The sequence below is a fragment of the Necator americanus genome, chromosome X (assembly GCF_031761385.1).
Source record: "Necator americanus strain Aroian chromosome X, whole genome shotgun sequence".
NCBI classification, from domain to species: Eukaryota; Metazoa; Nematoda; class Chromadorea; order Rhabditida; family Ancylostomatidae; genus Necator; species Necator americanus.
The window spans coordinates 3,359,349-3,421,700 of NC_087376.1; the positions used below are offsets into that span (position 1 = coordinate 3,359,349).

At 35.5% G+C, this 62,352-nt stretch overlaps 5 protein-coding genes across 7 annotated transcripts; 1 reads left to right on the forward strand and 4 right to left on the reverse strand.

The window, feature by feature from the left end:
* Positions 1-754: 754 nt before the first annotated feature.
* RB195_021369 (uncharacterized protein) lies at positions 755-6,772 on the reverse strand (the record flags this gene model as incomplete). Its single annotated transcript, XM_064208078.1, has 5 exons — positions 755-826; positions 926-1,036; positions 1,097-1,223; positions 1,653-1,766; positions 6,705-6,772. 5 exons carry the CDS (start codon positions 6,770-6,772, stop codon positions 755-757), a joined length of 492 nt encoding a protein of 163 aa, XP_064063959.1.
* Positions 6,773-18,768: 11,996 nt separating this feature from the next.
* Positions 18,769-19,255, reverse strand: RB195_021370 (uncharacterized protein; the record flags this gene model as incomplete). The annotated part of the gene is made up of 4 exons (XM_064208079.1): positions 18,769-18,853; positions 18,928-19,047; positions 19,111-19,151; positions 19,211-19,255. The coding sequence occupies 4 exons, from the start codon at positions 19,253-19,255 to the stop codon at positions 18,769-18,771; spliced, it is 291 nt and encodes a 96-aa protein (XP_064063960.1).
* Positions 19,034-20,790, reverse strand: RB195_021371 (uncharacterized protein; the record flags this gene model as incomplete). Its single annotated transcript, XM_064208080.1, has 4 exons — positions 19,034-19,047; positions 19,111-19,151; positions 19,211-19,272; positions 20,653-20,790. The coding sequence occupies 4 exons, from the start codon at positions 20,788-20,790 to the stop codon at positions 19,034-19,036; spliced, it is 255 nt and encodes an 84-aa protein (XP_064063961.1).
* A 2,899-nt stretch (positions 20,791-23,689) lies between these two features.
* On the forward strand, positions 23,690-37,640 carry RB195_021372 (uncharacterized protein; the record flags this gene model as incomplete). Its single annotated transcript, XM_064208081.1, has 28 exons — positions 23,690-23,755; positions 24,491-24,599; positions 24,682-24,763; positions 24,906-24,997; positions 25,293-25,387; positions 25,451-25,549; positions 25,628-25,733; positions 25,794-25,960; positions 26,026-26,142; positions 26,855-26,964; positions 27,056-27,149; positions 27,209-27,315; positions 27,373-27,442; positions 28,171-28,277; positions 28,334-28,463; positions 28,555-28,679; positions 32,643-32,709; positions 32,768-32,870; positions 33,002-33,096; positions 33,174-33,298; positions 33,420-33,521; positions 33,595-33,682; positions 33,744-33,821; positions 33,896-34,019; positions 36,077-36,183; positions 36,419-36,568; positions 36,632-36,734; positions 37,573-37,640. The coding sequence occupies 28 exons, from the start codon at positions 23,690-23,692 to the stop codon at positions 37,638-37,640; spliced, it is 2,886 nt and encodes a 961-aa protein (XP_064063962.1).
* Positions 37,641-38,282: 642 nt separating this feature from the next.
* On the reverse strand, positions 38,283-60,100 carry RB195_021373 (uncharacterized protein; the record flags this gene model as incomplete). 3 transcript variants are annotated; one of them, XM_064208084.1, is made up of 12 exons in its annotated part: positions 38,283-38,416; positions 38,888-39,014; positions 43,334-43,391; positions 45,203-45,300; positions 45,377-45,562; positions 45,859-45,973; positions 46,048-46,215; positions 46,453-46,545; positions 46,615-46,721; positions 51,560-51,708; positions 51,765-51,897; positions 54,398-54,466. In XM_064208084.1, 12 exons carry the CDS (start codon positions 54,464-54,466, stop codon positions 38,283-38,285), a joined length of 1,437 nt encoding a protein of 478 aa, XP_064063963.1. The 3 variants fall into 3 exon arrangements, with proteins under 3 accessions (XP_064063963.1, XP_064063964.1, XP_064063965.1); XM_064208082.1 differs by lacking the exons at positions 51,560-51,708; positions 51,765-51,897; positions 54,398-54,466 and adding an exon at positions 47,726-47,740; XM_064208083.1 differs by lacking the exons at positions 38,283-38,416; positions 38,888-39,014; positions 43,334-43,391; ... (4 more) ...; positions 46,453-46,545; positions 46,615-46,721 and adding exons at positions 49,057-49,065; positions 58,129-58,245; positions 59,726-59,810; positions 60,061-60,100 and having other exon boundaries at positions 54,398-54,473.
* Positions 60,101-62,352: the final 2,252 nt, after the last annotated feature.

The following is a 62,352-nucleotide window of genomic DNA, read 5'->3' on the forward strand; positions in this document are numbered from 1 at the left end:
TATTGAAGGAATTTTTCAGTATTAGAGCTGGCGATATCGTTGAAGAAAATTCTAAGATTCTCATTTAAAATTATTTTTTTAAAGAAAAAGCTGTCTTCTACATTTATAGTTCAACTCTCGAGCTGATTTCTGCTAATTTTTAATTTTATCCTTAGTCTCTCTATGCTTTGGGCATTTTTATGAACCGAAATTCCTCGTTATGATTACGACACTTATTCTGACTACCTATTTTCTGTCATTTCTTCAATTCTTTCCAAATCATTTTCGCATCCGTTAAAATAAGTGAACTTCTGAAATCCGTAATTGAACTCTACGTAGGAACCAGTAATGGATCGATAACCTGGTGACATGTAAACGTTGCTCCATTGATAAAAATCTGTACTATGATCAATCACTGAGGTGCGATTGTCATCTCTTCTTGTTTTTCCTTTTTTTTTCGTTTATTTCTCTCCTGTTCAAGAATTATACATTTTCAACGATGTTATTATAGTTGCTAGGATGAAATTTCTTTTCCTGCACTTACCAGTTAAAGATTTTATGGACAAAAGTTTATTAGAATGAAGCTATACAGAGAATCAGTTACATATAATGCAAATTCGCTGATGTGTCCACATCTTGAAACGAATAACAGAACGAGAAGGGGTTTTTTTCTAAGAAAAAAGTACTTTCAAGTACAAGTTAAGCAATAAAGTAGCACAGACGTACACACAAATTAGAAATGATGTCTCGCATAGAAAATAAATGTATTCAATGTTTAATTCGACGCTTCACCCTGAAGGATCTTCACATCCCAAAGGAACAGGAAGAATTGGCAAACAATCAGAGCCTAAAAAAAAACGCGTACGATTCAATATCGAAGAAAAGAGTTTTTGAGGAAAATTTCTGGAAGAAACGAAGGAGAAAAAAAAACGAGTTTTTCACATACCGCACTGGCAATAAGAGTTGAACGTGAAGTATTGTATTCAATAATGAACCAGATGATGAGAGCAGAAGCAATCAGAAAGAGAACGGTACATACAACAGAGTAGATTCGTTCCTAAATAAATAAAAATTAATCTGAAATAAAATAATTTTCGGATATAAATCAATAACTAACCAGTCCCCATGCACCAATGTTCAAAAAGTTGAGGACGAATAGAACAATGTTGATAACAACACAGATGAAGTTAAGACCAGAACAGAATCCAAGACGTCCTTCACCGAAGCAGGATCGTCCACCATACCTTGAAAATAAAACATGGATTAGTGTATCGTTTTCTGAATCTGCATACTGCCGTTATCTCGTCTATCGAATGGGGATATCCACGATTTGTTTCTTATCCTCTTTCGTATATCGATTCGTATCTAATACGAAGGTCAAGCCCGTTCCTATATATTTCGCCCTGATCCACGTTTGTTTCAATCAAACACATGTGGGACTAGAGGGAAGGGTGGGTTGGTTACAGTGTGACGAGCAAGTGTTCAGTGTAACAAGAGAGGCGAAAATAGTAAACAGCCGTAAATCGCCCTGAAAACATCACGTGCGCTCTCATAAAACTTTTGCAAAACGGCATCCTGAAAGTTCATAGAACAAAAACAATGAACATTGAATTGTTTGAAATTCTGGAATGAAGTTGTTTTTGAAAGAAAAAAAGAGAGGTTGTCTTACTTACCATTGTGCACAGAGCAATGAACAAATGATGAATCCAGCAACAATTTGTAGGATCTTGATAATACCACGATTTGTGCTAAGGTAACGTGTGTTCAGTGAGATCTCGCCCATTCTTCTGAAAAACAAAAACACATTGAAGGAGAGAGAGAGGAGGAAATTGTGAGAATTTAAAAATAAAAACGTTAACAAATCCAGAAAACTAGGAATGATGAAAAAAAGGAGAATGATTCAAACAAAGAACACAATGAAACAATGTCTTTTGAGTGAATGAGTGAATGAGTGAATGAGGGAGTTCTGGTTTACAATGAAGGCCAAACGGTCACGTGTTTTCTTTCATAGCATCCCTCTACTACATTCAAGGTCATAACAAACCACAATCACTTCATAAAGATCCAATGTTAGATGAAGGTCATAGGATTCTGGATCTGCGAAACCTAAAATTGAATTGCACAATGATTTCCGAGTACTTTTAGCAAGTGAAAAGAAGAAGTACACTTTTTTGTGAAGCACCAAACAACAAAACAAATCAAGAGGGCGAATAGAGTTGAGTCACTCGGTTAAACAGGTTCTCTCCAGCCTTTTTTTTCCCCGCCGAGTGTCATCTGAATGAATAAGCGTACGAAAAAGTGAGGATGTCAGTTGTCTGAACACAAATCGACACTACGATTGCTTAACGTGAAAAAAAAACGATACGTCGTTGGTTTTATGTGTTTTGAACAGCTGATCCTGACGAAGAATCGTAAGTGTACGTGGATTTGAGATCCGAATTGTTAGGGGTTCACAAAAAGCAGAGATATCACAATATTGAGGGGAGGATTGAGGGAGTGAGTAGATTAGAGCTTGTAACCGCCCGCTGAACCTCATTTTTACCTCCCTTGGGATGATTATCAAAGATTGTGAGCGGGGGGAGCGTGTGTCCCGACCGCCACACGACAACCACCACAGCGATCGTCTCGTCGTCTAGCACCGCCCATTATAATCATGAGGTAGGAGGGGGAGAGAAAGAATCGAGGTTTCCGAAACAAGTTTCTCGTCCAATGCAGCACCGCACCCATTGCGAAATAACGTCGTCAACATCAAGTTGAACACACAAATATCGGCCGTTACCATTGAAAAACATTTGAAAGAGATTCGCTAGTAGCCGAACAGAAACGTGCAACAAAGAATATTTCCTTTATCCCTTTACCGTTCTGTACAAGAATTTCTTTAATGAATTATCCCTCTTTTTTTCAACGCTAACATTGTGGATGTTTACGTACTTCATTCTATGTGGATATTTAAATGCTGATTAACAGAACAACATTCATTCCTATATGAATCCACATCAGATAACAGCACGTTCATATTTTCCAGGAAAAAAATATTCAATGAAATAAATCACTGGGAATCTAGATTTCTGACCAAGAATTTCTGTTCTACAAGAATTTCTGTTCTGTTCTGTGTTCTACAAGAATTTCTGATCATTTCAATACAGGAACACGAATACTAACTGGCAGACATAATTGCTGGAAAAGAAAAAGAACTCGGACATTTCCGTACACATATCCGACACTTATATAACGTACCATAAAGGTCAACGTTATTTGCAGAAATAAGAGATATTAGTCTGCATACTAACAACCCCAGTGAAACGTAAATAAACTCTATCAGAATCTAAACTTTAGCTATAAAAAAAAGTTAAATGTAAACAACCGTTGTGTGTTAGCCGACCAAAACTACTGTTTTGCTCTCGATCCCCGAATAATAAGTCACTACATGAATAGCAAAATGGGTGTTAGAAATGAATACACACCTGCTTATTTTAGACTATACGCAGAATAAAAACAAATAAAATCGTCAAAAATAGAGTATTTCAATTTGTTATTCGAAAAAAAAATTCGAGCATCAAAAAAATCCAATGATTCCACGACTAGGAATTTTTCTTTTTGATAATCCATCATCTTTTGCTGTCAAGAAATGGTGGTTTAAATATAAAGAAATGAATTTGACCAATATTTTTCTCCATAAAAAAGATTACAAAAATGAACGAGGTTGAAATATCTTCGAATTTATAAAATATCCGAGAGAACTTTTTTCTAGAGTTTTTCTATAAAGTGTCCTTGAGAAATCTTTTCTTTTCTTTTTCATTTCTTAATGTTATTTGGCATTTTTATTTCTGGTTTCCAAGCCTTTTTAGAGAAGAAAAAGTATGTTGCCCAAGAAAAAAAAAATTCCCAACGTTGATTTTTAAGATACAGCCGACAATTGCTGGATTAAAAGTGTAAAGGAAAATAAACGAAATGTGTGTGTGTGTTCAGCTGAAAAATTGTGCATGTGCAGCAACGGTAAGCCTAACAATCTTTTTTAAAATGCAAAGAAAAAACTCAGTGGTTCAGCGGAAAAAACTACATTTTGCACTTTTCGGCAACTGAGTGCAAGTAAATTTTCCTATGGGTGAATAAATTCAGGTAAGATAGAGGGATATTCGACTAGAATTTTATAATCCCTCATATTTTGGGATCAGATTAGATTCAAGACATTGCCAGGGATATAAATTTATAGAGAGAATTGAAATGCACTTGTTATAATGAACTTTAAGTAAGTAATGATAATTAGCACTACAAATTTTTGTCTAAAAATTCAAAGTGTGTAAAAATTTTGAGCTAATAAATAATAAGTTTCCCCTCGATAAAAAGGAAATACATCAAATTTAAGTGTTCCACCACATCAACTTCATTCTTCTAACCAAACAGGAATCCTCCTATTATCCGGATAGTTGCGTGGTGCAGCATAAACAATGAAGACATCAACAATTTCTATCCGATTTTTTGGCGAAAGAAACGATAGAAAACACCGTAGAATAACCAGGAAAAAAAACCAGGCATCTATGAGACGTGATTGCTATGTGTATGCCGGGAATTTATGGAACTAGAGTAGCATGAATTGGTAGGATTGTGTCGAGAGTGAGGCAAATACGAGTCACGTATTCACTTCACGCCTACCTCCACTTTTCGACAGAAAAATAGCTGTCGTAGAGTTGTCCGCTAAGCTATTTGAAGCACATGAATCGTAGTGTGAAACGAATTCAATCCAGAAAGCGTGAAACCTCAACGATAAGTCAAAATATCACGCCTACAAGTACTTTTATACAAACATATAGGAATCAATGCTTTCCGTGAATGTGAATCAGCGTTTAAACACATCCACATAGAATGAAGTACATAAACATCCAGAATGGTAGCGTTGAAAAAAAAAATAATATGACTCATTAAAGGACTTCCTGTAGAGAACGTAAACTATGCGGTCTGTTCTTTTTTTCCTCAAATCACCACAAAAAAAAACTATATAAACAACCTCAATCCAGAAAAAATGTTGTAACAACCTCAACGCTGTCAACTATGTTTCCAACCGAATGTATGGGATGTAATCCAGAAAAAGTTGAGATGAGAAATATCAACAGTGTTATACAAATATTGGGGAACACATGGAACACTGTGTTTCTAGAAATCAAGGATAAAAGTATGTCTGAGGATATTTATATGTAGAGATTTTGGAAGTAATCTAAATATTTAAAAGTGGCCATTAAAAGCCTGTTAGCACGAAAAGAGGAGAAAAATCCTCCGTTGATGTGCTCTAATTAAGAAAATTGACCATCCAACCTATCTAACGGTAGAACACCGAATAGTTTCAGTCCATTCCTGAGATAAATTTATAATACATCCTAGAAAATCCTTGGAACCTGTTCTAGTCTGAAATTTCTACAACGAAAACGGAAATGGAAACATTCATACTCGAAAGAGATATGCTAAAATCTGTTGAGCGGAGAACTAGTGAGACAGCAGAGGTTCCCGAAACCCCTCAAATCCGGAAAACACTAAGCTAACTAGAATTGTATTACTTTTCCGTAACAACGACCGCTTACCACGTTACAGTCAGATAACAACGTTGGATAAGTGCATAATAGAACCGATCATATTCAACAACAATCTGGTCCATCCACTAAACGGCGGCCATGGAAAGAAACAGTGGCGTTCGACCCGTGGGAAATCCGGAATCATGTCGCGCAATGTCAACGGCAACCTAATGAGTCGGTACACTATGTTGGTCGCGTAAGAGAACGCAAACATGGCAAAAAAAGGGCAGAGTGGCTAGATCCAAGGACAAAGAGATCCAAGATCTGCGTGCTCTCACCCATTTTGTTTTCAATTTCCTAGAGGTTGGGATCTTACGCCCAGAAACTTCCAAAATAACGTATTTTTTAGCCGCAAAATGCCTTGATTGATCCACGTTACTGTTCGGGAAAAATCCTTTATAAGGCAATAACTGAAGGGTTTTTTAATCAAAATTTTTTAGTATTTATTGTTTAATCGTTCCTAATTAGCCCCTTCTAACTTCAATATTTGCAAATCTCAACGTTACCAGGAAGAAAAAAAAATGTTTAGTAAATCCAGAACCACGAATCCACACCCTCGTTAATCACAGAATTAACTTGCTTAGTGTAAAATTCACCTGAACTAACGTACCATCACTTAATCGAAGCGGCTTTCACAACAGCTACACTTTTAAATGTAAAAAATAATTATTTCCTGTTGATAAAAAATCTATTGAATCTCAAAACAAGTGAAATCACCGACCTTTTTCTGTTTACAAAACACCCATCAAAAATGTGCGCTAGAAATTTTACGCCTCAATAAACATCAAGAGCGACTGCCCCCCACAGATGTTTACGCCTTAGGCGACCGGAATTGTGTATGGTGGAAATGTTGAGGCGTATATGACAACAAAAAAAAAGAGATGAAATATATTCGAAAATTGAATCGTAGCGCTTCAGGCTAACAATCCGTAGAGGGTTCCTTTAAATTACCAATATTTCATAGCCTAGAAAGGAAAGTGGCAAGGTCCATTTAAAATTTTCCGTTACACTTTAGGGTCCGTTAATAAAGTCAACTATTTGTGAGGTACCCTTGTCTTATTTCCTCGTCTTTGACCTTATTGCAGTGAATATTTAGCAAAAAAAAAACGTTTATTCCTATAAAGGAGTAAATTTCTACATACAATAGGACTAATCACTCACCCTCCGTAATAATTCCCTCCAGTGGTGGTACGCGTGACTCTTGTCGTTGTCGTGGTATACGTGGGCATTGTTCACTGAAATAATAAACACTTAAGTTATATATTCAACTGAATGAAAAGAAAAAGTCAATATAACATGTCAATTGAGTTCTCGCCTCAATAACTCAATCGTTGCGCAACATAAACGGGAAACGAAATGGATATCGGTAACGATTGTGGATGTAAAATGAATCACGTACGACGTGTGGGCAAAGTGAAAGTTTTTTTCCCCAACCTCACCATTACATTCACATTTCCACGTTGACAAACTACGGGATTACATCGTTTTTAGAAGAATGCAAAAATAATTGCGATGAACTATTTACAATATATATGTCATGGAGAGAAAAATTTCTAAAATGTAAATTCTAAAAAATGTTAGATGTTAGATTTCGATGTATGAAATGCTACCGTCGTAAGAGTAGATTTAATTAGGATTGCATAAAGCTATACAGTCTTCCAGAATCGCCAAACCAAATATTAAAATAATTAGAAATAGATTTTTCAGGGCATATTTTAGTGCTTAGAATCAGCGAATTATTCAGCTATTTTTCTCGTGGAAAAAACTCCTTGAATTCATCTTTTTCTTCGAAAAATAATCCACAATTGTTATTAAAAATACAAGAATAACACAGAAAAGATATCATACAGTCAATTTTCGGATGCTAACGCTGTACTGGATATCCCCAACGCTTTACATAAACATAGAAAGAGAAGGGTCTTTTAGGGATAAAAAAGGCAGAAATATTGAAAAGAAGCGAATTTTGTATTTAAACATTTAAATCTAAAAAATATTAACAGGTTTCGATAAATACTTTTAATAGATGAATAATAGAAAAGAAAAACAAAAATATTCCATCTAAAAAGTAAAATTATCTATTGAGAAAAGGAATTCTGTTCGGTAGAGTTGCCGAGAGAACCGGTGTTACAATAATGTATCGAACGAATTCAAGAGTAGAACCGAGTGCGAGCGTAATTTTCAAATGGGAATATTTCCGATAAAACGTTACCATGATCATTTTGAATTATTTTCAACGTATAAGAAAAAAAAGGGAACGATAACGAAGACGAATCTTTTCTATTCGATCGATAAAGATCAATGTAGATAATAATACGAATGCCTGGATGAAAGATGGATACCCCCAAAAGACTATTCGATTTTAGTGCATACAAACAAAAAGTGCATATTATTCCATCTATCCTATGACGAGAACAAGTTCTCTGGCACCAGTCAATAGTAATTAAGTGGCGAGAATGAACACAGGAGAAGGAAAAAAAAAGAAAAGAGAGGAGAACAATCTTTTCTCCTCATCCATGAAAGAAACAGACGAACACTTCGTTTGACTCCTCAAAAAATGATCGATAGAAGCTAATTGCTCATTGTTACTGTAGACTCTATTTTCTTTCAAATCTTCGGAAAAAAAGGTAAAATGAGGAACAGATGTCTCATGGTAAATAAACTTCTTTAGATGATTTAGCAACTAAGTACTTTTAAATATTTATTGTCAAATGTGAAATTATAAGAAAGGAAAAATTGATTCTGATAGTTTGAAAAAAAAGCTTTCTAAAGAAGAAAATTTCCTTGCTTTTCAATCTTATTAGTCATATGGAATGTTCCTGGAGTCTTTCTAGTTAATCATCTGTTGTTTTTAAAGCAATGTCAACTAAGAAATTCATCATCGATATTTTCAGGCTTTTACAGAATGCTTTTATCGAAAGGATGCTATGCATTGAAAGTATAATAGATTTTATTTTATAATTATTTGATTATAGAGGAAATTTTTCAGAAAAAAAATGATGTAGCATATAAGTCACAAGTAAACAAATCATTGTATCATTCACTACATTCAGCAGGACTCTTCTACTTCCCCAAAACTGAACATTTTCTTCTTCCTTTCTTTTTTTTTTTTTTTTTGTTTGCTCATCGTCTTAAGCTGTAATCGTTCAACAGCCTCCCCTGACGCCCTCTTACACTCCTTTCTTTTTTTTTTACCTTCACACCCATCCCCTCAGTAGAGAGAGATTTTTACAGGTTAAGTATATAAAATGTGGGCAGGTATAGTGTAGCAGCTACAGGTTCCACTTCGTGCACCATCGATCGGAGGTTCGAATCCGCCCTGGGGCTCACCAAGCCTTTCATCCTTAAGGAGTCGATAAGTTGGTACCAGGATTGTGTGGGAGGATAAAAACACCGACTTGACACATCGGCTAGCCCCCGCAAGTCATTGTGCGGGCCAGTTACACGTTCGTAAACCTCAAACAATTTCTGGATTGAAGTGAACGTGGGGGCGCATCCAAAGCGCATTGATTAGCGCCAGAAACTTTATCCTTTTATCCTTTAAGTATATAAGTAAAGAAGATATTTACAGAGATGTATACGAGAAAATATGTTATATAACATTATATAATACTACTTATATTACTCGATTATTTGATATATTTTATTAGATTATATTATTATAGATTATATTAAGGAAGATCACTTCTAATATGCTTTTAATAGGCAGTACAGTATGCAATAAGTGACATGTCACAGTCACATGACAGAAAAATAGTTCAAAAAAATACTGACACTCCAGCAATGTTTGAATTATTATTAGAAACGATTAACTTTGCGGTAAAATGTAAACAGGTTCCTATTTGTGTTTAACAAATCCTAAGCGGGAATGATCAGGATCAATAATGTTTATTTAAAATTGGCCAGGAAGCTGACGCTCAACAAAAAAAAAACAACAAATTACTGGAACTTCGGTATTACCATGCAATAAACAAGTGAATGAAAAATTCTCGGCACAAATCGGATCTGGCAGCCGGAATTGAATCCCAATCGAGCATATACGGGATGAACGTATGAAAATCCTTTATTGGCATGGTCAAATAGAGTTGGTTGTGTGCACTGTGTGGAGGGAAATGAGGAGGTTGAGACGGATGGAGAAAAGGCTGCAACAGGCAGCATTTCCGATGAGTCATAGCGGGGGGGGGGAGAAAAATCGGCAATATGTTAGGAACGTAAAGTGCGATGGAGAAGATTGAAGGGGTTGTTTGAACATCCAGAGCTTTTCAAATGAAACGCTGCATCATATTCTGGAAACATATAAATCCTAGGAACATTTTGTCACGTATCGAATATATCCCATTGTTCATCCTCCCCTCTCTAATATACGCCTTCAATTCCAATAGCATAGCAAAAAAATTCCAGAACAAAATATGCGGTAATAACTTGATCGCTTAAATTTTTTTTAACGTTTTCGAGAATCCTATGAAAACGATTATTCATTTATTTATTCCTACATACTAGGAGATCATCGATCTTTCCAGAAAGTTTCCACCTTGGACAAACAGGTTCATTTAAATTTTTTCGTCGTGCATTTGAATTGATGACGGTTCTCTTCTGACAGCCAAACGAAAAATTAACCAAGAAAAAGAAATTGATGAGTTCGCCAGGAATTGTTCTGTAGTCAACGATTTATATGGAAATATATTTCGAGGATGTTCCTCTTCATTTCTTCGTTTTTCAATTTTTTTTTCTCTGGTTTCTTTCTTGATTTTTGATGATCAATGTGGTTTTCCAGTAATATTTCTTTCGTAACCAACTATTCCGATAATATTCCACGATTGTTATTTTCGAAACTTCCAGAACACTGTTTCTCCAAGTAATTTACGCTAAAAAAAACGAACATTTACTCTTTTTTTAACATTTAATAGGTGACATAATAATGACTATTCGAACGAGATCGAGAAGGACTGTTAGTGCAAGTGAGCATTGCTCCGTAAAAATGAATGTTATTCAGCCGTTAATAACGAGGAGAACTTTTACAATAACAATTAAAGGCAATGAAAATGAGGAAGATGAAAAGAGCAGTAAACGAAGAATAAAGTGTTCTTTTCAAATAAGTGGTTTATATTGCTAAGAATAAATTGCAGTAATAATCACTTGATAGCAAATTTAATGAGGATTACAATACTTCTAAGACAGTAAATATAGTTTACCACACTAAATAATATAAATAAAAAATACTAATAACTAATACTAAATAATACTTATATAGTTTATCACAGTAAATATAGTTTATCAAACTTGTTTTTAGAAATAGATAAATCGGTTAAATATTACCAATGAGAATAAAAATATGTTGCTGCATTTATGCAAATGGTAGCGAGGATCTCTATGACAACAGTATTCCCCTTTTTTTGAGTTAGTGAGTGAAACAATGAGTTCAGTTTCACCGCAACAAATACATGCTAGGAATCATCAACTAATTCAAAGAAATCTGCGATGCGATTTAAACCTTACAGAGCCGGAAGCAAGTTTCCAGTTCCATTCGCGTATAAATGATTCCATAGAATCCATATTTAATCCCAATCCATCGTCGCCGTCGTCGTCCCCCTATTCTATTACTGAATAGAGAAATATTTTCTATTCAAGAGGTTACATTTTTAATAGTACTATGGTTAAAATAACTAACATAATTATAATACCATTACAAAGACTACTCAGCTACTAAGATGCATAATTTAAGTCGATTTTTCTTAGGTTTATGAAAGAAATATCCACCTCTTGTAAATCTACATGAAAATATGATGAAAAAAACAACAGAAAAAAGATTACGGTAAAAAGTAGATGAGTCATAAATTGAGAGTTTCTCAATGTAGAAACCGCACCCATCAATCGCATTAGAAACGAACAATGGTTACCGTAAAAAAATGTATCTTGACCTTGCATTCCTTATTCAACTGAACCAAAACAACCATGGGAAATTATTATTCTGGGAATCATCGCCAATGTTACCGGAAAACTAGTACATTGAAATAGATGAACAAAATAATATTCAAAAATATTTCTACTACTTCAAAAATGCGGAAAAAAAACTCCTATATAAAAATTATCAGTGATAAAACTGTAAATTCTACAATAATCCCCCGTTATTGTTTTATTCATCCTTTTTATTTTATTATTTATTATTATTATCTATATTTTGTTATATTATTACTTATATTTTATTGTGTTATTATTTATATTTACTTATTTATATTTTATCATTTTTTATTTTTATTTTATTTTATTTTTTAGAACACAACGTCTATACGCATTCTAATTACATGTAGTCACTCTAAACAGACAAAATTGTCCTTGAAATATCACCTTGTTCGGTTCCCTTATTTTTAATTCTATCTTTCATTCTATCTTTATTTTTAATTTATGTACACCATTTATAAAGATAAATTAGTAATCAACATTCCAGAAAACATTCAAATATTAGCATTCATAGCTGTGGTTAACCAAAAATATCCCTTCAATAGTTTTAAATCGTGGACATCTGAAAGAATTAGCAGTGTTAAACGTGAATTCATTAAATCTATGGATTATTTCTAGACAGATTTACTTCTTTGTTGACCTTGAACTTACTCTGACTTTTTGTTTCGTTCAAATAATTGCTCAGATGCAAAACGATATCATTTTTGACAGTGAGAGACAGAAAAGAAAAAAAAAAGAAGAAAAAAGAAAGAAAAAACTTAGCTCCGAATTCATTCGAAACACTCGGATATTCGAACCAGGAACATTTCAGGTAAGCTTTGAAAATTAGGCAAGATTTCCACGATCTCTCTATAGCTCAAGTGAAATACATATACTAGTCGCTCGAACACTTGAACATTGGAACAAATCCAAGAAATTGTAAAAATTCTTCCTTACATCCTAATGTTAGGAGAGAATATCTAGGATTTGTTAAAGATACCAAAGATTCATCTAGGAAACCAAAATCATACAAGCCATACAAAAAGGAAGTCCAAAGCCGATTTATCACGTACAAATGAAATTTCTTGTCCGGATTTCATCATAATATCCTGAATAAAGCCTTTTAATGTTTTTATCTCTTCACAAACAATACTAGTCTCATTTTTCTGAACGTTTACACAAAAGATAAACAATTTTTGCCCTTTATGCAATTTGTTAACCAAAGCGTTTGTCCTGATATTGCCCTCGGATAGTATACTAATAACAATGTAGTCAGAATGTTACTTCAGAACTAGATGTAATTTTTCTTGGAAAACATAAACTGAAAAGGAAACTAATTAATCGTTTCACATATAGAATCTTTCTATTTGTGTATTTCTGGATTTACAGCAGCGACCATTATTTTTTATATCTCTTATTCGCCAAGGAAGGCACACAAGAGATAAGTGGAAACCTAAACAGGTTTCCTCGACATGAAGTGGAGAAAGTAGCACCTAAATTTTAACAAAAACGGAGAATTTAGGGAAATTTGTAAGGATTGATTTAGAGTTGAAGAAATGAAGGGAATATTTACTGGTTTATTTTTCACCTTTTTTTTATCAACAATGACAGCAACATGTACATTTCTTAAGAAGAAAACAATGGAATCAAAAAAAGTACGATTCCCTTAAGTTGATTCCTTCGAGAAATAAGACTATTTAAAAATTTAAAAATAAAAATTTAGAATTTTCAAGAAAAATATCCAAAAAGGAATTAAAATGTGAAGGGAGTAGCGCTGTTTGCGTAGGAGAAATCCTATATTACATTCACATATTCAGCACATCTGTTCCGTACAACATATCCCTAAAAAGTTTCCCGACAGGCAGTGTGAAGTCAGAAGAAAAATCCGAAAAATTGAAACTTCAGGGAGAAATAGGATATGGCACATTGTATCCGATCATCAAGTACTCTACTCTCATTGACAAATGTCATTTCTCATTGAGTTTTCTGATTTTTTCCATGAATTCTGTACTTTACAATTGTAAGCCATGAATTCTGTACTTTACACAGGTTTGCACCTGTGCACCACTAGAACGGTTATCCTTTTTTCTGTATCCAGGCTTAAAGGGATCACCCAAGGAATCTGGGGTGGTACGGATTTCAGGTGCGGTATTCTTATACGGGATAGTAGATTACGGAGAGGAGGGTGATTCTGTCCATTTCTTCCTAATTGCCGTAAAAAACGGCCCGGAAGATGCGGCGCGTGCACAAGGCTGGCGCGCTCCAATCGATCTCGTGGAAAATAGCGCGCCGGGACGCTCGAAGCCGTATCGTCCAGGCCGTTTTTTACGGCAATTAGGAAGAAATGGACGGAACCACCCCCCTCTCCATAGTCTCTCATCCCGTATACGAATACTCCACCTGAAACCCGTACCACCTCAGATTGGTGGAGTGATGCCATTAAGTAAAAATTTCTTAAATTTAGTGGTAATTTTATAACACACCATTGAAGAATAGTATCCAAAGGTGGTTATAAAGAAAAAATCGTTTCCAATTCAACCGTCGTGAAACAGGGAACAACGATCAAACGTCTGCAACTAACAAGCGCAAGTTTTCAAGTAAGTGATTTTCGGACAAGGCCAAGAAATTCGCAAACTATCGCATCACCCTCGTTCGCTTAACGTTCAAAGATCACATTGTAAACAAGTCCAAAACATCGAGGGAAAAAAACGTTTATGATATAAACAGATAGGATCACCATCAACAAGTTTGCGAGGGAATAAGAGGAATTCGAAGAAAATTTTATAACAATGAACCCTACATATATATATATATATATATATATATATATATATATATATATATATATATATATATATATATATATATATATATATAATTGTGTTAAAAGTACAAAGTTTATTAAATTTCAAAACTCCTATACATATGGTTGTTGTCAACCAAATATACGTTGCATGGGATTCCTATTTTGAATTTTGTTGATATCAATTTTTACAAAGTGTTCAAGAAAAAAAGGACACATCAAATGAATAATTAAGCAAATAAGTGAAGAAATGAGAGTTTAGTTTACCTGAAAATAAGAAATCAAATAAATTAGGTTTCTTTTCACCTCAATAACGGAATAAGACAAGTTCGTAAGGGAGAACTGGCAGCAAAATCGATATTATAGACTAATAAACATCTATGGAATGTTAACAAACGACCATTTCTTATACGAATGGCAGTAGGTCGTTGAACGATGCACCTGTTTACGTTGTAAAAATCATACGAGAATAGCGGAATTCATACCGTGACCCGTAGAAAAATTCCCTTTCGTTTAATATAAGTGTAGATTTTGTGCAAAGAATCTGGAATTTGTTCTAATTGTAAAAATTGTCGAGAAGACCTAAAAGAACATATTTTGCTAAAGAAATGTTTTCTGGATATCTTCGTCTTCCAGTTCCTTGCATGTAGGTAGTTATCCGTCAATATGTAGATCAGTTCAAGTTATCAATATGTAGTCATGACGAGAACAAAGGAAAAACAGTAATACTTCCAGTATTTCATGGAAAACTAGCAGAGATTTTGAAATCAACACCTAGAATTCAAAACATTAACTGAAATTGAATCTAAACTGAGCAACCTTAACCTGAATCATGTTTGATGGTACTAGTAGAAGTGAAAAAATTGCAGAAAGAATAGCTGGTCCCGCGAGGAAAAAGACAACGGAAAGATAAAGGCATGAAAAAAGAAGGTTTCATCCTGAAGAAGCACTCATTTCGTTCAAAGTCGACCAAAATTTAATCGCATTCTTTTGACCTACTCTTACACAGAAACAGTGGGACGTTTTCTAAGTAAAGGATACATTAATATTCCTTTTATTTACATCAATGTTCAGATCACAAAATCAACTTTTATGTTTCAATGTACTACCGTAAAGGTGCACTACCCTAAGGATTAACTGAAATTGAATCTGAACTAAGTAACCTTAACCTGAATCGTGTTCGATGGAACTAGTAGAACTGAAAGAATTGCAAAAAGAATTGGTGGCGCCGTGAAAAAAACAACGGAAAAACATTGACACTAAAAGAGAAAATTGAGAAAATTCAAATTTCATAATATGTTAAAATGTAACTAAAATAAGAAGGTTACATGTAATTCCACTTCAATTTGTAAATCGATCAGAATGTCCTCTTTTTCCTCTTTTTCAGAAGAAAAAGCATCTGAAAGGGAATGAAAGGATAGAAATCCAGGACCCAACGAATCAACAGATTATCCATCAATGATCGCAAACAGGAAAGAAACGATACGTGCTGAAGTAGAGCGGGACTTGTCAAGGATTGCTGGATGTGGTTGAGTGAGATCAAATGGAATGGGACACTTACGAATGCATGAACATTATCCTCTGCACAGTGAATTTAGTCATTTCATTTAAAATGAGGTTTTTTTACTCCATGAAACATTAACATTCAGTGAATTTGAAGGATTTTTGAGAAAAATGGAAAAATTAGAATGAAAATGAACCATCGGAGCGGTTATAAGGGCTTCATGGACTAGTCATATTACACTTTTTTCTAATCCCTCGATTCCGATTCATTTATAAACAATATTTCATTAAATATATTTAAATATATGAATGTATCATGTTACAACCATATAAAAACTCAAAGAAAACTCACGAATTCCAAGAAATATGAGGGGACAGCAATGTATAAGATTTTTGTCCAGGATAAACACCAAAGATTAGGAAAGAAGCATGGATATTTAATTATTGCCGGCTATCATTCTCAAATGTTGGCATAAAATCGATCCCCAACCGAGAGTCCATGTCCATGAATGTGTTTCGATGGTCAGATTAGTGTGACACGCGTTTAGTGAGCGTTGCGAAATTCCTATAACTGTGTATCCAGAGGATTTCAGGGATATATCCATGAATGAACAAAGTTAGGATCAAGACAATGACGATATTTCGTAAATAGTAAGGATTTACAAAAAGAAAGAGTAATAATTGTGGTGTAGCGGCAAAACTAAATGTCCTTAATTTAAGAGAACTTACTAGTAGATTTAAATAATTACAAAAGAACGAAAATAGCAAACAGTATAAGACAAAATGTAACAAATATCAATTCAACTGTGAGAAATGAGTAAAAAAAAATAAAAGTAACACTGTCCGAAAAGATTAATTGAAGAAATCATTCTCGAAACATGGTCTCTAAGTATGTATGAAGTATGAAGATGTGTCAGAGTTGAAGTTTTCGAAATGAAAAATTCAAATTTTGTTCAAATTGATAGTTCCACATTTTCCTTGAAGAAATATGGCGGTGCAGCGTGCTATGAAGATCAAGAACAGATCGTTTCCCTGAGCGTATCCATATTAGGCCTGGAGTATCTCATAAAAAGTCCCTCGTTCATTGCTGAACAAACATCCCCCAAATATAGCCGAAATACAAGCTGGATCCCATCCTGGATCTCACAACTTCTGCATGATCACTTGAATAAACCGACTGCAAGCGATTCGTAGTGAATTTCTCCATTCCAACTATGAACTGACTCTCCTGACACATTTCGTAAGGATTTGTCTAGCCCTGGATGAGGTCCCATCGAGAAAACACTTATACGGTGGATTGGCAGCAACGACGGACGGGCAAAGTGATGGCGGTGCTTGTCGGACTGGATTGTATCCGCTCCGGCTAATATTTTCCATTCGCACTTCATCTCTGGAACCTAATTTCTGCAATTTTCACGGCTCTCTGCACCTCTGGATCCCAGGATCTCTCACCCTATGAGGCTCCTTTAGCGCCTTATATTCTGACCCATAATGAAAGAGGATTTCAAAGGAGAAGTGGGCCGAGGGCATTCTATACCAATTGTAGTACCGTTATAATATGAATAGAGTCTAGAAATTGTTAGATTGTATCATTCATGATGTGAAGGCGAAGACCTCACTTTCATAGCTGTGCATGATTTCAGATGAGGCGTTTTTTTTTTTCTTAACAAATTCAGATCTTCGATATATTTTTAACACCTACAAGAAAGGTCTTCATATTCATACATAATTCTACTTCTACCATCAAATAAAGCAAAACTGGTAAAAAAAAAGAACCAAGTAAAAACTTGTCATTACGAGAGCGATTCGTATTCAACTTGCTAAGCTAACTAGTAGAGATCTGTGAACTGTGAGCGTGAGGACAGGAATGTTAAATCGAAATCCTGGAGCACTGACTGTTAGTTTTTCGTCTTTCACACATAAATCAACATTACTTTCCTTTTTTCCGGTAATTAGCCGACTTCCAGTAGGAATACTCTTTGTATTTTTGTTCGTAACGTCAAATAGAAAGGATACGAAGCTCGACACTGTTGCGTAAGCTGCTGCGCTCGAAGCAGTGCAGTGTAGCGTAGCGTTTCGGATCGACGACGACGACTTGTTAATTCCGAGTATCATTTTGTCTTGACCTGACTACACCATAGTTCATTTATAGTCGGTAAAAAAGAAAGAAAAAAAAAGAGGTAAGAAAAAAACGGTGTTCGTCTACTATATAACTTGTTCCTGAAACAAGTCCATTTCTTGGATATGGCATAAATTTCAATGTATAGGATGGCGGAAGCACTGAAGGATTTCGATTTGCGGTGAAAAAAAGTGAAACATGACTTCTGCGATAGTTATAAACCGATCGTCATTGATTGGGATGAATCGATTGACGGAGATCTGTTCCTCCATGCTCAATTTTAGACCTCTAAATCTTTGTACTAATATGTAAGAAAATAAAGAAGAACTACAAAGATAGATTTTTTATTTACATAATTCATATTGATCCAATGGCATTCTTATTTCCTTTCATTCTCAATTCTAGGTCCCATATGATCAATGTACAGAATAAAGTCAAGTACTTTTTGTCCGTGAATGCTACCTTTGAGCAGACAAAAAGTTTCTTATCAAAGAAAAAATCCCACTAACTCATGGAACTCATCGATAAAGCATTTTGAAATACTTCAACTAACAAGTAGCTGTCTATAATTCACAGAAAACAACTCCATTAAATACACGAATATTGAAAACCATTGGGGGAAAAAAAAACTTTTCAACAAAAAACGATTACGATTCAACATGACTCCTCAACTATTAACGAGGTATTAAAATAGTACAGAATGAACATAAAACAAGAAGAAAATATTATGTCTTTCTTGAGATCATCAATATGAACCTCAGAGAAACAAAAAGGCTTCACAACGATAAGGATTCAACACGAAAGACACGTTTGAAACTTCGCAAAAATCAACAACAAAAAATTGTCATAAAATACCGATCAGTCGATTATTTGTTTGCCGCTATCAATGCTCTGACAATTTTTAGCATAATTTCATTTTGTGCCGCTAACTCTTTCTCCAGTGTCTCACATCTGAAACGTAAAATAAATCAAAAGTAAAAGTTTTTTGTGCTTACATCAATCTAGAAGGATCTATCTCGGATTACCTTTTCTCCAGGATAGAATAGCGTTCAGCAAGTACTTTCATTTTTCTTTTCAGCTTATACATCTTCTTACGAGACTTCGACCCCTCAAATTCCAATTCATCCTCGATCAATGAAGGAACTCTAAGACATTATAGAGTAGAACACAAGAAAAATTCTCCCCATAAACCCCCAAAAAAATCTTACTCGTTGTCCGATGGAGGAAGATTAGACCTTGTTGGGACCAACTGAAATCAAAACTAAAGATTGATGTCTTCAAGATAGAGTTATGAACGCCATCACTTACGCTATCCGAGATTCTGGGAATAGAGGAGTTATTATTCGCGTCCATAATTTAGCAACTGACACCTGTATATAAAAGAATAAAGATAAAATCGAGAAACAAAGCAGTCAGACACACACACACCACTGAAGGAAAATGTAGTTAGGGCACTCAGTGACGCCGTTATTTCTGGAAGTAAATAACTAAAACGGTCGGGGCCTTAAGATTTAGCAGCTTAAAAACTTAAGCATTAGTCTTGGAGGATCCATGACACCTAAACTAAAACTATTCTACTACTACTACTAACCAAACTAAAGTTACTAAGAGGAAAAAGGAAGAAAAAGAAAACAGGAAGAGGGAAGAAAGGATGAGGAAGAACGTCATCACTGTTAGTAAATGTAAACTGCTAACAGTGAAGACCTGAATGACCGAAATTACATAAATCAAATAAATATTAGCAAATTTGTGTAGTTCGGATTGGAACTACAAAGAAAGATCTTTCAGTGGATATGAAAAAACAATCCACAATTCTACTACGACATACAGATAAACATTAAACACAATGTGAAATACATTAAGTACGTAGTAAACGTCAGCCTTCTCAAAACCTGGAGAGTATTCCATGTCTACTGCTTCATTCCGCTCTAACATATGTGCAAGACGAATATGCTATTAAATATACATATATCATAAGAAGAAATAAACAAATCGATTGAATTAAACACCTAAAGAAAACATGATCTCTGCTACTTCACAGAATATCATCATCACATAACAACTGGTATCGATCCTATCCATTTCGTCTGGCCGTCAAAGAAAACAAACAAAAATCAATGGAATCTACTACATTCTTTAATAAAAGGAAAATTTCTTCTAATTCTAATAGAGTCGATTCGTCCGCTAAACAACCATCTTTGTCATAGTTTGAAATGAAAATCGCATCAAAGTCAAACTGTTGTTTTAACTCTAAAGTTACTCAAACAGAGGTAGAATGTAGTTGGAAGGGCCACTCAGTGGCGCCCTAATTTCTGGAAGTAAATAACTAAATCAATCGGGACCCTAAGACCTAAGGATTAGTCTTAGAGAATCTATGACTTGTAAGCTAAAGTTACTACGAGAAAAAAGTAAGTCACAACGTCCAGAAATAAGGGCGTCACTGAACGCTCCCCTAGTACACTTCCCTCCTAAAACATTAATTCCCTGAATTACACGATCTTGAGAAGGTAAAAACAGGAGATTTTTTGCATACAATCACTTGTTCGCCTCCATTTTCATTACGAGTAAGATAGAATGGAAAAGGTATGGACCAATCAATCAATAACTAACTAACGAACACATCCAGCAATCCCTTCATTTTACTTCCCATCTATCTTGCAATATTTCATAATATCAAATAAGGGCGCACTGATCTAACCACATTTAAACCAAACTTAAAGTAATAAAAGAACTCAAAAACAACATCTAACCTCACAAATGATGACAGTATAGCGAACGGCTGATTGTGTTGTATCCAGACAGCCGACTGCTGGATATATGCGCAGATGAACGCGCGAAGAAGTTCGTTTCAGGACCTTATCGCGACGCTCGAATAGGCAATTCTGCATGAACGATTAATAAAACAAGATAGAAGACAATACATTATTATTTGACACTGTACGAACTTCTGGTGTGAGGAAGGAGGTCAAGAATCGAAGAGTAATGGATGAGGTGATCAGCTATCAATACCTATATGATCAGTGACAGGTCATAGATGATGCGGCCGCTATTTTTGATTCGCAATATTCAACTATATGGAAGCGATTTTTCCAGAATTTATCCATGTTTTCAAAGAAGATACACTGGGAAGCAATCATTCAAAGACGAATTTTATCACCAAAATAAATAGAGTAGAGAAATAAGCATATAGAACGAATGTATATGTCATTGTTAAAACCGCCTTGTTGAGGGAAACAAGGATAACAGAAAAAATAAAGGAGGATTTCATCGCAAGGAAAAAATTTCACTTATGATTTTAAGGAACCTAGAATAAGGACACTTTTACTTCTAAGTAAAGAAAAAAATGACAAATTTCATCATAGTTTGAATGGAAATGTTTTGGTACCACTTCCGACAAAGGTCATCGCTTCACGACCTTTATCGTAAGTATAAATAAACAATGGTCATTACGCTGAATATTTTTAGATCAGAAAAAAAACCACTACCTCATCACCTCGTGACCGTTGTATTTGATAGAATTATGAATCGATTAAAGGACGAGATAATGGCGGTAAAAACAAATGTTTCGAATGTTACTCAAGACACATCGGGTGTTTGAACAGTTTTTTTTTTCAGAATACCGTCATATTTGCATTGAATATATCGATTCAGTTCTTGTATATGTCAATAATATTGTGACACCCTCCTAGCACAATTTGGCACAGATGACCGGAGCAACACTCGACAATAGTCACTGGTCATGAATGGAATGAACGCTGTTTGCAGGATATTTCATTCTGTATCTTTTTTTCCTGTTTACTGTCATTTTTAATTTAATAAATTATATGTATGTTGTCCAGTGTGCATGTGTGACTATGATTGATTGAATTACCCTGAAATCCTATAGATAAGTCCGCTTTTATTTCTGCAGGAATGCTTTTTTTAATTCTTTTTTGTTACCATCGCTTTTTTTACTTAACAGTGGTTTTCTAACGAGTTTTTTTTTAATTTTAAACAAAAAAAACATTGTAACAAAAACAACCAAATCAGACAATTTTGGAGTCATCATCAAGGTTTGATTGATTAAAACTTAGTCAAGAGGACGTATCTATGGGCGGACTTATTTGTGGGATTTTAGGGAAGTATTTTTCTCAAATAAAACGTTCCTCTTTTTTGAGAAAAAGTTCTTCCCATCCATACTTTCTTACATCGATTTTCTCTTTTCCGTGAAAACCTTTTGTAATTCTTTTTATGGCCTTAGGAGGAATTTCAAAAAGAAACCTTCTTTAGAGTCTTCAAAAGAATCTTCCTTTTTGAAATTTTAGAGCTTTAGGGTTTTTTTCTCTGAGAAATCTGAGGAGCTTCCTGTAATTTCAGCTAGGATCAAACAAGGATGACCTTCGTCTGCAACAAACATTGTTATTATGTTCGACCTGCTTGTCTCATTCCTCGACCTCGTGTACTTTTATCTTATCCGGAAAAAAAAGGACACGTTTCCCACCTCTAGTACATGTCCAGAATCAGTCGAAACGAACGCACTTATGTCTTATGTAGTTTCTTGCATCCCATTAATCAATTTTCGACAGTAGCCGGGTCCCATTTAGAACTTTTTTGGGAGCATTGAAATCATCTGGAAGCACGATGGAAATCCAGGGCTAGACACACATGTTACATCCTTGTTCCAACCGTCTGCACAACCAGGTGGATTTCTGGCTACCGCCATTTAAACATCACCGAGCCTTGAAGATTATACTTGGACTTCTCAATTTTTTTTTGCTTTTTTTTTTTGCAAAGTACAGCTCATTTTTAGTTGTCCAGGAATTCGGGTGATTAAATCTGTGCTATTAATGAGAAAATACTTCTAATTTAGAAGATCTTTGCAATGGATCGTTCAAGGATAGTTTCCTTACTAAAATTTGTCTTTATGGCTAATGCACATACTAACTAAAAATGGAAATACAAAGCATTTTTTTTTTATGAAAATGTACATATCAAGATAGTGTATAACAAGAAATTACTCCCTAAAAATTCCGAAAAGGTAATGAAATCCATGAATTTTGAGACTAACTACATATTCCTAGAACTCTTACAAAAATCCATTTTTCTTGTCTGCACCTATGGAACGCAACTCAGAGACTAGAAATCAAAAATGCAACAATTGACGCATTCCAGAAATTTCTTATTCCCAACACAATGAATATGTACTTCCCAGCTGTTGGCACTTTTTAAATAATTGTTTTTTTTTTCTTTTTCAATACAATGACCATTAAGCAGTCGCAACGATCGTAGATTATATTGCCACAACCTCACTGCGTCGTGCAGTAATGGAAATATTCGGAAAAATGAGAGATACTGTATTATATAGAATCCATTAGTAATTTTAGCTGCAGCTTTTCTTTTTCTTTTTTTTTTTCTTCGTTGTCCGCCTCACCAATCCACAATGTCACGTTTCAAATCTTTTATATTATTTTAGCGTTTCTGATATAAAACAATAAAATTCGTTCAATAAATTGAACAAGGGACATCGTCCGCCTGTTCCTTCATTTGATAAATAGCATGTTGTCGTTTGCGCTTTGACCTCAAACACTCGCCCCTTTCTCATTTTTACTGCCGATCAGATGTGAGGAAGGATACTCGGCTACGAAGTGCTTCATTGTTTTCTTCTTTATTTCACCTTCTGGATCTTTTCATCCATACTCTAAAGCTTATTTCATTGCGAAACTCTTAATTGATATTTTCTCCTTCATTCTTATTTCACAAAATAAGAACAATAGTATATTTTTGGTAATAGTTCAATTTTTCCAGCTCATGCTCTTCATTTTCCTTCTTTTACTCTGCGATTCCGGTCAAGCACGTCAAACGTGCTCTTGGGAAGTAAGTCGAATAGATACTTATTCTGGCAGTTGGTAATGTGGATGAGGTTACCAATTTTTCTTGCTTTCACACGTCTGGAAAAGAACACGACTACGACCGGCTACCTCAAAGGGATCACCCCACGAATCTGAGGTGGTACGGATTTCAGGTGGAGTATTCTTATACGGGCTAGTAGATCATGGAGAGGGGAGCGGGGGAGGATTCCGTCCATTTCTTCCTAATTCCCGTAAAAAACGGCCCGGAAGATGCGGCGTGTGCACAAGGCTGGCGCGCTCCAATCGAACTCGTAGGAAAAAGCGCACCGGGACGCTCGAAGTCGTATCTTCCCGGCCGTTTTTTACGGCAGTTAGGAAGAAATGGACGGAATCACCCTTCTCTCCATAATCTACAACTCCGTATAGGCATAACCCACCTGAAATCCGTACCACCTCAGATTCGTGGGTTGATGCCTTTAGGCCTTGAAAATCAGCCAAATCAATTTAAAAAAAATCTTTCCAAAATTCCTCTGTCGCAATACAAAATTATTACGTATATCGATAATTAATGTGTGTACTTAGGATCAATTACTTATTCACCATAAAACTTTTTTTCGCAATCGAAAATTCTGGAACACCAACACAATGGTTTTGATTTGTGCAAGCACACCTTTTCGTTTATGGATCTTCATTACGGATATGGAATTCTGAGGCTTCACACAAACTTTTAAATCCATTATCACTCAATATCAAAATTTAGGCATGTAACGTTTGGAGTGATAAGGATGGCGTTATAAATGTTCATCTTGTACCACATACGCATGATGACCTTGGCTGGATAAAAACTGTGGATCAGTATTACTATGGATGTGATTTTGAACGTTTTGCTTTTCTTTTGAAGATTATGAATCTATTATTAACTACTTTAAAGGTTGAAAATATTACTTTTAGCACTACCTCGTCTTGTTCCCGTTGGAGTTCAATACATATATAATACAGTTATCGACGAACTACAAAAACATCCGGAAAGGCGGTGAATCTAAAATTAAATTAGTTTGATTGATCAAGTAATTAATTAAATTAATTGTTCAATTAATTTACATGCATATACATATATTCGCTATTAACAGCGGCTTAAATTCAAAAGATCAAGCAATTACCTAGAAAAATTTCAGATTTTCCTTTGCTGAGACCGGTTTTCTATGGAGATGGTATAGGGACCATAATGATTTTGAAAAGCATAGGCTTCAGAAGCTTGTAAAAACCGGTAAGTTCTCCAAAATATAATAGATAGTAATATATGACACGAAAACAAGAAGAACATTGGAATTTTTTTATTTCTGGACAAGTTGTTTTTTTTCCTCGCTATATTTAAAGGAGGAGGTTTTTGAACAAAGACAACAATAATAATGGACATATAATGAAAACCGAGCTTTATTTAATATCCATAGATAAATCTGGATATGTCTAACTCCAGAAGAGAGCAGCAACTTCCCTCTAGCTCATATTTGTTTATTCATTAATTCATTTTATCATATTGTTTGTGATTCTTATATATGTAGGTCAAATTGAGTTGATCGGTGGAGGATGGGTTCAAAATGATGAAGCTGCAGCTCATTACGTGGATATCGTAGATCAAATGACTCTCGGCCTAAAGGTTTGTGAGGGCCTCATTTATGCCAGGGTGTTTCGTTAAAAATATTTTTGCCGGTATTTTTAGAAATTGGACCAACTATTTGGTGAATGTGGAAAACCAAAAGTTGCATGGCAAATTGATCCATTTGGACATAGTAAAGAACAGGCGAATTTATTTGCCATGGTACGAATTCGACTATTTTTCACGAAGTTCACGTACATATTCTCATTGGAGAAAACGAATTATCCATGTTTTTATTAGATGGGATTCACTTCGTTATTCTTTGCTCGGATCCACTATCTTGAAAAAGAAGAACGTTTGAAGAATAAAAGTCTTGAATTTATTTGGAATGCATCTGAAGACCTCAGTAAGTCCCATTTATCCTCAAATGCACTCATAATCATTTAAAAATCTCTCTATCTTTTAGAAACACAAATCCTTACTGGTGCATTCTATCAGGATAATTATGGACCACCGGAAGGTTTCTGTTTTGATTCACTTTGTGGAGACGAACCTATCATGGACGATCCAGATTTTGAAGATTATAATCTTGATCAGAAAATAGCAGATTTTATTACACAAGTCAAAAAACAGGTCTCAAACTATAATTGCCATCAAAACTGCTTCCGAATAATCCAGAAGTCACTTGTTTGCTTCAGGCATCTTTCCTTCGAACTTCACATGTGATGCTTTTAATGGGAAGTGATTTCCAATATACTAATGCTAACTCGTGGTACACGAACCTGGATAAACTCATACGATATGTGAACGGAAACGTAAGTCCCTTTTTTTAGTATTTAAATGGGAAAATATGTTACAATTTTGAAATAAAACATAAAAAAAGAAGGTTAGTAGGTTTGGGATGATTCCCTGATGAGTTTGGGAATTAGGAGATTATCTTCGGTACCAGAAAACTGTTTTTTATTGTATTCCTTATAAGTATACTGTATCTCCTATGACCGCTTTTCTCGTTCTCCCCTTTTTTCATCCAACAAATCAGACCAAAAAATAATTTTGCTGAAAAAGCTAAAAATTGGAAAAGGTTCAATGAGAACAACAAATAGTTGCGCGCAATAATTGCTAAGGGAAACCCTGTTGTAAAATTGTATTTTTGCTTCTTTTTGTCCATTATTTTTATTCTTTACTTTTTTCAAAGACGCAGCTGAGTGACACATCCTTTTTTCTATGTTATCCAGCAGTTATTCTATCACATCTTGAATCTGAATTAATTAAAAATCGTTCTCATTGTAACATTTTAATATAAATGTTACATGCATTCCTTTTGGATTTAGGTACAACTGGATGTAGTCTATGGAAATTCAGGAACGAAATTTTTTGTGCATGGTTCAAATTTCGAAAAGACTTTATTTATGACATAGATATAATCAAACATTAACCTTCTTTCACACTCATCTAGAAAATCAGAGAAAAAGATCGGATTTTTGTTCATTGACTAAGGGACCTAAATTTCATTGAAGGGAATTTCAGGCGACTCATGGTGTCCACGTCTTCTATTCGACTCCATCGTGTTATGTTAAAGCAATCACCGACTCGTCCACACAACTGCACCTACCTACTAAGAGCGACGACTTCTTCCCGTAAATAAGAGTTTTTCTATAAAGACCACCCCATCACTTTTTTTTCGAAGAAAATGTTTTGATTCTTGAAATTTTTGGATATTCTTTCTAGGTATGCATCCTCAAACGTATCATACTGGACTGGCTACTTTACAAGTCGACCTACTCTTAAAGGAATGATTAGAGACGCAAGCTCTCTACTACAAGTTGGAACAAAATAAGTAGTTGAAAAAAAGATTAGGTAAGTAATTTTGAACTCATTCAGCTCTGCAAGCAACTTGATGCTCTTGCCGATCTCGGCCCTGAAGATGATGCTGATGTGGAGACAATGGCACGAGCTTCAGCTCTTGCTCAACATCATGATGCTATCACGTGAGAATTACAAATATGTTTTATCCTGGATATCTGAGTTTTTTGCGGATTTTTTAGTGGTACAGCAAAGGAAAATGTGACTAGAGACTATGAGAAACGTCTGGCTAAGGCGGTTAAAGAGGGAGAGGTAAGATGACTTCAAATGTCACATTATTTTTGTTAAATTCACAGATATAATTAATTTTTCGGGTTAATTCAAGGAAACTAATCAACTAATCAACTAATCAACTAATCAACTAATCAACTAATCAACTAATCGACAACTAATCGATTTGTTTTTGAAGTTTTTTTTTTGCTGCTAAGGACTTCAAGGATTTCAGTTGTGTCCGCTAATAGTTCCTCAGTTAAAATTTCTACCAGTTAACTATAAAAGTCATATATTTGTGACCTTCCTGCAAGAATGACTTTCATTGTTTACTGGTAGGTAATGTCACAAATATATGGCTTAATTTAATGATTATATTATGATTATTTACTTGGTTTAATTTTAATATATGAGTTTTTGTAAGAGTCCATCCATACGCACAGAATTTTGAGAACAAAAAAACGCTGCATAACGTACTTCTTTATGGCGATCGGTTCAACCGCAACCCATGCAAACGCAAATATGAAGTCTTTGTGAAAACTCAACAAAAAAACAAGAGAATACTGCTCCTGAAACTCCTGCAAAACTACTTCCTGAAGATAGAAAGTAGTTACTATGTGCTACGAATGAACCGAATGTTTCAAAATTGGTTATCCAGTTGATATCTTCTCCATAGATCTAGTCATACGGTCACTTTACAGGTCCTATGTGGAAGTGGTGACCTTTAATGATTATTATTAACGACTATCTTTTTGAGATTTTATTTTCAGATAGTAATCAACGACTACCTTAAGAAAATCTCTCCAAAGAATGTTTACAAACCACCACGGCATCATCTCTGTCCGTTAATCAATGAAACTATCTGCAATACTATAAAGTAATTAAAATCATTTTTGAAAAAAAAAATTAAGCAGTTAATTTTTACTGATTCAGGAATGAGTCAACTTTTGCTGTTACTGTATTCAACAGTAACTCAAGGCAGTATTCCGGATTCATTACAATTCCTTATTATTCCAAACAAGCTATGGTAATGAATCCGAAAGGAGAACGTATTCCTGTACAGGTACAACCAATATTTTTTAGCATTTATTTATTTATTTATTTTTATTTTTTCATATAATCTAACTGAATATTTTTATTGATATTTTTTACAGCTTATGAAAACATTCCAAGTGAATTCAATGGATACGAATGTTCGTGCACCTTATGAACTAATGATACCGGTTGAAATTCAACCATTTGGCTATGCTACCTATATCGTGGATAATTCATCGTCAATGTGAGTAACATCTATGAGTACAGTATGAGGGAATATCATTATGGATTTTATACGTATTCATGATTTATATTGATGATCGACGTGGATTCCCCTACACACCGATACGTTCCCCCCCCCCCCTCCTACATTACTATTATCGAACGTCGGATGTGTTGATGTGTGTAGGCATCGATGTTTAGTCATAGTTGCGTTGTGATGAGACAAAAGTTCCCGATATGAGATCGGTTCCGGAGGAAATGTAGACAACGTTCGTATAGCACAGAAAATATTTGATTCATCATAGAATTCATTCACACAACAAATATTCCAAAAACTATTTCAAGAAAACGTTGAAAAAAGGAAAAAAAATCTCTTTCCATCAAAAAATCTAACTAGTTCTAGTTCACTTATTCAAGACGTTGACAAATCAATATTCCCCAATAAATCAATACCTAGTATTCTCCTAATGCGTCCATGTACATATGTATTAGCTTCCAATCGGTGATTAATCAATATCATTAAGGATTAAAAGCAAATTTTGGTGCTATCAGGAGGATGTACATATGTAAGGAATTTTAGACAAAAAATAGTACACTTTTCTTTACATCCAGAACTATCTAACTACTGTAGTTCAGATTCAAAAATTAAATAAATAAAAATAAAAACTTAAATTCAAAAAATTCAAAACTTCAATTCAAAATTTAAAAGATGTTCAACAAAAATATGTGGAATAACGAAAATTCTATATGAAAATCTGCCCAATTTATTGACTTCCAGATTTCTTTTCAACGTTTATTTGCCGAATTTGCTACAATTTTTCATCATCGCTAGTGTTGCAGCAAATCTTGCACTTTTCCTCGATTTTCTGTGTTTTTTTACGCTTCTCTCAATTAAATAAATAAACACTATAATCTATTGCACATGTTCCTCGAATGCAATTCGTTTGCACTGGAATCGCACTATATGTATGTTCAAATTAAATGAAGCGTAAAGTACTATTGCGCCCATCTACAAACTAGCACTTTAGCTTTAGTTTTTTTTTCTTTTTTTTTTATTTCCCAAATGAATCCTTTGAAGGATTCATCAACGTTTATCTACAAACACTTTCCTTTCAAAGGCTCTTGTACTTCACTAGAAACTGAAGTGGCATATTTAGAATGCAGAACCTCATTGAAATTCATTTGCATAGAATTCAAGAGAAGTGAAACAATTAATGCTGCAAATTAATTCTAGACCGAGAACTTTGTTAGTTTTATGATTATTTATGATTTTCGCGTTTAAAAAATGTTTTTTTAATGTGTGTTGGAGGAGAGTTCAACTAAAAATGGAAAAAGGGAGAGAAGTCGAAAAAAAGTTTTGACATTTTAATATAAACTTGTAAAAGTCACTGAGTCATTCGCGATCTATTGAGTGGTACTATGAACCACTCATCTACTCATCAACGCTTAAGGATAGCGGCAGAATAGCTGGATTTCTAAAATAGAATACAATCAAAGATGACATGACAGAAATTCGTGTGTATGAGGACTTCCTTGTCACTTTTTTTAAAATAATTGTTCTATGACCAAAGGAAATTGAAAAAATCCTGAGAAAATCACTTTTGAACCGATGCGCTTAAATTCTTGAAAGTTCAAAGTATTCACGACGTCCTTCTGGAACCTAGGTTCTTGACAGATATCCCATGTATCTATTCCCACTAATGGTAAGAAATTACGTTGCATGTATAGTCAAAAGCTCCTGGATACACGCTGATCGTATATTCCCGAAGCGCCGCTTGCCTCCTCCTGTTTGCCTTCGGGAAAAATTATTTATAGCGATTGTTTTGATTTGCGGACAACAACAACAAATGGGCAATAATTTTCGTAGAATCCATTGTTGGCAAATTGGCAGGCGGCCAATCGACGAAATACAAAGTGCTGAGAGGACGAAATTGCCTATTTAATGAAACTTTCCGAATAATTGATGGAGGTTCAAGGTTTTCGGAGTATCAGAGAATATTGAGTCTCGAATTTTCAGCTGGAAATTTGTTTGTGATTGTTTAGAGCTGCTTACTTCTACTTGATTTCAGTTATATGAATTCTGATATATATTAGTTTATTTACACTGATAAGAATGCAAATTTTGCAAAATCACATATCCATTTCCCTTTTGTTCTTCGTAACACATCCAGAAAGATTCTTAAACGATGTTAAGAAATTTTTTTCCGAACAAATCACGGTGATTATCCATTATCCTATCTGTTTCTGCCAGCATAGCTGTTCCTCCAAAAAAAACCATTTCAAAGTATCGTAACGAACGTTAGAAAAGCAGGAATGTTCTAAAAATTCAACAGCTGTTAGTTTAATACACTATTATGCTTGTTTAAATTGCTTTCTCTTGAAATCGATTTTTCCTGGTTAATATCACAAATAATTACATAGTTGAGAGTAAATTTCATTATTTCAAAGCGTTTTTCAAAAAATCTACTGCAAAATAGCTCCATAAAATAATCTCTTAAATTATTTCCAAAAAAAAATGCAATCATAGATATTCGGACCGAGGGGGTTCAAAAGAGTTCTTCTCACAGTTTATAAAATAAAAAGCTCATTTCTTCTGACAGATTTCAAAAAATAACTGCCAAATAAGTAATGAAGAATAAAAAACTAAAATACGAAAAAAAGAACAGAGGAAGCATGAACATGACATACGTATTTAATTGCCGTTGAAAATTTTGAATTCGATCGATGAAAAATTTGTCTTCTTTTATTGCTTTCCCCGTAACTGGTATGAGAAGAAACGAGTTGCTCGCCCTTTCCTCATCAATACCCTACGCTATCATGCATTTTCTGTGATGTTACCTTCTTTTTTTAAGGAAGAACACGTGCAACGTTTAGTCTATCAGCGAAGATCTTACAGGATTAAGAGAAATTACATTTGACTGAATTAGGCAAAAAAAAAATGTTGAAGGGATCAAGTGCTTCTCAGCAACGAAGTCACTTATTTTGCATTCGATCCAGAATCGAATACGTTTTCAACAGATGAGCACGAGATCACAAAAGATAATTGTAAGATGCACAGAAAATAAACAAATAAATCTCTAAGGGTATCAAGGTGAAAAATTCTTAAATTTCTCCATTCTAAAAAGGAATTTAATTTTTCTGAAATAGGAGTTAAGGTAGGACACGTAATTCCACAATTATTTCTAGTCAAAAATTCCGCTTAAGGCCTGAAATGAAGTCCCAACTGTAAAATCAATGATAAGTTAGGAAAAGAGATCACTTCGGGAAAGGTTCTCAAGCAAAAAATTATTGAGAATCTTGAAGGTGAGAATGGAAATTGGGAGGAGGATCACCATTGTATGAGACAACCTCCGTTAGGTACGCAACGTTTAATCGATCGGTACAACACCTCTCCCGTAGTATACACCTGATCGACTGATCTACTCGATCCTTGTCTATTACAGGATCCATGAAACACAAAAAAAATTTAATTGAACTTTAATTTAATTTTAATTGAGTAGAGCATGCCGTGTCTACTCATTTCAGCATTGAACTTCTGGAACAACTACGATATTATGCCGATGGTTCTCTTCTAAATTCTAACAAAATAAATGAATCAGATTTTTATAAATATATTTTTAATTGATTCTTAATTTTTTTCAAAATTTTAATTTTAATTAGCAGAGTAAATTCTTGAATTGATGATGGTTAAGAGTAGCTTTACCGAATACATGACAGGCCCAATTACCAGTAAGATCGTCAGCTTAACCTAAAAAGTCTATGATTTCTGATGATAGTTTAAACTACTTTCTCTCCAATTTTATATTGTTCCTGGTTAACTTTACTGGATATTTGCTGATCTATATTGAGTGCTTATCCACTGATCTACATTCATTTATCTCAATCCTCTCATTTAGCTAATATAAGGAATATTTTTCTGATCCTTATTCGTAAAATTCTGTTGCTGTTCAATGTTCATCTCAAAGAAATATTTTACTTGTTTCAGACGTTCAGCTACTCCACAATCATCCACGTTCAGACCCACGGAAGAACCGATTTCCATCCAGAATGAGGTGTTGAAAAAAATGTTATGTTATAAGTTAGAATTTGAGGAAAATCCCTAGAGTTAAGGAATATGTGTTAACTTTCGACAACGACGGACTGGTGTCAACACTAACAGAAAAAGTGACAAATGTGACCCATTCATTCCGTCAGGAGTTCTTCTATTATCCTGGTGAGAAAACAGATTTCCTCCGAATTTGATTAATGAGCCGCGAACATTACTACATTATTAGCCAGCTGTACAAGTTTTGCCACATAGAAAGTAGTAATAAGTTATTGTTAGAGGTTAATAGCATTTCACAGGAGTGATGAATGGTACACAACCTTCCGGAGCGTATATTTTCCGTCCTGATGGTCAACCTGTTACAATTGGAAAAGCGCAACTTGAAATTCTTAAGGTAAATAAGAAGATCCTAGCAAAGTTTTTTTCCTCCCCCTACGAGAGATCTCCCTGCTAAAATATAAGCAAACTCAGGGCCCTCAATCCGAAGAGGTACGACAAATTTTCAATTCTTGGGTGGCGCAGATTATTCGACTCAAGAAGAACGCCAAACATATTGAATTTGATTGGATTATTGGCCCGATACCAAAGGAAGAAAAGTATATTTTCCAACAGTAATTACTAGTCATTTACTAAACCAGTAAGGCTAGCAAAGACTGGAATTAATTATTAGACACATATGCTGGACAATACATAATAAATTAACGACGCATCATTAAGCGATCCCATAACGAAAGAAGTTGTCACGAGGTACATCACGGACATCAAAAATGATAACATTTTCTTCACGGATTCAAATGGACGACAAATGATGCGTAGAGAGTGCGTTCTCGTCATGTATTACTATGCAAAAGAATTCCTTTCATAAATTTTCTAAAAATGATCTTTTTTTGAGGAGAAATTTCAATCCTTCCTTCAAGTATGTTGACACCGAACCAGTATCAGGAAATTATTATCCTGTTACCAACCGGGTATTTTTGAAGGTAGAAATTAATTGCATCCAACATCTAATTAAATAAGATATAGTTTTGATTCCTTTTTCAGGATAACAACAAGCAACTAACTATTCTAACGGATCGCTCCCAAGGTGCCACTTCTTTTGATGGCGGTTTAGAATTGATGGTTAATTTTTTTTTAAATGCTTGCATGCACTTGTGTTCGAGGGTTAATTCAAACTGCCAGTCTTTAATCTTCAGCTGCACCGACGATGCTATGCTGATGACCACTGGGGAGTGGAAGAGGCTCTTGATGAGCCTGGCGATGGCAATGGATTGGTTGTTCGTGGAACTCACTATGTGCTCTTTGGCGATGCAAAGGCAGGTTTTTATAGCGTTCAGAGGAGAAAAGTGAATAACAAGTTCTTTTTTTATCAGTTTTTTTTGTGTTGGATAGAAAACTAAGTTCTGCAGAACCTTCTAAGTTCTGAATATGGTGGACCACTTTTTCCATAGGCGACGAAATAACTTAAAGCAAAATATGGCAAAAATCTAATTAATTTAACTTAATTTATTTATTTAATTGAAAATGAATCGAAACTTAATTTTACATTCTACAATAAGCATATTTTTGTTCATTTAGATGATAAAGACAAGAATGATTAAAAATTTACAGATATTTTGGAGTATTTCCCAAAAAACTAGAAAAAAAATTTTAAAAAAATTAGACTACAAATAAATACTCATAATCTTTCTCATATGCCCACTTCACTTATCATGAAGGATTGTGGTGGACTACTACATCTACAACAATTTCATGAACTCTTTTTATCCTTTACAAAAAAAAAATATATAAACTACCGTTAGATACAAAATAAATTTTTTAATGTCTACATAGCTAAATAGAATCAACACTACTATATTTTGGAAAAATAAAAATATAAAAGATCTTTTATGGCACAATCCCCACATTTGTTCCGTTTGCATTCCGATGTTAGCCCGTTTCTAGTGGCTTTCTCCACGTTTTTCCTTTCAACGACGAATAACATCGCAACATCTGTGGCGAAGTGGTGACTCCATCTATTGTGCGGAGTTCCGGCACAGTTTTTTCATAAATTCTACAATAATAAGGTTATATTATAGTTGTGAAGGATTAAAAATAGTGATTTAATCCTTGAAAAAAAATAATCTTCATTTTTTAGTTTTTTAGTGTTTCTCTTTGAAAAATCACTCTAAAGAAAATCTCCTTCAAAAACAGAAGCACTTTTTTCACGTATGGATACATTCACTTTCACAAACAATTATTACAATTTGATAAAAAAAGAAAACTAATCAGAACTAGAGATTTTCCGTCTACTATTTCTAGATGCCCAATAATATCGAAAGGGTGTACAGAATTATTGGAAAGATCTCCTCCATTACTTTTTGAATCTGAATTCTTTGATTTTTTTAAAATCTGAATTTTTACATCACTAATATAAAATTCTTTATCATACAACCTACACTAGATTAAATAGATTTAACCACTAGATGCAACTATATGACCTCTTCTTCTATTTTTTATTCTTTTTTGTATCTGATCCATATTGTTTAGGAGATTCAGTCTCTTTTATCTCCTAAAAATTGAAGATATTTACATAACACAATGATTTCAAGTGTAATACTATCTACGTTCGTTTTACTTTTTACTTTTGAACATATAGGAAATCTTTTTTGCAAAACTCAGACAAAAATATAGGCATATATTTACATAATTATACATATGAAGATTACCTTCATTATTATATAGCATTATAAGATCCTCAAGCGATCCAAAAATATCCACCGCACCCTTCAGGTATCAACGAGCAACGTTGTTTACAGATCAGCACAGTATACACGAGGTATTTCGGGATTTTTATTACCGTTATGGTAGTTTATTGTGAAATACAGTAACGCTAACCGTTATGAGGCTGTTTTGTATACTATACAATGGTCAAATTTTGTAATTGATACAATTTTTTTTACAATAAAAGAAATATTGGGGAGAACATTTTGATCAATGACCTCGGGAATGGGAATGAAATCAATGGATGATTATTGGCAGACCAACGAGCAACATGATTCTAACTATACCTAGATGTTCAAGTGTTATTTAGTTTATATTTTTCTCATATTTTTATATTTTTTTCTCATTGTTTTCTTTCTTCTATAACACAGTCCCTTAGGGAAAAATCATATCATATACCTTGTTTAGAATCTGGATAACATGGATTTCTCAAAGGAACTAGCAAATTCCTTTGAGAAATCCATGTTGTATTTATGGATAATAGTTTGTTACATCTACATTATATTGGATAGGAACTTATCCAGTTCTCTGTTGTGTGCCAAGAAAGTTTTTTTTTTTTTGAAGGTGAAAACGAAGTACACATACTCCTGAATACCTCCATATATTCCAGACAGCGGCTTCGATTCATCGTCCACTAGCAGTTAAAATATTCCATCGTCCTATTCTCACTTTTGCCAATGTACAAAATGCTACCGTATACGGTCAAATCTACAAGATGGAGGTATATAGTATCGTATAGTATAGTGATTCTGATTAGATCTGATACAAATGAGCGATATAGCGTCGATGTTTATACGAGAATGAACGCAAAACGACGACCGATGCCGGTGTAAATGTCATTGCCTTTCGGTTGACATTTGGAAAACTCTTACAACTCACATTCCTTAATGAAATGAGATCAATTGACTCATCCGAATACTAAAAGATTTTTTCACCTCATTTTTTCTTCTCTTTAGTTCTCTTCATTGACACGTTCATTACCGGAATTCGCACATTTGATGACACTTGAAAGATGGCATAAGAAGAGTCTTTTACTACGTATCGAACATATTTACCAGAATCAGGAAGATGCTGATAATAGTAAACCTATGGATGTTGAATTACAGGTATTCACTTTATTATAACAAAAACAAATACTCCGGATATAATTTATCTCATCATCATTTCAGGATCTCTTTAGCCAATTTAAAATAGAGAAAATGACTGAACTAATGTTGGCCGGAAATCGAAACATTACCAATTTCACACGAGATCGACCTAGTCGATACAAAGGTAGAGTTAAATTAGTTTAATTATGATCAAAAACTGAAACAATTCTTTTTTCATTTAATTCAAAGATCTCTAACCTATATAACTGACATTCTCTAAACAGTTTAACTGTGAAGATAATTTTCCAGGCGAAAAAAAAAACACAAAATTATATTTAATTCTTTAACAGAAACTTCTCTCTTTTTATTTCTCAACTACGTGACAATTTCCCTCATCAGTTAACTGCTGGAAATACATTTTCACATCAGTTTCATTTCCGCCTAATGCGTTCCATTAAACATTCGTAATGTCATCCATCTTTCTGAAACAAATACATACATTTGGTTTTTTTTTTTTTGGGTTTTCAGCAATTCCCGACATCTCAACTCTACTTTTGCAAGGAACGAGTAATATTCTAGTTCTCAGTTTTGTTAAGAACTTTTGTAGCCAAATCCATATAATAAAATAATAGAATGAAAAAATTCCTTAAAAATAATCTCCACTTTAGTCAGATTCATCCAGTCTTTTCAAACATTATTTCAAAAATGATTAGAATAAGGAAACATTTTATGGATATTTTCGAGGAAAGAAACAAGTGGAAAGACTTTTTTTCTGAGTTTAACTTCTACTCAAGTACCTAAATTATTCTTAGCTTCTTCTTTCTCAAATATTTTTGACAAATGATAGAAGAACATGTCTAGGTATAACTAGTACTCTTTCTCAGTTTTATTTCTACTTACAAACTCCTATTTATTTGTTCATTTTGCTTTTTCCAATAACACTAACAATTTTAATAAGTAATGTATTACTTTTCTTTTTTTCTCGAAGATATTACTTATAATATGAATCATTGAAAATTTAGGAGACTTCAAAATCGCACTGAAACCGATGGAGATCCGTACGTTCAAGCTCGACGTTCAGTGGTTGTAGTAGAAATACATAAATTTCTTAACTACCACGTTTTTTCATAAAGAAACTTCGCAATGTTTACAACACATAAAAAATCTACGCACACAGACGAAGATCAAAATCTTCATTTCGTATTAATAAAATAACATTATAGCCTAAAATTCATCACTTTGAGTATCTAATAATCGATCATTCAAAATATGTATATGCAGCATTAATCGATTAACAGTAAATCAATGACAATGGCAATCAATGGCGAGGAAAATGTAGCATGAAAGTGAATCATTACACCCGGTCAGTTATTATAACAGCATCATTTTTCGCTACATGTGACGAGAAAGAAAGAAAGCGACGAAACGGAAGATGACATGTGAAAAGAGAAAAAAAAACATAGCTAGCAAATGTAATACATGTAATAAATACCTTAGAACTCACAATAAACCGGCTTGTACAATTAAAAGACGCGCGAGCGATGACATCGTTACCATTTTCAATAAGGCCTATAGAAGAATAAATGGAACACAGTATGTTTCATGTGTTTCAGCGAATTCACGTAAACAAAAAAGTACGTGTGATTCTGACTAACTGACTGAGTTAAAAACACTGAGTACACTAGATTAATTGCATTCGGGAAGAGATGAAGGCATGCATGACCTCTATGCTTCAGTGGAACAACAGAACAGCTAATAGTAAAATGCTAAAAGCTGTCCAGGAGAATGCCTGAGGGAAAACTCGAGTAACATCCTCCACATGTACAGGCGGCATCATCGGTGGTGATGTGGCTGGTGATGTGTGAACTGAATTTGTGAATTTTTATACGGATTTCTCCCTCGATGTGTACCATAATACATGAAACAAAGTGCACGTCTCTGTCGCCTACATTACTACTATGCGAACATCGCGTGTTGTCGCGATGGCCATACATTGCGTGAGATCCAGCGAGGAACAAAAGGCGCAAGGTCGTCTGTTCACGCCGAAGGGTTCCGAACACAAGGAGCTATACTTTCGACAGTCATCAACTGATCGCTCATTTTCTTCGGCACAAATTATCCGGAATACTTAGTTATTAGGGTGTAAACAAGTGTCAATTCGTTCAAGATCCAAATTATTAACTTCATAATTCTTCTTAAATTTTCAACTAACAGCACCATTTTAGACAAGAAATCTAACGTAAAGCACCATCACCTAGAGACACACGATGTGAGATCATTATCAGCCCACGCAAATGAAGTAACAAGATTGACGTGATGACATGTTCTCACACTTACCAGGTGCTATCGTATAGACAGTCGCATCGTCATGCACCTCCTCGACTGGCATCCCCGATCCGGAGCCGCCGATAAAATCTTCGTCATCCGTATCGTATGGATGACCGGATGATTCCAGCCACGTCTCCTTAAACTGATACGATGAGGTATAGCACTGATAACGAAGCTTAATACTGATAACGAGTCAAGCAGGAATGTGTGAGAAAAACGATAAAACTTGGGAAGAAGATAGATTGGAGAGGAATAGTTGCATTGAATAAGCAAAAAAGTTCGGATAAATAAAACGAACGTAGTATTGCTCGGCGAATCAAGGAATTCACGATGCAATCAAATGTAATGGTTCGTCATGCATTGCCCTATTGGAATGTAGGACCTACATGAGCCATAGAGCATTCAGAGCACTTTTTTCGATAGAGTAGACAAGTACAATTTTATATAATTCTAAAATGTACGTTAATGCTGATAAACTAAATGCTCCAATCGATTTGTGAACGCTTTTCGATCATGCAATCTTGTTTCAGAAAAAAAAAATTTCTTTAAATTTACAATGTCTCAGGTAACGAATATTGCAGTTACCTACGAAAGTTAGGTCTTCCTTGAAAAAAAAAAACCGCTGTACTTTGCCAATGCAGGGATTTTTTGGCAATGTCTGGACAACCATAAATTTATACATCTTGAAAACTAACAAAAAGGTCTTCACGGTAATGCAATAGAAGAGGTGCTAAAGTGAAGTTGAATTTTAAAGAATACAAAAAAAAAAAATTCACCACAGTACTTGGTTCCATTTCTCCTTAAAAAAAGCATCTGCTTTTCTTGGATAATTCACAATAATTAATTTACTCTTTCGTTTTCTTGACAAACTATTGCTAGACTGGTTGACAAATGAATAAAATCGTTGTGTTACTGACAATGTGAAAATTAATAAGATTATATTAATATTATTAATGGATCTAGATAAAAGAAGGAAAATCCTTGCTTTTCCTAAGCAACAGCTGGAATTTTACGCTACGGTGCATTTTCTATGGCATCTGCTTGATCGAATACGAATAAGGCGGATAATTATCATACAATTTACATGTTTTCTTCCTCATTTGCATTTACATCCATGAATTCTAAGAGATCACTACTTTTTGCTTCTCTTCACTCTGAATGAAACGAAATCTGGTCTGTGTTGGCTTTGGTTTCATTCTTTTGATACTAATTTATTATTTTACTATGATTGTTATTTTTCAGAACCAAAGCATAGCAATTAGAATAATACATGATTGCGAAGGAATTAGGTTCGGAAAAAATAAGAAGGAAATATTCTTTTGTTCATTGGAAGCGATGTTTAAAAGTTTAAAAGATACTTAAAGATACTCAACTACTCCCTTATCTCCACTATTTATTTGTAGCCACAAATATACAAATATTATCCTTGCAAACATTAAAACGGAGATTCAATGGACCCAGAATTATCGTAAATAAACTGCAAAAACCACTGTAATCTAGTGATGGATTTCAACCAATATTCTCAAGGAGATGCAATTGCTCAAAAATAAAAACGGGACCAACACCGTTATAACAGCTACATTAAAGGGTTCGATGTTGTAATTGCACCTCTACCTATCTCAAGCCGATTCCAATCATTTCGAAACGCGCACTAGCCTCTGCCCTCTTGATTCACGGCGATTACCATTTCGCCCCCCCCCCCCCTAGTGGCGACGCATGAAGAGCGAGAGAAGGTATTGAGGTATAATCCTCTCTGAGTTGACGACTATGAACTCGGGCACGAAAAAAACGCTCATAACATTAAATAAACGATTGTTACGCGACTGAAAGTTTTTTTTTATGACGCTCAAAACATATAATGTATGAAAGGATGGAACAAGACAAAAGAGAAGAAGGAGACGGATTAGAACTAGAGAGTGACCGAGAAAAGAATGCAATGGCGATGTCGATTCTGCATTCTTTCTCATGTCATTGAACGGAAAGAAATTTTCGAGAAAAAAAAAAGTGAGCGAGTGCATGACACTATGAAACACAGACGTGCATGTTGCGTACACATAATTTGCAACGTCATCACGTCAAATGTTTGAAAAAAAAAGAAAATCATATCGTAATATTGCACTTCATCGCATTATCCGCTCGTCAAATATCATTCCCCACATTTTGAACACGTACCATAGGTGGTCCAGTTTTTCGTGTAATTAATGACCCTCGCAAAACCAGATGCAGTTATCCTTGAGAACATAATCGCGAGTATTATGAGCAAAATTAATGATCGATCAGTGACGGAGTTTAGCGTTAGTGACAGGTATCCCCGATGTCTCGGCGCGTTGATTAAAGAGAGTCGGGTCGAATGTGCACGAGTCGGACCACTTGCTAAGGCAATAATTGTCGTGACCAATATCTCGTCATTCATTGCCTCCTATTTCAGTACAATGGTCAAATATGAAAATAGATAGGGAACAGGAAAAAAAGTAACAAACAAGTGTACATACATCGATACACATCGACGACTTTGGTCGAAGAATTCATCACAAAGCCCTCGTATGTCATACGTGCTGCTTTAAATGCATCCGCTTCAAAAATAGGCCGATACAAATGACCGAATCGCTAAGACTCAAACTCTCAAGGGAGGTTGAATGGAGGAGTAACGTGAACGACTCAACGAATCCAAGAAACGATACGAAGAGATGTTTGTGTGTTTGGTGTGTTCAATTCTATTTCTGGCGTATTCGAACTACGCCTTTTACAAAAGCAGCTTAAGAGGATCGTATCGTTTTTTTTTTACTATTCTAAAATCGGCTCTCCGAAATCGTCTAAAAAGTAGCTGAAACTCGAAATAGCACTACTATCAGTTCGCCTACACGCCTGACGAAACATAACATCCTCGACAGACGAAGAAACCAGCGAAAACGTGATATATCGATGAAAACATGCGAGCAAAGCCGTAATTCGTTATGTCAGAATTCTTATAGCCCCGTGATCATGAAGGAAAGCTCTCCAAGCGTTTTTTTTTCTCTAAACAATTAGATTGTGACTCTGGCATTAGTGTGTACTGTTGGCTGATGTTTCTTAGTGAAAGCAGCAGATTTTTTATCTCAATATATGGACACGGGTTTCTCCTCTGTAAACTTTTGTGTCGCATTTGATAACAGCGACGCTCACACTGAGAAAACCTCGGAAGCGATAAATGATTCACAAGTTCTGGCATGGGAAATGAAGTGCCAACATGGTCTGTTGCCCGTATTCACCACTCGAGGGTTTGAGTGTAAAAAGTGACTAAAAGATTTGAGTGTCTCTTATCCCACATCGAAGGCTACATTCTTATCAGGGATTTGCTTTAGGGGAACATAAGCAGGAGAATAATTATGAGAAAGCTACATACTCAACTTTTTTTTTTGTTGTTCTTAGTGCATCATTGCTTTCAGAACGTCAGAACACAGCCTTGATTCTAATGATTAGAAAAAAAAACTGCTGACTATTGCAATTTTACGGTAAACATTAGAGTTAGGAACTATGTGAGAAATCGTACTCAATGTATCTTACGTGATTGACGATCCCAACGAAAAAAAAAAGCGTAGCCGGGGATTTGAATCAGGATCAATCAACTAGCTAGACAGCTTCGTGCACTTGAGACATAGCGACCACCTGCTGACACCTGTATTGACATTACTCGTTGTTCCCACAAACACATGCTTTCTAGAACAAATAGTGGTGAAGCTCATTGCCGCCCTCAGCTACCTACTGATCCGCGACCGCCGCAGGTTCAAGAATCGCGTGACCGCTGAAGTACACAATCGCACTCAAACGACGCAATGCGATGCATCTCAACCGTATATTTGGGAAATAAGCATCAACGCTGAAGCTCCAAAGGTTCACATTAGGCGAAAAGTGCGTGCCGCGACTGGTAGAAACAAGCACGCAAGAAGGAATTGAAACTGGCCGCCTGGTCCTTTCCTCCTCTAGGTCCGCAGCTCCTCTGCCCCCTCCATAGCCGAAATTGAACGACAGGCAATCAGTGGCCTGCACGTTGAACCCCTTATTTCTTCATTCTACCTCTAAAAGAGGACAACCTCTTCATGATGTTTGGTTACGGACATTAAATGCGACGCCGCTGCATAACGAAAAGCAGAACAATCTCGAAATTGAGCGGAAAAAAAAATCCCAAGAACAATGTTTGAGCCAAATATCTAAAGGCAAAACACGGAACAACAATTATAGCCATGCTCAGCTATTTAAGCTGGAACAAAGCATTTCAAATTCAAGAAGTAAATGCACCCAAGGATTGCATACTAATGAAGAGCAAAACGAACTTTACTCGACGCATGAGACGCAAAAAAAGGAAACGATGTGCGAGGAGAAGTATCAATTTGTTAGCAATGTTGAGTAAGCCAGTTCAAAGAACAAAACAAAGAAAGAAGGTGAATCAAAAAAAAAAACCGTATTGGTGTGACCAACCTTGGGTCGAGGGCGAACATCTTTTGTACCGATACTGAAGTCGTCAGCAACTTGCAATCTGTAACAGGCGAATAGCAACAGAATAATGTAGGTGGTAATCCGTGGCATTGCCTAGGCCTATTTACGGATAATTGATCTATCGAGATATAGATAGATAGTATTCTGTTGAATCGAGTAGTTGCAGAAGCAGCTGAATGTCTTCTGATGAGTCCGTCAACGGAGGCTGACGGCTATCAGTTCGGATCTACGCCAACAACATGCCCCGCCCTCAGTGTGCTCTGTCTCTCGCTCGGCCTCTCGCTCTCTCTCCCACTCGTTGCCCAGAATAGGCGGTCCAGCTACGAAAAAAAAATCACCTTTTTTTGTTTAGGAATGCTACAAAGCGTTGTGACTAGTTTCATCGATAAAGAGCTGTGTTGTTTCGGAAACAGGACAAGCTGTTTCTACAACGGCTTTGCCAATTTCTGGTAGTAAGAAGTGGAAAAGTCAACATTAGCGGAGACCATGAGAACGAGTCTAGAATTAATACGAGGATAATATTACTCACCAATCCCACTGTAACAAAGAACTCAACAAAAAGAATGCCGCTAGTGAGTCATCATATCATAATTACATCTCATCATCTATATTTATTGCGGCCGTTTTACAACAAGAAATCACACTACTATTCATTCATATTACGTGAACGAGCTTGAAAATAACGAAATTCGAGGGTTAGCTCTGATTTCGTAAGGAACGAACCATCCTACTGAAAAAGATAAATTTGTTCTGGAACAAGCAAAAGCGTAGGCAAAGAAATGAGTGAGGTAGGTGGGTGGTAACTAAATGTAACTCTAGTTTCACATCTGTTCTAATAAAGTATAGTTAACAATGTTAGCTTTTACGTTGAAACTGACTAACTGCTAGCACAAGTAGCTCTGACCAAGACAATATAGATAAGCTTAAGCAAATAACTTGTCCTAGGCACATAATCCACATAAGGTGAGCGCTGATTGCGCAATCTTCGTGTTCCGGACAACGTTAACGAATGATTCAAAATAGGAATTATTATTACCATTACAATTACTATTGTTATTTATTATTATTATTACTTACTATTATCATTTTTATTTATTATTAATATTGTTACAATTATCATTACTATTACTATTATTACTATTACTACTACTATTATTATTTTTATTATTTTTATTTTTATTATTATTACTGACCAATCAAAATTGCAATTCCAAAATCTCAGACTTTGCGAATTTCTTCTAAGTAAATTTGACTTTGAAAAATTATTTAGCAACTATGCCATCATTTTACACTGGGACTTCATGTAGAATTATAACATTCATGGCTCATTTCTCATTGATGTTCGAGTAAAACAAAGTATCCTATTATTGAAAAATCGAAGATTTTTTATAGCCTACAATAAATAACTAGTCAACTTTAGCTAAATGAAGCCATTTTTCAGTTTTGAAATCTTATTTCTCAAACGCTTACTTATCTATAGGATTCGTACAGCTCCTTAGTTGAACGTTTCCAATAACCGTTCATAAACCGGTCCAACACAATTATTATACACGACAATTGTTGATTCAAGAGAAATTCTCAAGAGTAACGATTTGAAAAGCAGTTTTTTCCTCGGCCTCGTAAAGAACATAGAGGAATGAGAGGTCATTATTGCAGAGAAACTCAACGATTCCTTTTACACTCCGTCATATCGCAACCCTCTCAATTTCCCCCGTCAAGTATGGGTCGACAAACACACATAGCACACATATTCTGTGTATGTGTGTGAAGAAGCTAATATGTGACGAGGATGCGCGGGAAATACACTCAAACCAATCCCTACTTCCTCATCTATGATGTTTCTATACTCACCTAACTATGTTGGTCCCATTCCAACAAAACGACTGCTCCGAAGCCTCCGAACACGTCCGGTCGGCAATCTGCGCCCAACACTTCCGCAAAGTGCGTAACTGAAATTTTGAATGGAAAAGTGGTGAGGACTACTTCGAATTCCATGTCACCTATTAAAATTAAAGAAAAGATCACCTGTTCAACAAGTTCCTTCGTCTTTGCGTTGACTTCTTTAGGCTTCTGAGGTTTGTTCAAAGTGGATGGCGTCATATAAGCATTATTTTTGAGCAGTGGACCACATTTGCTCACAACAACTTTGGCCAGCTTCGGAGCTTTTGATTCAACAAGCTTACGCATTCCATCCATGATACCTTGGACGAGCTGTAAACGCTCACACTTCAGATTCACGTAAATGCAAGACAATTGGTATGTCCACTAAAGTCCAATCGGGGAAATTTGGTCGCAGGTGCATGCTATTCCCATGTGGGTCGGTTGGCTACGTAGTGTAACTCGTTTGAAACATGTCCAGTACAACTAATCAAGCTCAATACTACGAATAAATGAGCAAAATAAGAGGAGAAACGAAAGAATTTCTCTGAATTACTCATCTTAAGAAGCTCCAAATATTACTAAGGGCTAATTTTGTTTCATTGATGAGATATAAGAAGCTAACAGACCTGTTGAAAGCCTTCTTCAAAATTTCTTGTAAGCTCGTACAGCTGATCTATATTTGTCTCCCAGTTTCGTGCCAGATTCTCCAGACAACCAAATGCAGCTCGCTGACAGGAACTTCTAAAAACTTAGCACTAATACACAATTCCTCCAGGAATAGTCTTTCTTCTGTATAAAAACCAGGTTCATCTTACCTACAGTATCCAACACTATCATCGGTAAGACATTTCGAACATGTAGTTACATCCGTAAATCGTCGTGCACATTCAGATGTCACCTGATCTTCAGCAGTGATTAGAGCGTTATGCAATGCTTGAAGGATGTTATCCACTCGACGATAAATAAACAATGCATCAGAAAGCCTGAAAATTTTGAAATAAGTTCTATATTTCCGAACAGTTTTTTTTGAACCACCATTTTCATGCCCATAAAAACAGGATTACACACTATGGATTAATTACTTCATTCTCAAGTCATTTAATAGCTGAAAAGATTCAAACCACATCGCCAAAATAGATTTGAAATTCAAAAAATACGTATGTGCATATAAAAGAAGTCATAGTTGTGGTGTTTGAATGAAAAGGACAACAGCTACATACTTGTTCGTCATTTTCTGAGGTTCGTCACCAAAGAACGTCATCCAATGTTGCACATTATTTCTCATGCATTCCATATAAAAAGTGTTAGCTGTCCTGTAAAAATTCCATAACAAAATATTATACAATGCATTCGAACCACGACACATATATATGTTTACATACCTGCATGTGCCAAGGGCAAAACATAAAAATGCTGACGGTAAGACAGTCTTGTGGAACTTCGTCACACTATCGTTCACAATTGCACGAATTTCATTTATTGTGTTATTCTGCAAATTAAAAACACGTTGTAACGGAATAATGTTTCTTTTTTTTTTGGAACTCATGACTCCTACTAGTTAGTGAATACTAAAAAATAAGAAACTTTTGAATATTTTCAGAACAAATCAATTACTTCATGAGAAGGATAGCGGTTGGTAATAACGTAATTGAAATCTCAAAATAAAAAAATATTCCTTATTTTTTGGTTAACGATAGGTACAAAATTCTTGTTCTAGAATTCTTTTCCTACTTAGAGGGATTTATTGGCACTACTGAACCTTCATTTTGGTAACCACTGAAGCTTTCATCTAGGTACTCGCAATCGAGAAAACGTTAGAAAAAAATCTACTCAAAACCATTATTGTTCCACGAATAAACATAAAACTACACGAATCCAAATATGTTCCGTAAAGGAAATTCTAAGGAAAACCACACTATTTGCTTTTTCTTATTCTGTCCCAAGTTTCTAATAACAGGTGCACGCTACATCCGAATGAAATAACAACATAGCTCGGAATTTAAATATACAAGCCACTACCAAAATAAGAAAAAATCACCAAATAGAAAAAGAAGTTCTACCCTACTACTTCTCTCATTTCTGTGACAGAATGAGATTCATTTACTCGGATCTCTTCCTGACAATTTATATGCATGTAGCATGTTCGGGTGCAAAGTCATGTCAAGTTCCGCTCATTTTTGCCCGGCTACTGCCCGGAAGCATTTAGTCCAGTCAAGGCATTCCCCCTAACCCCACACTCATACATCTAATGACGATGTTTGGGCTACCAATAACTATTTACTATTTAGCAGTAATATTTACTGTTATTAACATTACTCAATATCATTTATATTACATTTTTATTATTACAGTATTTTCTTTGTATAGTAAGCTAGGTTGGTGTTGGAGGCAAGATTATGCATGAGTAACAAGCAAACTCGTTAGAATCGCAAGTGCAGCACTCATTTCCGCATAGAATAAAGTGAAAATTGGATTTGATTTTCCAGTAATTACATCTGAAGACAGCATTCCTCGTTATCACGTTATACAGCAGCTGGTTCATGAATTCGCTATTAATATAATAGTAGCTACCAGTTGGCTTCGGTCTGAAATAGCAGTTAGGAAAATAACTGTGACCTAAAAGTACAAAAATTAACTATTACTCCTTAGTACTAAGCTTGCAATCACGATATAAAAGAACAGCGAAAGAAGAAAGTGCCGGAACTGTGCTAAATTCATCGAGGATAGTTGTTGGATCTCGTAAAAGGAAAAATACCAACTATCGATCGAAAAGACTAAGAGTTATGACATTGAGCATCCCGAAAACTTTCCAACAATTCTACTTTTTATTATGGGGACCTGAGAGTACAGAACAAAATGGTCCCTTCTCACATATAGTCGAGCAAAAAAATTTTTGACTTATTTTGAAAAGATCATTGACTCTGAGCAGCCCTTACGGTGCTCTCATTTCCAATCAATCAATTCCTGTGCAGAGATCTAACATAGATAATCTCAAGCTCATTCACTAACAAGGATACTAATATCTTATGATTTGATCACTTTTTTATGTTCCGTCATGTCGCCTCTTCTCTATATTACCTCTAAATAACCTCATCTTATCGACTTCCGCATCTTCTAGCTGGCTTGGTCTTGTCTAGATTGTGGTGGTTAGTCGTTTGAGGATCACGAAAATTAGTGAACCCTCTTCGTTCAAGGTCTCTCGTCAGATTCGCTCTATATTGCAACGTGCTCCTTCTGGGGCTAAGTTGTTCGTATCCCTATATGTTAAACAAACCGTTAATGTTGAGCATCACTTTCTGGAGTAGGAGAACGACATGTTGATGCATTTCCGCCACGATAAGGACTGCGTCAGACCCCACAAACAATGAGTTCTTAACTATCCTGACATAGACAAATGTGTTTTTTTTTTTCTTTTTGGTGCACTATCTGTGTATGCTAATAAATAAACAAATAAATAAAATATCTCAATTTGATTCTGAAAATGCACCATAAATCTTAGATTTAAGTTTTAGACTCTCGATTCGAGTGTAGACTAATTACACTACTAAAGGATTGAGAAAAATGAAAAATGACATACAAGAACATTTTAATTGGAAAAGAGACTAACAAAACAAGGCCGACCGAGTAACAACATCAGCATCTTTGATCCAATAATACATCCAGAAATGTGAAGCAAAGAAGTGAAGCCACAGCTTTGCAGCTTCAGAGTATCTGTCCACATCCAGAAGAGTGGTTGAGGATAATTTCTTTGTGATTAACCGTTGTACCCAACAGCAAACTAGCAGGACAACCATACGAAATTAACTTAATCCTCTAAGTTGGAGCTAACGTAGCTGAAAACGTTATTTTATGGGAAATTTCGCTTCATTTGCTAAAGAAATGTACAAAAAAAATAAAACCTAAAATATACCAGATATGAGCACATTTGGCCGAGAAAAATTCGAACACACACCTTGCACCAACTAGGAAAGTTGCTATAAATTACAAAAACTGCTCAAAAAGTAGCATTAACCAACCTCATTTCCTTAAAGAAACAGTAAACAATTGAATAGTTTGCTTAAGGTCGAGCAGTTAAAATAAATAGAGTCTGGTAGTAATAGACATGAAAAGAGCTGAACATGACTGTGGCCAGCTCGCCGGTTAGCTGTTGCTTCTTGCGAAAAAGAAAAATATAAATTATCAGTCATTAAGAATAAAAGTTATGACAGATATATGTATTAAAGCCTCTTATAACTTCCCAATATTTCTCCACCCCTACTAAAGTAACAGAAAACGCATAGAAATTCATGTTATCAGTGACTTTCCAATTGACAGAAAAAAATCGAAGGACAAGTCATGTCAGCACATGCTTCGGTGACCAATCAATATGAAGTCGGCCCCGTAGATCAAATATAAGCACGTTTTGCACTCTACTTGTCAACTTTGACATTTTAACCTTTATATATACTATATGTTATAATAATATAATAACATTAGTATATATCATAATGACCCCGTTAATATATCTTAATGCAAAAACCAAAAAGTGATTATTCATGCAAACTCTGTAAATGAAAAACAGCGTTAAGTGATCTACTACCGTAAGCTCGCTCAATATACACTATCTGCCGCGAATTTCGGTTTAAAAAAAAAGCGTCTTAGAACATAGTTGCAGTAATGTGTATCCAGAAAATTCAAACTGTAAATGGACGAATTGTTTCTCTTGCGTGTTATTCTACTTGTACAGGATAGTGTAAGGGATTCGTTCCTTTCGTGTTCCCCAAATAAAGAGGTGAGTTCATAGAAAAGACAATTATTGCTAACTATTGTTAAGTTTAGGGTGGGTGTGGCGCAGTCGGTTAGAGATCCGTTGTGAAGGCACAGTCGATAGTTCGAAAACGCTCTAGTGGCAACCAAGTCGTTCATCTCTCCGGGATCGATAAATTGGTACTAGACTTGTCTGAGGGGATAAAAACACTCACTTGATCATCGGCTGGCCCACCAAGTCATTTGTACAGGCCAACACCCGTTCCAAAACACCAACGATTACGAATAGAAGTAAAACGCGTAGGCGCATCCCAAGTGGATTGATATGCCAGTGACTTTATCCTTACTTATTTAGTTTATTATTAAATAAAAAAGGAAAAAGTTACTAGTCATAAAAACCAGTACACCTGATATTCCGCTAGTTCCAACATCAAAATGTGAACCACATAAAATCATATTCTATTCGATGGGCATATTTGAGAATTCATAGAAAAAAAATCCACTATTTTTTGGTGAGTAGCTCAACCCGTTTTAGTTTCAATTATTGACTGTACGAACTCAATAGAAGGCTGGACACCTCTTTTATATCCATGAAGCATCACAGCTCTTCCTTTTTACTAAACAATGTAATTTTAGTGCTAGGGTCCCCATGCTCACGTTACCCCCAACAACAATTCAATACACCATGGCAACATGGAAAATCTGATCCTTCTATTTTCCTGTCGTACCTTTTTCAGCGGAATCCCATCTCATCACACATTAAAAAATACCTTAAATCAACAAAAAGCACATAGAGAGGAGAATTTTCCTCCGATCTGTAGTTTTTTTTTAATTTTCATACTCAAGAGTAGATTTAAATGATTTTCAGAAGAAAAAACTCGGAAATATACCTATTTCATATTAGGTTAAGTATGAGGACGATGTACAAAACACAAATATGTACAAAATATCAATGTAAAACATTTGCTGCCTCTAAAAGCATAAAATTTCTTCTTTCCCATTATACCAATTGTCTTGGTCAACTTATTCATTTTTCTATAGCACTATTGAAGTGTGTTGACAGAATCCCAAATCTGCGAACTCATGTTCAAGGAAAAGTTACAATATTTTGATGAATACCTACTTTATTGTTAAAGGCATCACCCCACGAATCTGGGGTGGTATGGATTTCAGGTGGAGAGTTCCTATACGGGGTCGTAGATTATGGAGAGGAGAGTGATTCCGTCCATTTCTTCCTAATTGCCGCAAAAAACGGCCCGGAAGATGCAGCGCGTGCACAAGGCTGGCGCGCTCCAATCGAACTCGTTGTAGAAGATAGCGCGCCGGAGCGCTCGAAGCCGTATCTTCCAGACCGTTTTTTACGGCAGTTAGAAAGAAATGGACGGAAACACCCTTCTCTCCGTAGTCTACGAATCCGTATAGGCATAGCTCAGCTGAAACCTGCACCACCCCGGATTTGTGGGATGATGCCTCTACGCCTCAACGCGAATAAGTTCGGACTCTTGACCTATTGAAACTCATGCTACTCACTCCCTCTTCATAGATTTCATTCAATTGAAATATAGTTTGAAAAGTTCCTACCTTATCATCATTGACGAGATCTCGTAGTGAATTTATGAGGATTTCCAAACTTGGTATGATGTCAGTTTGTGAGAGTAAATTGCCATAGTTGCCTCGTAGACCTTTTAGAACCTCGTATTTTGCTCGATCAAGTAAATATATCTTCTCAGCTGAATTATTACTTATAAAATCTACTCTATCACATCCTGAAATCTATGTAACTTACCTCCACTTTGATATATAACCTCCCTTACAGTTGGTAATAGTTTTAATGCCGAAATTCGTATCACTAAACGAAGATGATCTCTTGTTTTGTCTTCTTCTTCTTTAGTTCGGCAATCACATTTGATAGCATTCACCTGTAAGTAACATCCGGATCGAATTATTCTGTTATCCTAGAGATGATGCTTTGATGGATTATCTTTGTATAGGACGAGAAGACTTAGTATGTACAATGAAATACCGCTAGTACTACTAACACTATACTAGATCCTTTAGAGATTGAAGTGTTACCGACAAATCTAATCGGTAGTAATTCTCACCTCATAATGACTATAGCTGTCCATCTTATCGAAAAAGCAATTAACGAACACACGCAATCTTCACTTTATATTTGCGCAATAGTAGTCGTTAATCGCATTCGGGAATGACCAGGATTTCAAGCACTTCAGAACACAAAAGATTGTTGTATTTCGTATGGACGGAACATCTTCGGGGAAAAATATCAACTTTTTAAATGATCCCACTGGACTTGGACAAAATTTGTTTATGGTTGGATAACTTTTTTTCAGAATTTCATACAGGATTTTATATTTCGGATAATTTGAATCCAAGAAAAACATCGCGATTCATGTCAAATCCTCATACGAAACGATCGAAAAAAACCCCGGCGAGAATAAATGGTGAAGATTGAAAAACCACGGCATATCTCAAATTGTATGGGCCGTAGGTGCCCTTTTTGTAACGACAATGGTAATATACGAATGAGACAGCTACGTAACGTACGTAACTCATATTTCACACATTTTTTTTTTGCTTTGAATCCACAACATTTCTTGCAAAATTTTGTATCTGCAATTTCCTTGGAATTACATTATGTACTACCAATGGATACGGTCTTGCATAAGAAAATATAACGCCTAGATTATTAACACATCAAAGAAAGCTTTAAAGATTGAGGGCTAATAAAAACTAAAGTTATAAAAGTGTGAAATGAAAACATGGAATTCCATTTTTTTCTATTTGGCATAGAACAGAAAGATGAGAAAGCATCCTAGCATCAGATAAGTCTTAAGCTTTCCATGAAAAACTAGATCCCAAGGAGATCTTATATAAGGTGGGGACTAGGATTCGAAGTTCAACCTTCAAATTCAACAGCGAAGTTATACAAGGCAAAGCAGAATTTGAAAATGAAAAAAAGCTCAAGAAATGTCCGGGAAAAGTCGGTCATAGGAGACCAACTCCCTAGGATTAGGTTCTGTCAGATGGTAACACAGGGAACTAACGGGAAATTTGAATTGAGATCACTTAAATATCGGTTTAAAAAGGAAATAATGTTTCCTTCTTTGACATATTCAATTTCTAAATTTAGAACGATTTTTTTCGAAGATAATCATGCAAAATATGATTGAATTAAAAAAAAAAATGGAATTTTGGGCATAAGACGGATTCCACTCTTAACAAATAGTGGATGAGATTTGACATAAAGTTTTGTGAATGGGTCCCTTACAAGGTAATCCTATAATACCGGATTCGGTGAATCATTCCATCATAGGATGCGCGATTTCAATGTGTTAGAGCCGGTGGCAATGACAAATCGAGGTATTCAACGAGTGGGCGGCGGCAATTCCTTTAGCAGGTAGTGTGAATCGCAATTTCAATCAAGATTAATGACATTTCGTCGGACGTGTACAACAATCTAGCCGGAAATCACCGTAACAAACACCGATACAGACGTCATCATGATTCTCAGCATATCTCGAATACTTGAACTTTTAAAATTTATTTCCATTGCGCTCAGCATAAAGAAAAACCGATTTTGAACTTTCAAAAATAATAGCGATGACCTCGTACTCTAAAGTGCTGCGAAGGCAGGAATTTCGAGCGCCAGAACTTTTAGGCACCAAACATTTGAAAGGTACGCATTTACGTACTGCACCTCACAAAATCTAGCGGATGAATTTTGAGGTAGTTGTTTCATCTGATCGCCTAAATTTTTCCTCACTGGGGACCCAACCTGGGAATGTTAAGTAATTTTTGCGCAGATCCTGAATAACATGCTTGCCCTTAAATACAAACGAAAAGTAATAGAGATAAAATTGTTACTCGAATGAAAGTAAATCGTTGGAAAAAATAACAAGCAGTTGCGAAATAATTCAAATTCCCCCACAAATTTCCTACATTTTCTCCAAAATTTGATTCCATGTCTTATGATTTACCACTTCCTTCAAAACTCCCTTCAAAAGTTTTATTTGGCCAAACTTAGTGCGAAACTTCATGTCCTCTTCAAAGATTCATCTAGTACACAATTAACAATGGAACTTTCGCTATTTTATGGCATTCCGGCGTCTAGCAGTTGTCCAGAATCGTGATAAGAGTGAAAGCTTTGATAGTGAGCTGCAACAGGCGTCTAGGATCTAACCGATGTGTTGTTTCAACGGAGATTTATGTGGGAACACAAAACGACAACATAACAAAACGCAACATCACATCCGGCAACGAAATCTCTCTTCATTATTTAAGTCACATTTTTTTTTCTCTCTCTCTCCTTCGGATTCTTGATACGGAGAGGTCACAGCTCTTGGAAAAGAAAACAAAAGGAGAAAATAGCAAATATTTGCGAGAAAAAGCTTGACGAACCTGGAATTTTGGAGGAGAAATAAAACAGAATAATAGGATTAGAATCCTCTGCGGCCACAAAGATTTCATGGAAGTCCTGAAAGTTGGGGAATCACTGTCAAAGTAAATTCCTAACAAAATAAACTGAATTGTAGAAAGAGATTTACTCATTAATGAAGAATGACAACTATATCGGAAGAGTAGAGAAGTAGAAGTGATGGAACACCTCACAACAATAAACCGTATGGATTACAAAGATAAAAGGTCAAATACGAATCGATTGCAGCTGATTCCCTGACAAGGATGTTCTTCTGTAGCAGGAAAATTTCGAAAAAAAAAAAGTTGAAAAATTCCGTAACCATGTGGATATCATTCAGGTATGTTATGTCACGTTCAAAATGATATTAAACGTTCTTAACGGTCTTGTTGAAATTTTGCTAGAGGTGACTTGACTCGATGGTAGCCTCGAGGCCCACCGACATCGAAAAAAGGCCACGCCTTTCGTGATAACACTCGCAAGGCTCGGTCATTTCTACCACTATCACCGTGACTAAGCGTCGTTCTTCCTTCTTTTTTTTTGATGACGACGCTCCTCTTTAAATGACGTGAACTCTAATGAGGCACGAAATTCACCCTCAGGTGTTCGGTGTCCACGTCGAAAATTTCAATCGTCGGTAACTATTTGACGGTTACCGATAACACTTCGAGTGTTCCGTGTGTTCTATAAGAATTCCCTAAGACGATCGCACCTTTTTCTAATGGAACCGCTCATATTTGATTGTGTTTTAGATAAGAGAATTATTCAGGAATACATCGTATAGCTTGAACTCTTTTTGAGCAAAAACTTACATAATTTTGTAAATTAATTATAGAATTAGATCAATAGTATTCTTTGCCAAGCATTCTCTACTTCTCAAACCATATCGGATTTTGACGGGTTGAGAAATAGGCAGAAAGTTTATCGTTTCGATTTCAAGGAGATCAAAAAAGCAAGAGCGATAACGAAGAACTGTGCTTTTCCAGGAGATCCATTATTTTAATTCCCATTCTATCATAGGATTCCGCGATTTTTTCCCCGATACGATCTAAACTGTACGGAAATACTCGTAAATACTTTCGTTTTGCTCTTATCTAAAATGTTGTCGCTCTTCCCTCTTTCGTTGATCTTTTTATCGATACACGTATGTGTGTGTGTGTGTGTGTGGTGTAAACGAAATTGATTAGACATAATGTTCGAAGATCACTTTCATCGGTTGGAAAACCTCTCTACGACAAAACAAAGAAGTAAACAAAGTGAAATGATGAATTAATTGATTGAATGAAAAGGAGAAATTGAAATAATGCGTGGACCGTGAAATTGATAACATGTACTACTGAACATTTGGTTCTGGTCAGGATCACAGAAATGAAATATTTCAGCTGAAAGTTTACGGTAAAGTTCATTTAAGTCCAATTAATATCAATTTCAATTCATTTAATAAACAAGAAATCACAAAAACGACGGTATAACAAACATAAGTATAATAATAAAATACAAATAGTAAATAAAAAAATAAATGTAATATATAATACAAATGAAATAATAACGTACTAAAATACAATATAAATATAATGTGAATAAAATTATAATGTAATATAATATAATATAAATAACGCAAATATAAATATCAATATTTCCTCACTAAGAAACAATTTCAAATCCCTTACGTATTCGTTTTTAAAAATCCGAATGGACTGAAGAGGATACAAAATTAAATAAGCGACTTATAACTACATATATCATCTCTTATGCTGTGGTTGACCCCCAGTGGAAGAAAACAGCACCGATCGCAAGGAACACCAGAAAATTAGAAAATACACGAAAAAAAACACAATAAATTTGTGCAAAATATTTATATATCAGCAAATTTGCTGTTTCCAACATCAAATGTTTTGTTTTCGTCAATTCATTGTTTTTTCTTGCGATTTTGCTTACATGTTTCCCCACAGTTTGCGAATAGATACGAAAATATAGAAGAAAATACATCTTTCCTTTTCTTGCATTATTTTGCAAATAACCGAAAAATCTCTTAGCATATATTTGGATTTTTTTGCAGAGGTTCGAAGAGGTGTTTGCATTTTTCCACATTTCTGTACTGAGAAAAACCACTTATCCAGATGATTTCGAGAGAATTATCAAAGCCATCTCAAGATTGAGATTTTACCAACTACCACAAAAAAAAGAACTTTTTGAGCAAAGAAGACTTTTTTCCAACGAGTTAAACAAACATCTGTTCTAAAAGTGCATTTGGCTGAGGTTAGACACGATTCTCAAACAGACATTAGCGGTGCTGTGCTGAAATCAACTTCCCCCATTATTTGTATTTTTTAACTATGCAGCACCCACTTTAATTCCTCTATAGGCCGACAAAATTTAAATCTGAACTTATAACAACTCTTCTACTCATCGACATTAAAACAAAAGTGCTGCTTCGTTCCAGTTAACGAATATAGCTAATATAAACCTGATACTATACAGTAAGAAACAAGAGAAAATGTACGGGGTTTTGAAGAATTCCTGAGTCTTGTAGATTTGTCGAGTTATTAGTTATTATCAAGTCAGCTTGTATATCATGGTTGGGACGTTTCGAGGTTCTTCCTAGTCTTCTGAATTACTAAATGGTTTTTACGAATACGTAGGGTATTTGAAATTTTCATATTTAGGAAGGCTAACAATATTGATATTGAAGCCAACAAACGTGCATTTATCTGCGCCAACTGTATGTACATAAGCTTTACGTGTCGGGTAGAGAACGGAACTCGTCTCTTCAACTTGTTTACACCTTGCGGTTTATGATATTTGGATTTTCATCATCAGTTGCTCATCTGAATAAACATTACTAACTGATGTCTGTGTCAATAAATGTGTATATCGGATTGATTATGTTGCTGGTAATTCCATGCGAATCTCTGTGTTATGCCATATACGGGAGAAAAAAAACTGTTGTTTCCTGAAGATCCAATGATACGCTGTATTTTGGCAGTGATGAGAACAGGATAAGATCTTAAAAGAATCCTAAACACTAATGTAACTAGGAGTACTTAACAGTATGAATTAAAAGAATTATCATCAAGTGCAAAATAGAAAATAGCTTAAAGGCATCACCCCACGAATCTGAGGTGGTACGGATTTCAGGTGGAGTATTCGTATACGAGATAGTAGATTATGGAGAGGAGAGTGATTCCGTCCATTTCTCCCTAATTGCCGTAAAAAAACGGCCCGGAAGATGCGGCGCCGCACAAGGCTGGCGCGCTCCAGTCGAACTCCTTGTAGAAAATAGTGCGCCAGAACGCCCGAAGAAGTATCTTCCAGGCCGTTTTTTACGGCAATTAGGAAGAAATGGACGGAATCACCTCCCTCTCCATAATCTACTATCCCGTATACGAATACTCCACCTGAAATCCGTACCACCTCAGATTCGTAGAGTGATGCCTTTAATCACCCAATGGTGCTTGAGGCCATTCTATTGATTGAACTTTTACAAATGATATACTTCGTGGATAATCGCATTCACGCTGGTACTTCGTTGGATGTAATGATTAAAATTTACTATTATGGCAAAATTCCAAATAAATCATTTTATTTCTCTATTGTTGAAATACACAGTGTGAAGATGATCCTCTTCAGCTGAGTCCATTAGCAGCTGGGACTGGAACATACATACATGAGATAGTACATGCATTTAAAGAATGTAGAACAATGAATTTCTTACTTAGTGTTAGGGCATCTTTTTTGGCACTCAGCTATAGTGTCAAATCTGTTACCATTACCGTCACATCCTCCATAGGTGAACTGAACACATTCACCGGCTGTTTTGTTGAAACCGTATCTTCAATAATAAGGAATTAGTTATAATAAGGAATAGTCAAAGTTAGTTTTATGATTGTCCATAAATTTTTGGCATACTGGAAATAGGATATAATCATATTAGGTTGGTCCGAAAGTCTTACACCGATATTTACTGTTTGATCCAGCATTTTAGAGGTTTTGTACTAAATTTTTTGTCAACTGAATATGGTAGAAGGTTCTAGAAGTTTACACCAGAGGGGTGTATAGCGGTGGGCATTTCGCTGGTATTCAACCGTTACTTCAATAAGCCAAAATCAAATTCGAACCATCGTCTACTATGAATTCCTGCAAGGCCACAACGCATGCGACGCTACCGCTTATACTTGTACTGTGTTCAAGAGAGATGTAGTATTCCACTAGAGTGACTCCCGTTTGTTCCAACGGTTCGAGCCAGAAAATATTTTGCTCGACGATCGACCTCGCTCTGGTCGCCCGACTGACTGGAATAATGAAGCCTTGCGTGACGTTCACAGAGACGGGATGCCACTACACGTGAACTGTCGACGACATTTGGATGCGGCCGCCCAACAATCGTCAGACGTCTTCATGTTCTGGATTACAGAAAAGTGATGTCGATTTGTGTCCACGACGAATTGAGTGCTGGGAGGCGACAAGAGTGTGTGTGTGCTGATCTTAATGCTTCTGCGCCCACACAGGCAGCACTTTCCTCGCCAAATTATTACAGGAGATGAGAGCCGGGTGTTGTACGTTAATCATGCACGGCAGAAAAGTTGACTCCAGCGTGACGAACTACCTTCAAAAGAGCCGAAATGAGAATCGCACGAAAGGAAGGTTTTGCTGTGTTGTTGGTTGAACTCCAAGGGAATTCTGTACTATGAACTGCTGTCATCTGGATACACTGTGACCGCTCAAGTCTACTCTTCTCAACTTCAGAGATCGGCAGGCGCAGTTCACCCGAAGTGGAAGAAAATTGGCCATGTTGCTCTACTTCATAACAATGCCCGACCTCACGTGGCAAAATTTACACCCCCAGAAAATTCCCAAGCTTGGTTGGGAAGCTCTAACACACCCTTCTGCATCTAAAAAATTCAATGATCGAAAAATAGTTGGAACGTTAGACTTGGAGCTTCTTCAACTCGCAGCCACCAGAGTTCTGGACTTCTGGAATAGATAGTCTAGTGAAGCATAAGCCTGCATACCTTAATGGATCATGATACATTATTTTGTTGATTGATATCTGTGAACAATAAATTTATGATTGTTTGAAAAAAAAATGAAATTTGGTGCAAGATTTTCGGACCAACGTTATACATCTTCCGTACAGAAATTAGGTAGCATCTTTTTCAGTAACAGCTTTACATCCGTGCAAATCAAGGTTTTTTTGTGGAACCAGTACACATATTTACACTACACGACTGCGCAAACTAAGTTTTAAGAGGTACAGTCTATGTCGTTCTTTTTTTTTTTGAGATTTTTTTGCTGCATTGAATCCGACTCACTTCTGGAAAAGCGCTAAGCACGGTCCTGTTTTAAGATCGAGGTCACACACGTTGCCAGAAGAGGGGTAAGAGTAAGTGTTGAGTCCTGAAATACTCATATCATGTTTCATATGTTATAGAGGATTCCCCAGCTCTGTAATATTTCAGTAAATGTAAAACAAGTTCTTCAAGAATAAATCCAAGGACACTATATGCTCCTTCGCTGGTTTGTCAACACTCAAACCAGCTTATATACGGAGTGACTAACACATTTGAATCATACACTCACATGTGCCCATCGAAAGGAATCCTAAAAAAAAGACTAAATAGATAGTATCCCAACCTCATAAACTTACCGAACGTGAGGCAAAGAAATCCAAATAAGAAGGCTATCATCTTGAAATGTTCTAACTACAGTGGTCCGATCTATATATACTGGACGGCCAAAGATCATCTGAATAAAAACAAACATCAAAACACGATACTTCCATTTTACCTTCGAAGAAAATTTCCATAAGCTTATTATATGTTGTGGTTTTCTACTGAATACTCTCGAATACTTATAAAAATAAAGTAATTATTCAACATTTCGGAGTAAAGGCCATATACACCACTATTTATGTATGCGAAGTAAAATAAATGTAAACAATGTGAAAATACGAAACTGCATAATTACGCTAGGAGACGCTCTACAAAGATCAACATGGATGTTGCAAGAGGTGTTATGTTACTGCAATGAATGTTAGTATTTACAGTAGATAGAAGAGAATTTTAATTTTGTTGTTCTTTCCTTATTTTGTAGACGTTTTTTTCGACGATGACTACGATTTGCTAGATTTTGATGGGGAATAATGTCCGAAAGAAAAGCTTCGTTGAATACGTGTTCGTATACTGTTAATCAAACTATTTCTGTATCTATCAGTTCTTTGTATCTCTAAAAAATAAAAAAGAAAAAAAAAACAATACTGACTACACTTTCTTATCAACCTAATGTATACCTATATACTTATTTATTTAGTTTCCTTTTCAACAAATGTTAACTCGATTAGAATTGCTCTGGTCTTCACAATCCTGAAGGGGGGCGTATAGAATGACCCGAATGCTTCAAATATTAAGGTATTGATTTACAGAAGGCATTTTGTTGAATTACAATCATTATTTATTGAGTTATTTATCGAGTAACAAATAACTGTGCATAATAATAACAATCATAATAATTTAACCGTTTGCTTTTCTTAGCATTGCACTTATGTTGTCATTTGTTCTAATCCTTACTATTATTAGAAACTTTCTTCGTTCTTGAACTCTTTCTTTCTACATGGGTGAGAAACATTACAAAGAAATGATCACGAAATATCCTCCTGATTCGGAGCCTCGTAACTGTTATTTATTGCGCTTTGCCATACCGCCGTTTAAATCCTGATATTTTCCTGAAATACATGGTAGACGGTTGCACCTATTTCTGCATGAACTGTAAACAGAAGGAACAAAATCACATTGTGCTCCAAACGGCACGATGAAGCTAACGGTCCTGATCGATGTGGGACCATCCCGAACTGCAGCGACGAGCGGTGCTAGCAAGGGCTCCCACTCTATCATAACCACTATGCTCCATCGCACCGCTTCGAGCGCAGCCACTTACGTAACGATTTAATACGTCGATATGCGACTACTATTGACTATTCTGTGGACTATATTGCTGAATGGAATACCTCTCCTTTTGTGAAAAAAAAATATCAAAAAAGACGGAAAGAAACTTATGGGCATAGGTGCGATAGGGAGAAGCCGGACGCTCTCTAGGTGAACTCATGTGGTGCACCTCAAGTGATGATTGTACTTTCGCCAAACCGCGCAAAAGTGAAGGGGGTCCTTTTGGCAACCGTCCATCTATGCTTACGGGACAACCTGATACATGGTAGGCAAGTCAAAACAAATGATCAGCAACACGTATTTGGGCGTGGAAGCCCGACGATCGTTTTTTTTTAGAACAGCTATCAAGTGTTTATGTGGTAATTCTTTGCGCGAAAGTATGGCCACTGATTGGGTGAAGTATGACATAATGTGGAACAATCGTTACCCTCAACCACAGATCGTAATTATTTTGAGCTACTTTGCTGTAATCTAACTCTGTATAACTAAATGAAAATGGCTCAGACCAAGCTCACAGTGCTACATAAAGCACTCGAACAGCGCCAACGAAAACGTTTGGTAACATATCGCTTGACAAGAACTCTTTATGAAAGGTGTTAAATTATAATTTTGAGAAAGAAATGAACAAACAAACACGAATGCGAAAGGCACTAACTTCGTGTTAAGTGTAAGCACAAGAAGGCACTATTTCCCAATACTAAGGTGGAACTTTCTGCTGTAGAAACAATATTACAACAGGCATGGAAAAACATGAAAAAATAACTGAATCCCGTTGACAAATCAATTACCATCTTAAGCTGGGCAAGTGCACGTTGGCAACTTGTATAACTACACCAAACAAGTACTTCCCTTCGAGTTAGTTACAAGGAGAGTTCAGTGCATTTAGTGTCAGCCAAAATCAACATTCTGTGTATGACAACATAAAACGACCGGTAAGAAGCGCCTCCCACGGAGGAAAGCCAAAACTACAACAGAATAGAACAATAGAATTCCCAAAT